General features: G+C 42.1%; 5 protein-coding genes and 1 long non-coding RNA gene across 11 annotated transcripts in view; 5 read left to right on the top strand and 1 right to left on the bottom strand.

Moving 5' to 3' along the window:
* Positions 1-731: 731 nt before the first annotated feature.
* LOC139566814 (uncharacterized) lies at positions 732-3,601 on the bottom strand. The gene is made up of 2 exons (XR_011673156.1): positions 3,484-3,601; positions 732-2,591 (listed from the first exon to the last, which is right to left on the bottom strand). It is a non-coding gene; the product is annotated as an uncharacterized lncRNA (long non-coding RNA).
* LOC139566779 (uncharacterized) lies at positions 3,557-13,716 on the top strand. 3 transcript variants are annotated; one of them, XM_071388086.1, is made up of 4 exons: positions 3,557-3,827; positions 4,949-5,079; positions 5,281-5,451; positions 6,061-13,716. In XM_071388086.1, exons 1-4 carry the CDS (start codon positions 3,557-3,559, stop codon positions 6,553-6,555), a joined length of 1,068 nt encoding a protein of 355 aa, XP_071244187.1. In that variant the 3' UTR covers positions 6,556-13,716. The 3 variants fall into 3 exon arrangements, with proteins under 3 accessions (XP_071244187.1, XP_071244184.1, XP_071244185.1); XM_071388083.1 differs by having other exon boundaries at positions 5,281-13,716; XM_071388084.1 differs by lacking the exon at positions 3,557-3,827 and adding an exon at positions 3,947-4,844 and having other exon boundaries at positions 5,281-13,716.
* Positions 13,717-18,494: 4,778 nt separating this feature from the next.
* On the top strand, positions 18,495-34,328 carry LOC139566766 (uncharacterized). The gene is made up of 7 exons (XM_071388061.1): positions 18,495-18,713; positions 18,823-19,071; positions 19,546-19,670; positions 22,083-22,250; positions 31,928-32,080; positions 32,463-32,571; positions 32,795-34,328. The coding sequence occupies exons 1-7, from the start codon at positions 18,674-18,676 to the stop codon at positions 33,757-33,759; spliced, it is 1,809 nt and encodes a 602-aa protein (XP_071244162.1). The 5' UTR covers positions 18,495-18,673; the 3' UTR covers positions 33,760-34,328.
* A 1,330-nt stretch (positions 34,329-35,658) lies between these two features.
* On the top strand, positions 35,659-56,693 carry LOC139566738 (uncharacterized). Of its 3 annotated transcripts, none has more exons than XM_071388016.1 (7): positions 35,659-35,920; positions 39,761-39,846; positions 44,391-44,567; positions 52,542-52,703; positions 53,016-53,184; positions 53,408-53,535; positions 55,053-56,693. In XM_071388016.1, exons 1-7 carry the CDS (start codon positions 35,659-35,661, stop codon positions 56,115-56,117), a joined length of 2,049 nt encoding a protein of 682 aa, XP_071244117.1. In that variant the 3' UTR covers positions 56,118-56,693. The 3 variants fall into 3 exon arrangements, with proteins under 3 accessions (XP_071244117.1, XP_071244118.1, XP_071244120.1); XM_071388017.1 differs by having other exon boundaries at positions 53,073-53,184; XM_071388019.1 differs by having other exon boundaries at positions 35,803-35,920; positions 39,757-39,846.
* A 4,617-nt stretch (positions 56,694-61,310) lies between these two features.
* The window catches only part of LOC139566794 (uncharacterized), an 11,724-nt gene continuing 1,389 nt past the window's right edge, over positions 61,311-71,645 (top strand). Inside the window, exons 1-6 of one of the 2 annotated variants that reach the window (XM_071388115.1) lie at positions 61,311-61,772; positions 62,173-62,303; positions 64,051-64,230; positions 68,677-68,823; positions 68,952-69,053; positions 71,007-71,645. The exon at positions 71,007-71,645 is cut by the window's right edge and continues 1,389 nt beyond it. In XM_071388115.1, the coding sequence (XP_071244216.1) occupies positions 61,514-61,772; positions 62,173-62,303; positions 64,051-64,230; positions 68,677-68,823; positions 68,952-69,029 (795 nt within the window). In that variant the 5' untranslated portion in view covers positions 61,311-61,513 and the 3' untranslated portion in view covers positions 69,030-69,053; positions 71,007-71,645. Of the gene's footprint in view, positions 61,773-62,172; positions 62,304-64,050; positions 68,307-68,676; positions 68,824-68,951; positions 69,054-71,006 lie in introns of those variants that run through there. The other variant, XM_071388114.1, reaches the window with a different exon arrangement.
* Positions 69,041-71,645, top strand: part of LOC139566699 (uncharacterized) — a 3,994-nt gene continuing 1,389 nt past the window's right edge. Inside the window, exons 1-2 of the mRNA XM_071387949.1 lie at positions 69,041-69,053; positions 71,007-71,645. The exon at positions 71,007-71,645 is cut by the window's right edge and continues 1,389 nt beyond it. Of these exons, the coding sequence (XP_071244050.1) occupies positions 69,041-69,053; positions 71,007-71,645 (652 nt within the window). The remainder of the gene's footprint in view (positions 69,054-71,006) is intronic.

Genomic DNA, 71,645 nt, shown 5'->3' on the forward strand with positions numbered 1-71,645 from the left:
TTCCTGTTTTCTTGTTATTCAGCATTTTTCCATCTTGTCTCAACCTTGTGGTTTGGACAGTCGACACCCTAGATTAACAACAGCTTTTCTGCAGTCACACTATGTTTTGTGATTAACATGTCCTACTTCTATAAGGCATATATTTATGTTAAAAGAGAACAAAACCATCCTTCACAGGATGAAGGCTACAACTGACAAATGTATGCACTCACCACGGTAAGTCGCTGTGGGCCCGGTTTCCCGACAGCGATGGAACTTGGGCTTCTGCATTTAACGACGCATCTTTCCTGCAATGGCTGAAGATGTAACATGCGTTTCCAAAAACACCAGGCAGAGAACGTTCGCTAAGAGCGTCGTTGAGGCATGTGTCGATACTGATAGGATCAAAAGAAAGGCAGCCCTGCTCTCAGATCAGCGTTCTCCATTCAAATCTTATCTTATTATGATTATTCCACAAAAAGCAACTAGAAATATCACCAAGGGCTGCAAATATTGAGGGGGCTTATTCTAATGCTTACCCTTAATGATTTATTTGTGTGTGTATTGTTAGGTATTCCTGCACTGTTGGAGATAGAAACAGAAGCACTTTGCTGCACCTGGGATAACATCTGAAAAATGTGTACAAAACCAATAAAATGTTATTTTATTTGATCCTATAATAATGCACTGAATCTAGATTTGGCACCTTGCCTGTTAGGCTACACATGAAATATATAGAGGCAAAAAAGACAGACAGTGTCTTGACATTTATTTAAATATCATTGAAATACAGTGCCTTCAAACTATTCACACCCCTTGACTTTTCCACATTTTGTGTTACAGCCTGTATTTAAAATGGATTCAATTGAGATTTGTCGCTGGCCTACACACAATATCCCATAATGTCAAAGTGGAATTATGTTCTTAAATGTTTACAGATTAATACAAAATGAAAAGCTGAAATGTCTTGAGTCAATAAGTATTCAACCAATTTGTTATATGGCAAGCCAAAATAAGTTCAGGTGTAAAAACTTTCATAATAAGTTTCATGGATGACTATCCCACGCATACAGATAAATGTAAGATCCCTCAGTCGAGCATTGAATTTCAAACACAGATTCAACCACAAAGACCAGGGTGGTTTTCCAATGCCACACAAAGAAGGGCACCTATTGGTAGATGGGTAAACAAAAGCAGACATTGAATATCCCTTTGAGCATGGTTAAGTTATTAATTACACTTTGGATGGTGTATCAATACACCCAGTCACTTTGAAGATACAGGCACCCTTCCAACTCAGAGAGGAAGGAAACCACTCAAGGATTTCACCATGGTGGGGCCTATGGTGACTTTAAAAAGTTAGAGTTTAATGGCTGTGATAGGAGAACTGAGGATGGATCAATAACATTGTAGTTACTCCACACTACTAACCTAATTGACAGAGTGAAAAGAACAAAGCTTGAACAGAATAACAATAGTCCAAAACATGCATCCTGTTTCCAACAAGGTACTTAACTATTACTGCAAAGAAAATTGGGAAAGCAATTAACTTTATGTCCCCAATACAGCGTGTTATGTTTGGGGAAAATCCAATACATTACCGAGTACCACTCTCCATATTTTAAAGCATAGTGGTGCTGCACCATGTTATGGGTATACTTGTAACCATTAAGAACTGGGGAGTTTTTCAGGATAAAAATGGAATGGAGCTAAGCACAGAAGAAAACCTGGTTCCATCTGCTGGTTGTCTGAATTCCCCTTTCAGCAGGACAATAACCTAAAACACATGGCCAAATTAACACTACAGTTGCTTACCAAGAAGACAGTGAATGTTCCTGAGTGGCCGGCTTACAGTTTTGACTTAAATCTACTTGACAATATATGGCAAGACCTGAAAATGGTTGTATAGCAATGATCAGCAACCAATTAGACTGAGCCTGAAATGTTTTGAAAATAATAATAAGCAAATGTTTCACAATCCAGGTGTGGAATTGATACGTATGTAAATGATAATGAATAGCTTCTTGTTGGGCGGCGTTTGTTGAGTAAGGATGCATATGTGGGAAACCCGTTTGAGGTGTCAAATGGTGAAGTATGCGCTTGGAAAAGTGGAGTCTAACAGAGTGACCAGGAGTGGTCTTATTTTGATTCATTGTATTTCTGAAGAGCAGAGGAAGATTGCAGTGGGCTTCAAAATAATCCAGACAACAGAAGTTTTGTGTTTTGAACTTCGGAGTAGAGCACCCGTTAAAGGAGTCATCTCAGGGGTGACGATGGATGTTCAGGTTGAATACCTGAAGAGAATTCCTGGTGTGGTTGGTTCCCGGCGTCTGGCCCGCTGGGTGAATGGGGGTAAAAAAGTCTGTCGGCCTTGTGAATATATATATTTTTTTTAATTGATAAAGAGCAATTACCTATTCATGTAAAGCTTGGTTATGTGAGACACGCTGTAAGAACTTTCGTCGCTAAATCCCTGCAATGTAAGAATTGTAAAGGATTTGGCCAAGTTTCAAGTGTGTCCAGACGAACAGAGTATAGTGAAGAACGGTGTGTAGAAGGACGACGTTGATGCAATTGTGGTGGGGATTATGATCCTGAGTTCCTGGAGTGCCCTGTAAGGGTGGAGATTGAAGTGGCAAAAGTTAGAGCGGTCAATATAATCTTCTATGCGGAGGCGATCAAAATAATTGAGAAAACAAATGATGCCAGTGACGATGGTAGTGGATACACCACAGCCTGTAGTAAATATTTGCGGCCAGACCAATGTGTTAAAAATGTGGATTTTGTTGCGTTCTTTGCCACAGTTAAACTGTACCGCGCAAGTCTCAAAGAATTAGAATAAATTAGACATTATTGTGGCAGCAACAAACGTTTTTGGGTCACAAGGATTTTTAATTGAAAGACTTGCAAGGGGTACTGGCGCCGGAAGACCCACCCTCCCAGGTTCAACATGAGCCCGTGTAGGGATCAGCTCTGTTTAATTTATTTATAGTTAAATGAAAAAAATAAAACGTTTTTCTGTTAAGTTTTTGGGGAATCCTATTTCCATCCCGCGTAGGTGGCAGGATGCACATTAAATTGTGTGATCGCCAATATACCATAGAATATATAGTAGACCTAGGCTATAATAAGGCCAGTTTAATATGTAACTTACTGAGGTGTTGTAGCTGGAATAAAGTCGTTCTATACATACCTACTCTATTCTTGCTAACACATTGTTCTTAATAAACAAATCTGCTCTCAGCTTGAAAGATACTGATCACAATCCTGATGTGTAATGTAATAAACAGTACCGTAATTCAAAGAACAGCGCGCATTGCTTTTCATTTAACCACACCCTTTGAGCAATGACGCCAACCCAAAATAATTTATTTTCAGTGCGTAACCGGAAGTGGACGTTTACCAAGAACAATTTACACGTTAGCATTGTTGTTATTTAGACGTTTATTAACACATTGGAACTCAAAATATGACTCATTTAACGGCACAACATCACATACTTACTTCAGGTAGTCTGTAATTCACGTTGGAGACAGGACTTGGTTGATAGACGTTATCTAAGTAACGTTAGCTAACAATGTTTTTTCACACTCAAATAGCCTCCATAATGGAGGTGCTAGCGAATGCAGCCGTGGCAGAGATCTGTAAACTCGTAGACGACGACTATGCAGTGTTTCGTTTGGAAATAACTCAAAGCCAGAAAGAAAACAGGACATTGCGTAGGAAACTACAGCTATTGGAACTGAAGGTGGTACGGGAGCGCGCAGAGAGGACAATTAGAGAGCGCGTCCGCGCCAGTCGTCCCTGTAGTGTCAAGATCCTCGACCAATACAAAGGAATGGCAAGAGGTACATTTTGCAGAAGGCGGAGACTGTGGGATCAGTCGGCCAGTTCCTTTCTGTGCATGTGTTCAGATTTGTTATCCAGAATTGGGATTTGGTCAGTTTTTGGATAGTATGCACTACAGGGCCAATCCTAGCTTTTTGGTGGCCCTAAAAAAAAGTTGCCTCTACAAGTCTCCTCTTTGTTGATTATTCTTTAAAAAAAAACGTGACCACAATTTCGTGATATCTAATTGGTAGTTACGGTCTTGTCTCATCTCTGCAATTCCCCTACAGACTCGGGAGAGGCAAAGGTCGAGAGCAATGCGTCCTCCGAAACACGACCCTGCCAAGCCGCACTGCTCCTTGACACAATGCCCGCACCAATCTGTCGGAGGAAACGCCGTCCAACTGACGACCAAAGTTAGCCTGCAGGCGCCCGGCCCGCCACAAGGAGTTGCTAGAGCACGATGAGACAGATCTATTAGAGAATTGAATGGTCATTTCTCTACCATAAGCCGCCTCCAACATCGTTTTAGAGAAATCCCAGCCTGCCAAACCCTCCCCTAACCCGGATGACGCTGGGCCAATTGTGGGATGCCCCATGGATCTCCTGGTCACAGCCTGGGATCAAACCCGACGCTGTATGGGCGCATTAGCACTGTGATGCAGTGCCTTAAACTGCTACACCACTCGGGAGGCCTTATTTTTAACTTATCTAATTGTTACCATGCACCTGCAACAAGATAGCTCTGATGTGCAAGTGTATTTTTGAATGTTGAAAGTAAAACACAAGTCACCTCCTTCTCCCGCCCCCACATCTGGACCCTTCTGGGAGGGAGAGGAGCTCACAGATGCACCTTGGGAGGATGAGGAGATGATGACTGGTGGGTTGATGGAGTGGCAACCCATGCAGCGTCTCATCCATCACCGCATACCACTTCCAGGATGCGGCTATGGCCTCCCTCTCCCTCGGTGCTGAGTCCGGTGGGGGCAGCTTTCAACTCCTTAAAAATATGGAAAAGGATAGCTTTCAGCATCAAAGTAGGGGTATTCGAACACAGCCAGTGTCAATAGTGTACAATATAGCGTTGAGCATTGACAGTACCTAACTTTAACCACCTCTTTTCCCCCAATCACTCTCTCAGGTGAAGGACATCTCACTGGAGGCCACATGATCTCTGTGAAGCCAGCAGGACACAATACATGGAGAGATGACCAACCAATCACTGTTGATGAGGGAAGTGGATCTTCAACCCAGCATGTTATTGTGATAGAGGTTAGTGTCATAATGTAACATAAAAATGTACAGTACATCAATTGTGGCCCGTTTATTTCAGAAAGGCTTCCCTCAATTATTAATTTGCTTACATGTACATCCTTATTTATCTGCCATAGGGGAGCTTGTGAAACTTCCCTATGACATTGTCATCCAATGCTACTCTTGTATCGGTAATAACCTCCTCTCTTCATGTGTCAGTCTGCAGATGCAGAGGCTTCTGGAGGATCGTCTCTGGTCAAACAGGACAGGACTGAAGGAGAGGACCTACGAGACATCCAGACTAGAGCAGCGGCTGGCGTGGCGCCCCCTGTAGCCACGGAGGACCTCGCCACCACGCCCCATCCAAGGACCCGACGCAGCATCACGGAGGTCAGTGGAATGCTGGACGCTGTCCTCAAGTCAGAGACAGACACCGAGACTTTAACTGTAACACACAGGCTCTTACACACTGGATCTGACCACAGATCAGACCCAGAGAGACTGGGGCTGAGGCGACTAAGCTGTCCTCCTGCTCCCGGGTCAGAGTATTTACTTTACGGTAACCCGATCCCGAGGACGGTTCATTCCCATCGGGACTCAGGTTACGCGTTAGAAACGGGAAATGATCCGTCTTGTTCCTACACAACAGAGATGGACCCTGACAACATGCCCTTGGGTTTAGAAACACAGACTGATCTGTCTAGAGGGGACTGGAACCGGTACAGTAATAGTGTATACTCTGAAGGGTGCCTAGATAAGACAGGGGAGGGTATAGTGGTAGATGAGGTGAAAGTGGAGGGTGACGCTCCTCTGACATGGAATGTAGACGATACTAATTTAGGAGAAGGACACTCACAGAGCAGAGATTTGTTAGATTACAGGGAAAGCTTAGAGACAAATCCAAGCATCGAGACCCACTCCCCTTTACATGCGCTCAGGGATCGCGACCCAGTGTCCAAGTCAATGCACCATTCCGATTCACACATTCTTTTTGATCAGGTTTTGAACTCAAATGACCAAGGGGCCAAGGTTTTGGGAGGGGGAGCAACAACAGGCAGTAGTAAAGAGAAGCGGTTCCTCTGCATGTTCTGTAACAAAGGCTTCAGCTGCCTCCAGAAGGTGGAGATCCACCAAAGGGTCCACACAGGGGTGAAACCCTTCAGCTGTACCCAGTGTCACATGCGTTTCACCGAGGCTGGCAAACTGAAGAGGCACCAGAGGGTCCACACAGGGGAGAAACCCTTCAGCTGTACCCAGTGTCAGATGCGCTTCGCCCAGGCTGGGCACCTGAAGAGGCACCAGAGGGTCCACACAGGGGAGAAACCCTACAGCTGCCCCCAGTGTCAGATGTGCTTCGCCCAGGCTAGCAACCTGAAGATGCACCTGAAGGTCCACACGGGAGAGCGGCCGTTCGCCTGTACGCACTGCGGGAAGAAGTTCTCAGAGAGGAGCTACCTCAGGATACACCAGCAGAAGAACCATTCCACTCTATAACATAGAAAGTAACCATTCCACTTGATCGCTTCTGACGTGTAGATCAAATGCTGCATTAAAGTCAAAGATGAATTTTCATTGTTGTCAGCAGAAAATATCCGCAGATGCATTTGGAATAACGAGTAATACAGAGGGGTTGGGTTAAATGTGGAAGACACATTTCAGTTGAAGGCATTCAGTTGTACAACTGACTAGGTATTCCCCTTTCCCTAATAGATTTCAGTGTTGAATATTCCTGGGTTGAATAATGCATCCAGGCATTGTGTGATCTACAAGCCTTAAAAGTCTGTTGTATATTGTGTTTGTACTGTGTAAGCGATATGTTTATAAATGCCTATTTCATTACTTCCAACTACTTAATGAGAAAATGAATGCAGTTTTATCAAGTTCATACAGATTTTTTGTTGACATGCATGTGAGGTTTTTATATGGAGTATTTAACACTTAAATACATAACCATATACAGTTTGAAAATGGCAGAGTTGGGCACTAATAAGCAAACATGTATGGGTTTTGACTGAGGGAAATGCAGTAAATTAAGATGACTCGATGTTTATGATCACTATGTTTGATGTACAGTTACAAGATGACATGTTGTCATTAGAGGTCGACCGATTATGATTTTTCCATACCGATAATTGGGGGACCAAAAAAGCCGATTAATTGGCCGATTTAAAAAAAATATATATTTTTAATTTATTTGTAATAATGACAATTACAACAATACTGAATGAACACTTATTTTAACTTAATATAATACATCGATAAAAATCAATTTAGCCTCAAATAAATAATGAAACATGTTCAATTTGGTTTAGATAATGCAAAAGCAAAGTGTTGGAGAAGAAAGTAAAAGTGCAATATGTGCCATGTAAAAAAGCTAACGTTTAAGTTCCTTGCTCAGAACATGAGAACATATGAAAGCTGGTGGTTCCTTTTAACATGAGATTTCAATATTCCAAGGTAAGAGGTTTTAGGTTGTAGTTAATATAGTATTTATAGGACTATTTCTCTCTATACCATTTGTATTTCATATACTTTTGACTATTGGATGTTCTTATAGGCACTTTAGTATTGCCAATGTAACAGTATAGCTTCCGTCCCTCTCCTTGCTCCTTCCTGGGCTCGAACGAGAAACACAGCCACCCTCAAAGCAGCGTTACCCATGCAGAGCAAGGGGAATAACTACTCCAAGTCTCAGAGCGAGTGACGTTTGAAACGCTATTAGCGCGCACCCCGCTAACTAGCTAGCCATTTCACATCGGTTACACCAGCCTAATCTCGGGAGTTGATCAAATAAGACTTAATTATAACATAATAACACAGAAATACGAGCCTTTGGTCATTAATATGGTAGAGTACGGAAACTATCATTTCGAAAACGTTTATTTTTATTGCATATACCCTGACTCTGCGTGCAATAAACGCAAGAGAAGTGACACAATTTCACCTGGTTAATATTGCCTGCTAACCTGGATTTCTTTTAGCTAAATATGCAGGTTTAAAAATATATACTTCTGTGTATTGATTTTAAGAAAGGCATTGATATTTATGGTTAGGTACACGTTGGAGCAATGACAGTCTTTTTCCGCGAATGCGCACCGCATCGATTATATGCAACGCAGGACACGCTAGATAAACTAGTAATATCAACGCTGCAACACAGTCTCACATTCAATTCGCGCATATATGTACAAAATGTATTTCAGCAGATTTCGTGCGTTTTTGTGCATTTTTGGGCTGGTTAAATTCGTTTGAAAATACACGAATTTCTGTGCTACTTAATTCGTGCGAAAAGACACGAATTTAACCAGTAGGCGACACAAGCCTTTGCAACAACCATATAGACGCGATAATTTATATTTCATTTTTGTTCTTCTTAATGGCTAATTCAACGTCATGAATATACAGAAATGTTGTCTTTGTTTAACCATGTTTTAAAATGTGTCGTTGTATGCCTATATGTACTGTTTTAGACTTGCTGAACAGAATTTTTGAGAAAAGACGCACATTTACCTGCGACTTAATTCGTGGGAAATATTGTTTTATTAATGCCAATGCTGTTTTCTGTGCTTGATTTCGCTTAATACTTTGGATACTGGTGCACTTGTAATCAGAACGCCTTTTTGTCATGTAGGCAACCATACACGATTTTCTTCATAACCCATTTCATATTTCGTGGAGCCTAAATTACACCATTTTCTTCATAATGCATGTATTACATGTTAATGTAAAATAATGAATTATGTTGGCTTACACTTATGGCCTTTTCTCCTAAACGGAAAATATTTCGAAGACGTAATGGACAGTTGGCCCCGAACAAGATGGCGTCGAGGCCTCAACGCTTTTTGAGTTATGGCCATTTTTCTGGGATTAAAGGTCAAAAACGTAAAGTAGGGTGCTAATTTGACCGCTTCACGTCAAAGTACATAAGCATACGGTGTCAGGAAAAAAAGAACCAGCCATTTATCTATCGTAATTTAAGAGAAATCGTACATTGACAAATTGGTCATGTTCACAAAAAGGAGTTAAAAAAAAAAAGGATGGAGTGAAAAAGTACGGTGCTTAAAGACACACAAAGCCTGAAATGGCATTGCCATTATCTCCAGGCCGTGCCGAGTTCAACGAGATGCCCCGCTTGACCGTAGCTAGCTCGGTCTGAGTGCAGCGACAGGGACAAGAAGAAGGACCCAAATGACCCTTTGACCTCAATTTCATATTTTTTTGCTTTTGGGAAACAGAGAGAGAACCGTTAAGGTTAGAAGCACAATTTGACCTCAGGAACGTTCCTAAGGTCCTCCCGATCTGTGCAAGCCTAACATTGACCGTGTGGCATTAACCCTTAATAGTTAAAAGAAGGTGTTTACATCAAACAGTTTACAATGACATGTCTCCCCATAGGAATACATTTCCTGCTCCCCTAAATTCAACCTGAAGCCTATGTGGGTTAATAATGCCTTATGAACCTGTCTTCGATGACAATCCATCAGGCCACTATGAGGTCTACCTGTGTCGATTCTAAAGATTCGATTTTAAATCACCCTAAAAGTGTTTGCCATACCCAACAGTGAGTTCTTAACGTATAGACTTAAAACTCAGGATTCTGTAAAAGCCCACTCCAATGAGGATATGTGTTTACTTTCAGCTTCCTGTGCCAACCGGAAGTGCCATAATTGGTGTCAAAAGGGCTGTTTCGAAGGGTTAAAAAAGTCAAATCTTTCCAAAACTTAATATATCTGAATAGGCAACCCTCATGAACTGTAAATCAGTCATTCATCCCATCAGATTTCAAGGAAAAATTTACACACCCACACAGAAAGGATGGAGTGACACACTGGGGGCCTTAGAGGCAGACAGTGCCTGCAATAGTTACTTTTGTTTGAACTTTTAAAGAACCGTCAGACCTAGAGTTCTGAAACTTTACAAACCTGTTCTAGAGCTCAGGTCGATTAAGCACGGTGAGTTATGTGGCTCTAGAAGGTTCTCGGACCGATAAAAAGCCTCGGTGCATTTGCATTGACTTCAATTCATTTTGAGCATTACAAAATGGTGACATTTAGAAAAGTCCCAGAGTTGCAAGACTAGGTGCATTGAAACCGGCTCGGCCCATAGAGACGGACTCCGACATTTCTGTCCGATAGCTCATTCAAGGACCCCGTAGCAAGGCATGGAAAAAAGTGGAATTTCAGCACCAATTAAGGCTTTGCTCGGGCACCGAATGACCTATCGAGCCGAAACTTGGGATTCGAGGTCGCCTCACATAGGGCTAAACATAATGTGAAAACTGGACCCGCAGCTAGAACATAACTACGTATTATTTGTTTTATTATGGTTTAAATGGAAGGCGCTGTGAATTTTGGGCCTGCTCTGAAATATGTGATAGTTGGCTTCTAAACGAGTTGGAAAAAGTGAGTTTGGAGTCAGATGGTATCAGTTTGGTGTCTGAAAATATCTAATTGGCTGATGGACACTGACTTGCTAGTTGACTTTTGTGCATTTGCAATATGTTTCAACAGTGAAAAACCACCAAAATAGCATTCTGAAATCACCACTAAAAATGACATCACCATAGCCGTGCCGAGTTCAACGAGATGCCCCGCTTGACCGTAGCTTGCTCGGTCTGAGCGCAGCGACAGTGACAAGAAGATGACCCTTGACCTACATTTCAAGTCTTTTGCTTTTGGGAGACAGAGAGAGAACTGTTAAGGTTTAGAAGCACAATTTGACCTCAGGAACGTTCCTAAGGTCTCTGTGCAAGCCTAACATTGACCGTGTGGCATTAACCCTTAACAGTTAAAAGAAGGTGTTTACATCAAACAGTTTACAATGACATCTCACCCCATAGGAACATATTGCCTGCACCCCTAAATTCAACCTGAAGCCTATGTGGGTTATGAATGTCTTATGAACCTGTCTTCAATGACAATCCATCAAGCCACTATGAGGTCTACCTGTGTTGATTCTAAGCTTCCTGGAGCAACCGGGAAGCCATACCCAACCAGCAGTTTGTGATATATAGTGCATTCAACCCTGTGTAAATCAGTCAGTTCTTAACGTATAGACTTAAAACTCAGGATTCTGTAAAAGCATACCCCGATCAGGATATGTATTTACTTATAGCTTCCTGTGCCAACCGGAAGTGCCTTAAAATGGGGTCATAGGTGCTGTTTCAAAGGTTTAAAAAAGTCAGATCTTTCCAAAACTTTAAATGTGTGAATCGGTCAACCCTCATGAACTGTAAATCAGTAATTTCGCTAAACAGATGTCAAAGAAAAGCTCTCTCTCACACACACACACACACACACACACAGCAAGGATGGAGTGAAAAAGTATGGTGTTAAAGACACACAGAGCCTTAAATGCTTTTAGGGGGGATCCAGACTTCCATACCCGCTCTGGGAGCGCTATACTACCACCCCAAGTGATTTATGGAGGTTTTCAAAAAATATTCTGTTTTTTCTTCTGGAAAATATTTTATGTTTTTTCTTCTCGAGTCAATGGCCTGAGTGATTTATGGAGGTTTTCAAAAAATATTCTAAGTCCAAACTTTTCATGCACCTGGTATTTTTTTGGGGTTACCAGGCGTCATTTTTCAAAACGGTTGAAATTGCTTTTAGGGGGCATCCAGAGTGTCACATGACCGGATGAGGTAACTATTCTTGTTCTTCTTGTAACTTTCCGGTAGGCTAGAAGCTTTCCGGTGTTTTGCTGCTCGACACAGGTCGACGCAGGTATTGCACTTGATTTATCGTTATCGTAACCGTAGGTGCAGCCAAGTGGAAATACGAAAGCTTTCTAGCTATTTCGCACTGACGGTAATTTGAACACAAGAACGTTTCTAGTGAAAAGGTGCTTACACTCAGAGCCATGTATTTACACTCAGCCACCCTAGCCTTATTACGGGTTAACGTTTTGGTAATTTTGGTTGGCCAACAAAATGTAAGACTACAATGACTGCATACATTTCCCCAAATGTTATACGAAAAAAAAATGTTTTGTTATTGATGGACAATGGCAAGGCTGCCATTGTATTTTCAGTTACATTCTGTTCAATAAAAATGGTTTACACGTTTATTTTTTAAGAAATACATGGAACTACAACCGAATAAAACACCATTAACCATCATGCATTGCTTACATTCATTCTATCCTGAAAAGTCTGTTCAGAAAAATCGAAAACAGTACATATAGGCATAAAACCACAATGTTTTAATAGGGATTAAATAAAGACAATATATATATAACCTCTTATGGTTAAATGGTTAAAAAAATACAAAATATCTATATATTCATAACGTAAAATAAATAAATACAGGCGATCGTGTCTATGGTTGTTGCAACGGCTTGTGTATCGCCTACTGGTTAAATTCGTGTCTTTTCGCACGAATTAAGTAGCACAGAAATTCGTGTATTTTCGCACGAATTAAGTAGCACAGAAATTCGTGTATTTTCAAACGAATTGAACCACCCCAAAAATGCACAAAAACGCACGAAATCTGCTGAAATACATTTTGTACATATATGCGCGAATTGAATGTGAGGCTGGGCTGAACCATGTGTAGTTAACTAGTGATTATGATTGATTGATTGATTTGCTTTTTATAAGATAAGTTTAATGCTAGCTAGCAACTTACCTTGGCTTCTTACTGCATTCGCGTAACAGGCAGGCTCCCCGTGGAGTGCAATGAGAGGCAGGTGGTTAGAGCGTTGGACTAGGTTGCAAGATTGAATCCCCGTGCTGACAAGGTAAAACTCTGTCGTTCTGCCCCTGAGCAAGGCAGTTAACCCACCGTTCCTAGGCCGTCATTGAAAATAAGAATGTGTTCTTAACTGACTTGCCTAGTTAAATAAAGGTGTAATCGGCCATTCCGATTAATCGGTCGACCTCTAGTAGTCATACCCTGGCTTCTTCTGAACAGACTGAGCCTATGTTTGTTTATTGTGAAGAAAACTCACAGCTGAACATGCACCTGAATGCACTCATGACTCCTTTCTATGCGCACCAAAATTACGATCTGTTTCTCTCAATTACCTTGTGAAAGCCTAACATTGTAAGATCGTATTGCAATAGAACAAGCTTTCAGATTATGCCCACCTTACCCAGATTACGATTTATAATGGACTGTTTTTGGATTGCGTAAACGACAGTAATTTGGTGATGGCGGTGATGCAGGGTTGTGTTCCGAACAGACCAACTACACGTGTGTTTGCTCTAGTTCCTCAACGGCACAGCTATTTTCTACATTGTAGAATAATAGTGGAGACATCGAAACTATGAAATAACACATATGGAATCATGTAGTAACTAAAAAAGTGTTAAATAAATCAAAATACATTTTATATTTGAGATTCTTCAAAGTAGCCACCCTTTGCCTTGATGACAGCTTTGCACAGCTTTGCAATCGTTTTTTTACCTTCTATCTTATGTAACCATACCAAACCAACGTAACATATCATACTAATTTGAGTGACCTGGATTTACTTTAACTCTGTTATGTCTGGTCTATGAGGCCAGTCTGGAGATTGATACCATTTAAAAGCTTACAAACATGGTTGTCAAACAATTTTTTAATTTCTTGAAAAAAAGTTATGAAAATTGTAATTTTCTTAATCTTTAACGTCAATTATCTAAAATGCATATAAACCATTTTTTCCCTTCTTCATATTCGCATTTGCTGCTTGGACTCTTTTATATCATCTGTGTAGTGTTTTGTCCACCATCGGTTGAATATAGGGTGAGTGTCATGTCAATCATATAAATAGAAGATAGATGTGGTAGTTTCTGCAGCAGAGAAATATTAGGGTGTGAGAGATTTTAGTGCAGAAGACCTACAGGGAGTTTTGAGAGAAGGGACCAAAGTAGTGGGATGGGGTGGTGGGTTTTTGGGGATAGTGTATAGGTGCAGGGTTAGATCATGGTGTAATATTCCCCCTTTTTTGTGACCAAAATGTGCAAACTGCACTCCGTCCTATGAAAAACAGCAATACGCAACACAGCATCTAGTCTGCCGGAAATTCACGAAGAAGAATAAACAGAAGACAGTACACTATTACCAACGATTATGGATATACTGACAAGATACATGTCTCTCTACCCTAACAACGGGAGTAGTTGTTCACAAAGCGACACGGCAGGCTGTCTACCTCCCGCCTATACTTTCTTTGAATTGGTGGATACGTCTCATTATTGTAATTAGGGATGCACGATATATCGGTAAGCATACCGGCCTCTATTAGCTACAAATGCCAACATCAGCATCTGCCCGATGTCTAGTTTAAAGCCGAAGTGCAAAACCGATGTCAAAGCTGACGTACATACTTATATACCATAGGTAGATGACGTAATGACGGCACGGAAAATATAGCGCTACACGCGCAACAGAGCATTCCTAACCTAGCCCACAATGTCTGCTGTGTGGATCGAGCAGTCACTAAGATGAGCAGTCATTTGAAAGAGTAAGAACATTTCAGCGAGACAACTCAAAGGCGAAATCCAATAACACTAAGATAATGGAATTCATTGCCCTTGACAATCAACCGTTCTCTGTCGTGGATGATGTTGACTTTTGCCGACTGGTCGAGCACAGGGACACTACCAAGTAGGCGCTATTTTTCAGATGTTGCCCTACCGGAGTTACACAGTATTGTTGAAACTCACATCCATGAGCTACTTGCACTGCTATTAGCTTCACGACTGACATTTGGACCAGCGATGTCAGCCGCATTATGAGTCTGACAGCACACTGGGTCGAAGAGGATTTTGTACTTAGGAAAGCCGTATTGTATGCTCAAGAATGTGCTGGTTCTCATACCGCTGCTGCCATTTCAATGGCATTTGAGAACATGAACACTCCTAGCTCCATTCGAACAACTGACTTGCGAAATAAGGTCAACTACGTCTGCAGCAGACGTGATACCCTGTCATGGCATTGAAACACCTGCTCAACAAAAATGCCAACACAGATCGTCGGGTTAACTTGGAAAAGTACTCTACTAGAGGCTGTGAACAAAAGATTCGGTGGCACTCTCTCTGAGCCTCTACTGTGTCACCACCATGCTCGATGATAGGTACAAGGACCGCTACTTCGATGCAGACAAGAAATAGGGTTTACGTGAAATGTTAGACACTGCTGGACAAGATTGAGGAAGAGAGGCCGTGGACAGACAGAGCTGAAACAGCTTGCATGTATGATGAAATCTGAATCTGAGACTGAACAAATGAACAACGAAACAGCACAGCAAGTAAGTGAAAGAAATAGGTTTTGATTATGTTTTACTGGTAATGGGGACATATATAAATGCCAACAAAATAACTATTTGGTCAGTGTGTGTGTGTGTGTGTGTGTGTGTGTGTGTGTCAACTATTTAACAGTACTAGAATGCATAAAAGGCAGCTAAAATGTTTAATATCGGTTATCGGTATTGTTTTTTTGGGGGCAAGGAAAATATCGGATATCTGTATCGGCCAAAAATATCATATCAGTGCATCCCTAATTGTAATCTTTTTTTAAATATTAAATTAGGGTTGTATTCAATGGAGAGAGATGCTATGCTACTAGCCTCATTCCATGAATATGCATAGCCATCTCGGGACAACTCTAATATCGACGTATACTCTGATTCGGTGAGTGAGTTTATAAGGAAGTGTAGGAGATGTTGTACCCACTGTGACTATTAAAATCTACCCTAACCAGAAACCGTGGATAGAACTAAAAGAGAGTACCACCGCATTTAACCAGGGAAAGGCAACTGGGAATATGGCAGAATATAAACAGCGTAGTCATTCCCTCCGCAAGGAAATCAAACAAGCAAAATGTCAGTATAGAGACAAAGTAGAGTCAATTCAACGACTCAAACACGAGATGTATGTGTCAGGGTCTACAGATTTATTTAACCTTTATTTACCTAGGCTAGTCAGTTAAGAACAAATTCTTATTTACAATGACGGCCTAGGAACAGTGGGTTAACTGCCTTGTTCAGGGGCAGAACGACAGATTCTTACCTTGTCAGCTCAGGGATTCGATCTAGCAACCTTTAGGTAACTGGCACAACACTTTAACCACTAGGTTACCTGCCACCCCAATCACAGACTACAAAAGGAAAACCAGCCACGTCTTGCTTCCAGACAAACTTAACACCTTCTTTGCCCACTTTGAGGATAATACAGTGCCACCGACGTGGCCCGCTACCAAGGACTGTGAGTTCTCCTTCTCCGTGCGCGACGTGAGTAAGACATTTAAACGTGTTAACCCTCGCAAGGCTGCCGGCCCAGACGGCATCCCTAGCTGCGTCCTCAGAGCATGCGCAGACCAACTGGCTGGTGTGTTTACAGACATTTTCATTCTCTCCCTATCCCTGTCTGCTGTCCCCACATGCTTCAACATGGCCACCATTGCTCCTGTACCCAAGAATGCAAAGGTAACTGAACTAAATGACTATCACCCTGTAGCACTCACTTCTGTCATCATGAAGTGCTTTGAGAGACTAGTCAAGGATTATATCACCTCTACCTTACACCCTAGACCCATTTCAATTTGCTTACCGCCCCAATAGGTCCACAGACGATGCAATTGCCATCACACTGCCCTATCCCATCTGGACAAGAGGAATACCTATGTAAGAATGCTGTTTATTGACTACAGCTCAGCATTCAACACCATAGTACCCTCCAAGTTCATCATTAAGCTTGAGGCCCTGGGTCTCAACCCCTCCCTGTGCAATTGGGTCCTGATGGGCCACCCCCAGGTGGTGAAGGTAGGAAACAACATCTCCACTTTGCTGATCCTCAACACTGGGGCCCCACAAGGGTGTGTGCTCAGCCCCCTCCTGTACTCCCTGTTCACCCATGACTGCGTGGTCATGCACGCCTCCAACTCAATCATCAAGTTGGCAGATGACACAACAGTAGTAGGTTTGATTACCAACAACGACGAGACAGCCTACAGGGGGAGGTGAGGGCTATTGGAGTGTGGTGTCAGGAAAACAACCTCACTAAACGTCAACAAAACGATGATCGTGGACTTCAGGAAACAGCAGAGGAAGCACCCCCCTATCCACATCGACGGGATAGTAGTGGAGTAGGTGGAAAGTTCCTCTGCGTACATATCACTGACAAAATGAAATGGTCCACCCACACAGACAGTGTGGCGAAGAAGGTGCAACAGTGCCTCTTCAACCTCAGGAGGCTGAAGAAATTTGGCTTGTCACCTAAAACCCTCAAACTTTTACAGATGCACAATTGAGAGCATTCTGTCTGGCTTTATCACTGCCTGGCACGGCAACTGCACCGCCCACAACCGCAGGGCTCTCCAGAGGGTGGGGGGGTCTGCACAACGCATCACCGGGGGCAAACTACCTGCCCTCCAAGACACCTACAGCACCCGATGTCACAGGAAGGCCAAAAAGATAATCAAGGGCAACAACCATCCGAGCCACTGCCTGTTCACCCCGTTACCATCCAGAAGGCGAGGTCAGTACAGGTGCATCAAAGCTGAGACCAAGAGACTGAAAAATAGCTTCCATCTCAAGGCCATCAGACTGATAAACAGCCATCACTAACAGAGGCTGCTGGCTACATAAGACTTGAAATCATTGGCCACTTTAATGAATGGAACACTAGTCACTTTAATAATCCATTGTAATAATATGTACATATCTTGCATTACTCATCTCATATGTATATACTGTATTCTATACTATCTATTGCATCTTAGCCCATGCCGCTCTGACATTGCTCATCCATATATTTATAAACTGGACAGTTTTATCTCCATCTCTTCATGGACACTCTTACTGACAGTTGTGGCTGCTTTGTGTGATGTATTGTTGTCTCTACCTTCTTGCCCTTTGTGCTGTTGTCTGTGGCCAATAATGTTTGTACCATGTTGTGTTGTTGCTTTGCTATGTTGTTGTCTTAGGTCTCTATGTAGTGTTGTCTCTTTTGTCATGTGTGTTTTGTCCTATTTGTATTTTATAATAAAAATGTTATCCCAGCCCCCATCCCCTCATGAGGCCTTTTGGTAGGCCGTCATTGTAAATAAGAATTTGTTCTTAACTGCCTTACCTAGTTAAATAAAAAAATCCATTCCTTTACTTAGATTTGTGTGTATTAGGTATTTGTTGTGGAATTGCTAGATATTACTTGTTAGACATTGCTGCACTGTCGGAACTAGAAGCACAAGCATTTAGCTACACTCGCAATAACATCTGCTAATCATGTGTATGTGACCAATACAATTTGATAGTGTTTTTTCTCCGAATTGCCAGGACATCGTGTCCTACATATCAGTACATTCGTAACAACTTAAGCATTATGGAACTAATTTTCGATCAAATAAACCCACAGTCATAACATTTTTTGTTGACCAAATTCGACACTCATTGACAATACGAAAAGTCCTTCCTTGATTGACGAAACAACGAAAAAACGCCACCTGCTGGAAGGAGACAGACTTTATGCCGAGTTGGGCCTGTCTCTTCCTCTATGGTATTAGAAACTGTGAAACTGCCGGAAAATCACACGAAGAAGAAAACGGAAGTGAACAGTGACGAAGAACAATTTCCACATTAGCGTTTTGATTGTCATTTAGACGTTTATGAACACCCTGGAACTCAAAATATGACTCTTTTAACGGCACAGCATCACATACTTACCAACGGTAGTGTTTAATTCGCATTGCAGACAGAATTTGGTTGATAGATTGTATCTAGGTAACGCTAGCTATCTGCTAACAATGGCTAACTGTATGGTTTTTCACTCTCAAATAGCCTCCATTATGGAGGTTCTAGCGAATGCAGCCGTGGCAGACATCTGTAAACTCGTAGACGACGACTATGCAGTGTTTCGTTTGGAAATAACTCAAAGCCAGAAAGAAAACAGGACATTGCGGAGGAAATTACAGCTATTGGAACAGAAGGTGACACGAGAGCGCGCAGAAAGGACAATGAGAGAGCGAGTCCTCGCCAGTCGTCCCAGTAGTGTCAAGATCTTCGACCGATACAGAGGAATGGCAAGAGGTACATTTTGCACAAGACCGTGGCTGTCGCCCCGTTCGTCTGCGTATGTGTTGAGACGTATTACCCAGAATTGTTTCTTTGTCAGTTTTAGGATATTATTGCACAAAGAAACAATATTTCCCGGAAGGCGGAGGCTGCGTAGCCGGTCATATATTGCTTAGTGCCTGTCGCCCCGTTCCCCTCTGCACATGTTTTCACATGTGTTCCCCAGAATTGGGGGATGGTCAGTTTGAATAGTATGCAATAATTCCTATCATATTCATACCAGATTCTTGATTTACTGCGTTTCCTTTACTCAATGAAAACAATATGATGATTATGTTTCATGCAATCGACCTATAAATAGTATATCAATAAGTTATGAGGTGTTACCTTACATCCTTGCCAATTCTAGACATTGTCAATTGTGTACAATATACCATTGACAGTAGCTAATCTAACCACCTTTTTCCCCCAAATTAATCTCTGGTGAAGGACATCTCACTGGAGGCCTCAGGAGCTTTGTGAAGCCAACAGGACACACTACATGGAGAGATGACCAACCAATCACTGTTGATGAGGGGAGTGGAACCTCAACCCAGCATGTTATCGTGATAGAGGTCAGTGTAATATACAGTACATCAAATGTGGCCAGTTTTTTTTTCAGAAAGGCTCCCCTCAGCTATTCACTTGTTTACATGTACAGTACCAGTCAAAAGTTTGGACACCTACTCATTCAAGGGTTTCTTTATTTTTACTATTTTATACATTGTAGAATAATAGTGAAGACATCAAACTATAAAATAACACATATGGAATCATGTAGTAACCAAAAGAAATGTTAAACAAATCAAAATATATTTTATATTCTTCAAAGTAGCCAACCTTTATCTTAATGACAGCTTTGCACACGCTTGGCATTCTCTCAACCAGCTTCAGCTGGGATGCTTTTCCTTCACTCTACGGTCCAACTCATCCCATCTCAATTGGGTTGAGGTCGGGTGATTGTGGAGGCCAGGTGTTACGAATCCCTTTGGCCCTGCAGTCTAGGGGGATGGTAACGAGACCCATAACATAACTCATGCAAAGTATAATAGTGAAAACCACAGACAACTAAATTAGCGTCAAACACTCATGGTTTATTTGTAAACACACGGTAATGGGGAGCGGGAAAAGGGGCTGAGCTGGACCCAAGGAAAGAAATAATAAGCATTCAAAAACACCCCTAAGCTAGTCTACCTGCTTCAACAGCTAGCTAACTAACCAAAATTACAGAGGGTGGTCCGCCCAGTTCTAACTAGTGTATTTAGACAAAGTTCACCTACAGGAAGTGTATGCCCATGGGCGACTTGTCTTGGTACCCTCTTTTCCCACCATCAAACAAACAGTCAAACGCCATAACAAAACAATACTCACAGGGTAACGGACAAAGTGACATGTAGTTGCAAAAACAAGAGATCTACAGAAAGAATAAGCTCTGGAGAAAACAACTGAATGGGTTTTTAAACCAAGGGAAAGGGGATGTGATTTGGTAATGGAAACAGGAAGAGGTGTGTCTTCTGATTGGTGACTGATTGGGGAATGATTATTGCCACCTGTGAGGGGAGAAGGAGAGAAAATAAACACACACAGGATACCTGTATCCGTAACACCAGGTCATCTGATGCAGCACTCAATCACTCTCCTTCTTGTTCAAATAGCCCTTACTCAGCCTGGAGGTGTGTTGGGTCATTGTCCCACTAAGCGCAAACCAGGTGGGATGGCAATTCGCTGCAGAATGCTGTGGTAGCCATGCTGGTTAAGTGTGCCTTGAATTCTAAATAAATCACTGACAGTGTCACCAGCAAAGCACCCCCAAACATCACACCTCCTCCATGCTTTACAGTGGGAAACACACATGCGGAGATCATCCGTTCACCTACTCTGCGTCACAAAGATACGGCAGTTGGAACCAAAAATCAAAAATTTGGACTCATCAGACCAGAGGACAGATTTCCACCAGTCTAATGTCCATTGCCCGTGTTTCTTGGCCCAAGCAAGTCTCTTCTTATTGGTGTCCTTTAATAGTGGTTTCTTTGCAACAATTCGACCATGAAGGCCTGATTCATGGGGCGGCAGGTAGCCTAGTGGTTAGAGCATTGGACTAGTAACCGGAAGGTTGCAAGATCAAATCCCCGAGCTGACAAGGTAAAATCTGTCGTTCAGTCCCACTGTTTATAGGCCGTCATTGAAAATAAGAATTTGTTCTTAACTGACTTGCCTAGTTAAATAAAGGTAAAATAAAAAATTCACACAGTCTCCTCTGAACTGTTGAGATGTGTCTGTTACTTAAACTCTGTGAAGCATTTATTTGGGCTGCAATTTCTGAAGCTGGTAACTAACGAACTTATCCTCTGCAGCAAAGGTAACTCTCAGTCTTCCTATTCTGTGACCTTCCTCATGAGAACCAGTTTCATCATAGCGCTGGATGGTTTTTAAGGACTGCACTTTAAAAGCTCTTGAAATGTTCTGTATTGACTAACCTTCATGTCTTAAAGTAATGACTGTCATTTCTCTTTGCTTATTTGAGCTGTTCTTGCCGTAATATGGACTTGATCTTCTACCAAAAAGGTATACCCCCTACCTTGTCACAACACAACTGATTGTCTCAAACGCAATTAAGGAAAGAAATTCCACAAATGAACTTTTAACAAGGCACACATGTTAATTGAAATGTATTCCAGGTGACCTCATGAAGCTGGTTGAGAGAATGCCAAGCTTGTGCAAAGCTGGCTACTTTGAAGAATCTCAAATATATTTTAATTTGTTTAACACTTTTTTTGGTTACTACATGATTCCATGTGTGTTATTTCATAGTTTTGATGTCTTCACTATTATTCTACAATGTATAAAATAGTAAAAATTAAGAAACTTTTGACTGGTACTGTACATCCTTATTTCTCTGCCATAGGGGAGTTTGTGAGACTTTCCTACAACATTGTTATCCAATTCCACTCATGTACCAGTAATAACCTCCTCTCTTCTTGTGTCAGTCTGCAGATACAGAGGTTTCAGGTCCTGGGGTCAAGCAGGAGAGAACTGAAAGAGAGGACACAAGACACAGAAGAGACATCCAGACTGGATTGACTGGAGCACCCCCTGTATCCAGGGAGGACCCCGCCACCTCGCCTCAGCCCAGGACACGACACAGCATCACGGAGGTCAGTGGAACGCCGAACACCGTCCTCAAGTCAGAGACAGACACCAAGACTTTAACTGTAACACACAGGCTCTTACCCACAGAATCTGACCACAGATCAGACTCGGAGACACTGGAGCTGGGGCCACTGGGCTGTCCTCCTGCTTCCAGCTCAGAGTACTTACCGGTATTTCACCAGAGCCAGAGGACGGTTCTTTCCTGTGGCGATGGTGACACGTTAGACACTGGTGTTGATGACCTGTCTTGTTCTTACGCTACAGAGATGGACCCTGGCAACATATCCTTGGGTTTAGAAACACAGACTCATCTGTTTAGAGGGGAGTGGAACCAGTACAGTAGTAGTGTATACTCTGAAGGGTGCCTAGATAAGAAACGGGAGGTTGTACTGGTAGACGAGGTAAAAGTGGAGGGTGACGCTCCTCCCATATGGAATGCAGATAGTCACCTAGGAGACGGACACTCACAGGGCAGAGATTTCTTAGATTACAGAGAAAGCTCAGACACAAATATAAATGTTGTCACCCACTCCCCTTTACACGCATTCGGAGATCGTGACCCAGTGTCCACGTCGATGGCACCTTCCGATTCACACGGCTGCGTCGATCAGGTGTTGAACTCAAAGGGCCATGGCTCGTGGAGGGGGAGCAACATCAGGCAATAGTAAAGAGAAACGGTTCCTCTGCATGTTCTGTAACAAAGGCTTCAGCTGCCCCCAGAAGGTGGAGATTCACCAGAGGGTCCACACAGGAGAGAAACCCTTCAGCTGTACCCAGTGTCATATGTGCTTTTCCCAGGCTTGTCACCTGAAGAGGCACCAGAGGGTCCACACAGGGGAGAAACCCTACAGCTGCCCCCATTGTGAGAAGAGGTTCTCCCGCCAGGACCAGCTGAAAATGCACCTGAAGGTCACACAGGAGAGAGGCCATTTGCCTGTACGCACTGCAGGAAGAGGTTCTCAGAGAGGAGCAACCTCAGGATACACCAGCAGAAACACCATTCCACTCTATAGCGTCTGGCGTTTAGATCAAGCCCTGCATTAAAAACATAGATTCAGTGTTATCAGCAGAAAAGATCCACAGATGCATTTAGAATAATGAAACAGATTTCAGTGTTGAATACTTGTGGGTAGAATATTGCATCCAGATATTGTGTGATATATAAGGCAGGTGATAAGCCTAAAAAGTGTTTGAGGTGTTCTGGAAGACTGTTCTGAAAAATGGACCTCTGTAGGAGATGAAAAATGTACCTTGTCTTGTACAGAAAAAAGGGGTGTGGAGATCTGTGCCAGTTCTTGTTGAGTAGTGGTGGACCTGAGTATTACATGTGAATAGTGATTGAAAAGAAACAGGGAGTACATATATTTTTTAATTGAAATGCATACAGATTTTAAGTTGGTTGATGTCATAAATATTAAGAACTTGAAAGTGATGGAAAAGTGGAGAGGAACTGGCACGACTGTCTGAAATGAGTTGCCAGCATCACAAAAATAGTTTTTGGAGAATGAATATGTTAAAGTTACTTTTGTAAGTATTGGCCTAGACCAGGGCTATTCAACTCTTACCCTACGAGGTCCAGAGCCTGCTGGTTTTCTGTTCTACCTGATAATGAATTGCACCCACATGTTGTTCCAGGTCTAAATATGTCTGTGAGTAGAGGGGAACAATGGAGAAAGAAACACAGCACAACTAACTCCAGAGTTTAGTTTGAGGGGCCTAGACTATATTGCAACATAAGGATGCATTAAGGTGTATTACAGATTTAATATTATTTTCCTTGGGATGAGATGTTGAATTTGTCTGATGACACCAATACCTCTCGCAATTTTATTGCAGACAAATGAAGTGGGATTTGCCCAGTTTATTTTTTTCGTCAATGAGAACACCTAGGAATTTGTTTGTTTTAACACTGAAAAGGAAATGTATACTTTTTTTATTCAACTCTTGGACTGAGGACAGACACTGGTTACAATATGCCATTTGATTATATTCCAATCGGCTAAATTCTGTAGGCTACCCGTAAAAGGCGCTGCATGGTCAATCCGACGTCTGCATTGGCCGTGTAGCATTTACGGTGATACGGCCTCTGCAAAAGTCAGGGAATTCATACTTTTTGTGCTTCGCAGAGCTGTTGTGAAGGAACTTGTCAAGGAAGTGAGTTTGTGTTTATACAGGACCTTCCGCCGCCCACCTACCGTCAGCCAATCATGTCAGTGCGGAGATATACGGAGCCCTCTGCATTGTTACAAAATTTGGGAGGCGCGATGCGGTACGGAGCTCAATTTGGCCTCTGCATGCTTCTGTAGGCGCCACAATTGCTTCACACCTTCCATATGGAGCCTCCGACCACATTTTCAGATCAAGCATAAATTGGCTTTTAGCCTATCCATTGTCACATTATGAAAGGTGTGAAAACAGATTATAGGCTATTGTTTGTGTCCCTGGCTGAGTTGATGAGCTGATTTGGGCCATCAGTTGATTGACAGATGTAGAACTTACTGTAGAACGATACATTTTCCTCCAGTGTGGATGCTCGCCTATAGTTGGGCTGTGTATAATTTGCCAATTTAGTTATTGTCTTTGGTGTGGATTGAAAGCCTGTATTGTGTGGCCTTAATATTTCATTTTGTAAAGCTGTTTGAGCCTATCCAAAGAAGATTTTGTTGAGCTGAGACTTTTCTCTGGATAGTAAATTATCAGACTATTTGTTTTACTTCTTGAAAACATTGAAATAAATGCAATTCACTTGTGGGCCTAATGTAGGCTCAGGCTTGCCACTATATCACCCAGCACTGGGCGAGAACTCATGAGGCTCGGAGCCAAAGCACGCTGCTTAGACCTCTGCGCTACTGCAGGTCACAATGATCTAGCAAGCCGTAAGAATGCTATGAATACCAGTGGCGGTCAATGTCATTTAAGATGAGGGAGGTCAATTATATTTTTTTACGAGCATGGCCTTATTTATATTACAGCATATTGGATGACAGTCATTCATATTCCATTCACCCAGTTCAATGTAACATCGATAGGTTTAGGCTACAACGTGTTACTCTATACCCATCATGAGGTTGCTACAACCTAGCCTATGAGTGAAAGTTTACAGCGTAGGTGCACACAGGTCGAGAGAAAGATTGAGGTGACAGACAATGACACTATCGTAGAAACTTTTACACAGGGAGACTCAAAGTCAATCTTAAATGAATCATTGTTTATTTTCAAGCATGTGACAGACTAATACCTCATGAGACTTCTCTCTAAGCTGAAACTGAGATATCCCTTTCTCTAAACAACATTCTTGGGGTACTGCCAAATTGCAGATAGTGATAGTGAGGATTCGTTCAATCAGCATGAACACAGAGATTGGTTATTAGAAAAGCACACACTTAAAAATGTCCATCACATTATCACTTGTGGGACAATAATCGTTACATTTATTTTATTTTTTAAATATTTTTATTTTATTTTATCCCATTTTCTCCCCCCTTTTTGTGGTATCCAATCGCTAGTAATTACTATCTTGGCTCATCGCTACAACTCCCGTACGGGCTCGGGAGAGACGAAGGTCGAAAGCCATGCGTCCTCCGAAGCACAACCCAACCAAGCCGCACTGCTTCTTAACACAGCGCGCCTCCAACCCGGAAGCCAGCCGCACCAATGTGTCGGAGGAAACACCGTGTACCTGGCCCCCTTGGTTAGCGCGCACTGCGCCCGGCCCGCCACAGGAGTCGCTGGAGCGCGATGAGACAAGGATATCCCTACCGGCCAAACCCTCCCTAACCCGGACGACGCTAGCCCAATTGTGCGTCGCCCCACGGACCTACCGGTCGCGGCCGGCTGCGACAGAGCCTGGGCGCGAACCCAGAGACTCTGGTGGCGCAGTTAGCACTGCGATGCAGTGCCCTAGACCACTGCGCCACCCGGGAGGCCTACATTTTAACGTACGCATTCGTTTTTAGCTTCTATATCATATTTATAATAAAGTAAGGGAAATCAACACATTAAACCAGACACTTCATAATTTCAAACCCTTCTTTCTGGGTTGTACTTGTAAAACCATTGCAGTAGAATGTTTTAACTTAACCTTCGCTTCATACAGTTACACATACAGTTGAAGTCGAAAATTTACATACACTTAGGTTGGAGTCATTAAAACTCATTTTTCAATCACTTCACAAATTTCTTGTTAACAAACTATAGTTTTGGCAAGTCGGTTAGGACATCTACTTTGGGCATGACACAAGTCATTTTACCAACAATTGTTTGCAGACAGATTATTTCACTTATAATTCAACGTATCACAATTGCAGTGGGTCAGAAGTTTACATACACTAAGTTGACTGTGCCTTTAAACAGCTTAGAAAATTCCAGAAAATGATGTCATGCTTTAGAAGCATCTAATAGGCTAATTGACATAATTTGAGTCAATTGGAGGTGTACCTGTGGATGTATTTCAAGGCCTACCTTCAAACTCAGTGTCTATTTGCTTGACATCATGGGAAAATCAAAAGAAATCAGCCAAGACCTCAGAAAAAAAATTGTAGACCTCCACAATTCTGGTTCATCCTTGGGAGCAAAAGGCCTGAAGGTACCACATTCATCTGTACAAGCAATAGTACGCAAGTATAAACACCATGGGACCACGCAGCCGTCATACCGCTCAGGAAGGAGACACGTTCTGTCTCCTAGAGATGAATGTCATTTGGTGCGAAAAGTGCAAATCAATCCCAGAACAGCAGCAAAGGACCTTGTGAAGATGCTGGAGGAAACAGGTACAAAAGTATCTATATCCATAGTAAAATGAGTCCTATATCGACATAACCTGAAAGGTCACTCAGCAAAGAAGAAGCCACTGCTCCAAAACGCCATAAAAAAGCTAGACCACGGTTTGCAACTGCACATGGGGACAAAGATCGTACTTTTTGGAGAAATGTCCTCTGGTCTGATGAAAAAATAGAACTGTTGGCCATAACTGTCGACCATCGTTATGTTTGGTAAAAATGTGTGTGGTAAAAATTGTAGGGTAAAAACAAACAAAATGGCCAGGCCTTAGCAGTCAAGCTGAATAGGCCTCTTCTAAAGTAAACAATCCCAGAGCCTGTCTCTTGTAATCATTGTCATTTTGACCTGTTGCATTGACATACAGTTCTGTACAAACTGTCCCTGGGACATAAACTAGTCAAAATAAGAAACCTGTTTAACAAATCTACTAGGACCTTCAAAAAGTTGGTGCTGGCTTATCAGCTCAATATTCCTGACTAAAAACATTTACTTGGATCTACTTCAATTCTGGACACAGTTCCACGTAATGGAAACAGATTGTTTTAAATTATATTACTTTCCTACTTAAATCACTGGTGCTACCCAAACTATAGAATAAAAATTGGAAATTGTCATTTCAATTATTCATACCTCTGTCCCAGATTTCCCCACTGTCTGTGAGGGACACCCCTTACAGACAGGTTTATTTTCAGTGAGTACTGGCGGCTAGCTGTTCCACGGGAAGCTTATCTCTAACCCAAACGGCCTCTAATTTAATATCGGTCCTAATGCTCAATCCCTCTGTTCATAATGTGACCTTGTATTGAAACATTTACTTCTTCAAATTACTAAGATATTGCATTAGAGTGCTATCTGAAAGCCACTTACCATTCACTTTGTTCCTTCACACTTATTAAATGTCTATTTTAAGATTCATATGTAATGCTTTGGAGGGATCAATATGTATTAACTGGGCTGGCACTGTCTCAGTCCCCTGTATATCGCATGCTCTGTCTATATTAAGTCTCTACCTAGCATGTTCTGTATTCACCTACTCAACCGTTTAACATCATTGGTTCTATTTAACAGGGTATGGGGTTTATTTCAAAACGTATTACCAGCGTGGAAGAAATCTCATAAGTGTTTATGGTTTTATTGGTTAGGGGCAAGTCAAATCCCGTACAATGCTTTAACCTAATCTTTCTCAAATGATCCATAAAGGGACCACTGAACATTTCTCAGAATACGTCTACGTGTGGGTGTACAAGTTGTATGTATATTTTTCCTATTGTTACTTTGTCAGATCTCTGGTAACCCATTATACATGTTACATCACAAATTCCTCCTCTACACCAGTGTTCTATTCATACAGGGGTTTACATATTCCCTCTAGTGTTCTATTTAACAGCATATTCGGGAATAATACTCTTATCTCCATACAGAACCCCTAAATAACGTTATAGATCTGAAAATTCAGCTCACACAGAACTGGTTGGGGTATTCATTATTTTCCTTATATAACTATACTTAGGTATTCACAGTCACACCACGTGCATCTTCAACGATTCTAAATTCCTACAATAACACCGTGTGCTATTATCAGTGGTTCTCAGACCACGTAGACTTTTTACATCGTTACATATGTATCTTCAACGGTTCTCTTGCCACTACTTCCTATACACTTGTAGTCCCAGACTACGATGGGCGGTGGTGGATGGAACCCCTAGATTGAAAAACTCGGCTCACACAGAACTGGAAAACTCGGCCACACTCACACTGGAGCTAGTCCCCAGACTCAGTACGTTATAGCTACATTTCAATCTCTTATTATCCAATTTTCTATCAGCTTATTATCCAAAATTCAATCTTAATAGTAATAATTTCAATCCATTTATTATCCACATTTCAATCAGCTTAATGTCATATTTTACAATCACACAACTTTCACATCCACTTAATAATAGTCCCAAACACACTCTAATCTCCATTATTACCCCATGTGCATCTTCAATGATTCTCTTGTCGTTACTTCCTATGCACCATATGTATCTCCTATATACAGTGCCGTTGGAAAATATTCAGACCCCTTGACTTTTTCCACATTGTTAGGTTACAGCCTTATTCTAACATTGATTAAATAGTTTTTTTCCCATCAAGCTACAAACAATACCCCATAATGGCAAAGCAAAAACAGGTTTTTAGAGATGTTTGCTAATTTATAAAAATACAAAACTGAAATATCACATTTCCATAACTATTCAGACCCTTGTTCCTGCATTGTATTGGCTTTGTGCTTAGGGTTGTCGTCCTGTTGGAAGGTGAACCTTTGACACAGTCTGAGATCCTGAGCGCTCTGGAGCAGGGTTTCATCAAGGATCTCTCTGTACTGCTCTGGTCATCTTTGCCTTGATCCTGACTAGGGTTGCACATTTTGGGGAATATTCAGAGGTGGAAACTTTCCGTGGGAGTTGACAGAAATATGGGAATTGATGGAAATATGCAAATTAATATTAACACCATTTAAGTGTAGCTGTTTTTTTGCATTGGATATATTTACCATATCATATGGAGACAGAAACATAATCCTTTTACCTTATCATAAGTAGACATAGTTGCAAATTATTAAATCCTTCCAATAGAAATAAAAAAAACAATTTAGTTACGAATTGAACTTGACTCTTGTGAATTGACTCTTCACATGGGATGATTTCACTGCACAATAAAAGGGAATATTGAATGATCCATCACATCTCCCAAAAACGTTTAACATACATCTGTAAAATGATAGTCTAGAAACTAAAGCTTTGGTTTTCTTCCTCTCAGGCTTTCATGTCTTCTCCCTAAACCTCCTCAATGTCCACCTCTTGAACATCAGACTCTGGAGGCCTCATCTTCACTGTCACTTTCCAACCTTGTTGAGGATGGCTCGTTGTCAGGCTCAAAAAGCCTAAAATTTGCCCGGATTGGTCAGCCTGTTATGTGCTTTGGTGTGTGTTCCCAAACAAGGACCAGTTGCGCTCTGAGGCGGCTGATGTTGGTGGGATTTGGAGGATGATGAGGCAACAGGGGAAAGAGCCTCAGATCCACAAAGTCCCTTCCACCAGGTGGCTGATGAGATACACTACCGTTCAAACGTTTGGGGTCACTTAGAAATGTCCTTGTTTTTGAAAGAAAAGCAAAAAAAATTGTCCATTGAAATAACATCAAATTGATCAGAAATTGTGTAGATATTGTTAATGTTGTAAATTACTATTGTAGCTGGAAATATCTACAGCAACCATCACTCCTGTGTTCCAATGGCACGTTGTGTTAGCTAATACAAGTTTATCATTTTAAAAAGGCTAATTGCTCATTAGAAAACCCTTTTGCAATTATGTTAGCACAGCTGAAAACTGTTGTTCTGATTAAAGAAGCAATAAAACTGGCCTTCTTTAGACTAGTTGAGTATCTGGAGCATCGGCATTTGTTGGTTCGATTACAGGCTAAAAATGGCCAGAAACAAATTACGTTCTGATGAAACTCGTCAGTCTATTCCATGCGATAAATTGCCAAGAAACTGAAGATCTCATACAACGCTGTGTACTACTCCCTTCACAGAACAGCGCAAACTGTCTCTAACCAGAATAGAAAGAGTGGGAGGCCCCGGTGCTGGCCTTCTAGGCAGAGTTCCTCTGTCCAGTGACTGTGTTCTTTTGCCCATCTTAATCTTTTCTTTTTATTGGCCAGTCTGAGATATGGCTTTTTCTTTGCAACTTTGCCTAGAAGGCCAGCAACCCGGAGTCACCTCTTCATTGTTGATGTTGAGACTGGTGTTTTGCGGTTACTATTTAATGAAGCTGCCAGTTGAGGACTTGAGGCATCTGTTAATGTTTATTTTTAGGTGGGGGGGTAGGATTCATTTAAGAGGTAGGGTTTAACTCTCAGACCATGAGAAACCAGGTTCTCTGGTCTGACGAACCCAAGATTGAACTCTTTGACCTGAATACCAAGAGTCACATCTGGAGGAAACCTGGCACCATACCTACGGTGAAGCATGTTGGTGGCAGCATCATGCTGTGGGGATGTTTTTTGGCAGCCAGGACTGGGAGACTATTCAGGATCGAGGGAAAGATTAACGGAGCACAGATATCCTTGATAACCTGTTCCAGAGAGCTCAGGACCTCCGACTAAGGCGAAGGTTCACCTTCCAACAGGACAATGACCCTAAGCACACAGCCAAGACAACGCAGGAGTGGCTTCGGGACAAGTCTCTGAATATCTTTGAGTGGCCCAGCCAGAGCCCGGATTTGAAGCCGATCGAACATCTCTGTAAAGACCTGAAAATAACTGTGCAGGCTTGAGAGGATCTGCAGAGAAGAAACTCCAAGTATAGGTGCGCCAAGCTTCTAGCGTCATACCCAAGAAGACACGAGGCTGTAATTGCTGCCAAAGGTGCTTCAACAAAGTACTGAGTAAAGGGTCTGAACTTATGTAAAACATTACATTTGTTTATACATTTGTAAAATGTCTAAACCTGTTTTTACTTTGTCATTATGGGGTATTGTGTGTAGATTGAGGAAAACAACAATTTAATACATTTTAGAATAAAACTAACGTAACAAAATGTGGAGAAAGTCAAGGAGTCTGGATACTTTCCAAATGCACTGTGTAGTGTACACACATACTAACGAACACGTCAATATAGTTTAGTCAGGTTTGTATGATGTTGACTTGACTTATCATAGCTGACTTATTTTTACCCACAACATCATATTTGTCCACCATGATGGGTTTAACAACAATGAAGTAATTCTGTAACTACAGTATAGAACTCAAATGTCGTCGAGATGGGTAAACACTCCATGTTGAAAGTGTGTTTATTATCTGTGTGTACGTACCTGAGGGAGTGTACGTCTGTGTAATCTGTATCACATGTCTCTTCCAGGAGGAGGAGGGTCCAGAGGTGCTGCTGGTGAAGGAGGAGGGTCTGGGGAACACTGAGGAGACCATAGTCATGGAGGACAACCAGACTACACCTCCTCCTGAACCCACAGAGGAACCAGCTGATCAGCACAGGACCACACACAGTCTCACTGAGGTGAGCCCACTGAACTACTGTCTGAATGGTATTAGTTCGGGCCGTATTCCACTAAGCCTCTCAGAGTATGAGTGCTGAAGTAGGATCAGTTTTGTCATTTTAGATCACAAGACTATGTAGACAGGTGCGGGACCTGATCCTCGATCACCACTTCTACTCTGAGACTCTTTGTGTATAAGGGCACAGGTCTTGATATATTGTCTGGTAGTGTGGAACCATGCCTTAGAATTATCAAACCATTAATTAAAGAAGGTCAAGTAATCAAATCAACTAACACGTTTGCATAGGACCCATAGCAATCCCCAATCAGAAGATGCTCCATAGCAGGGTGCTCATATCAGATTTCGTGATCCAACATCCTCTCACTCTGTATCTCTTACAGTCAGTAGACATGGAGGATGGGAAGCCTGATCTGCTGATTGTCAAAGAGGAGACAATAGACGAACCAGAGAGCATTGACCTGCTGAGTGGACTAAAGCTGGGGGAGGAAGGTAAGGGAGAAATAAAATAGTCTACATACAGTAATAGATCTTCAATGGAAATAGTGATGCATCTGGCTATTATTTTTCCTTAATTTTCTTCAATCATAAAATGCTATTTGTTTACATACAAAAAAAACAATGTATGAAAATGCTCAGGTAATTGACAAAAGAAATCCATATGTAGAATGTTCTCTGCCATGTTTGTGAAGTCTTTTGTAACTTCTTCCTGCAGGTGGTTGGCTGGAGGCTAACAGAGGAGACTGGGCAGCCATCTTGGATTCCCAGACCCAGACCTGTGCAGCCAAAGGCCTAAGAGACAACGTCACTGATCAGGCCAGGACCAGAGGCGATATAATGGAGGTCAGTGGATGGGACAGCATCCTCAACTCTCAGCGGGGGAACTACACTGTTAACCACAACCAGAAACCGACAGTCGAACACAAAACAACCAAACTTAGTCTCCATGACAACAGACTGGCTGAGACCAGGGCGAGGCGTAAATTTGGTCTGCAGGTACGGGGAGGTGTCCGTATGCGGCTGGAGAGAACAGACACAGACTCGGCTAGCGATGCTCCATCCTGCTCCTATAGTTGTGATTCAGAGAGACTGATGGCGCCTCAGGTTAACCCCCTAACAGGTGCTGCCTTCAGCCTGCCTTCTATAGGATCTATCAACTGGAACATGGACCCTGCGACAACACAGACACTCCCTGGCCTTCATCCTCCTCACACTCTCCTAATGTTAAACCAGACCTCAGACAATGCCAGTGCCTCATCACTAAATGGCTACACAAGCCCATTGACAAATGAACGTAGTAGAGACGTAATCTGTAAAGCTGGCAGCGTCAAAGAGAAGCGCTTCCCATGTTCATTCTGTGGGAAAGCCTTCAGTTTTCCCAAACAGGTGGAGATCCACCAGAGGACTCACACAGGGGAGAAACCATTCAACTGTACACAGTGTTATATGCGCTTCGCCCGGGCTGGCCACCTGAAGAGCCATCAGAGGGTCCACACAGGGGAGAAACCCTTCAGCTGCCCCCAGTGTGAGAAGAGGTTCTCCCACCAGCACCAGCTGAAGAGGCACCTGAAGGTCCACACGGGAGAGAGGCCGTTTGCCTGTACGCACTGCGAGAAGAGGTTCTCAGAGAGGAGCTATCTCAGGATACACCAGCAGAAAATGCACATGGTCCATGTATAGACATGTAATTTAGTACTAGTTAGTTTGTTTGTTGTTGGTTTTGGATGTAGTAGGGAACTGGATGAGGTGAACTGAGGAAAGAATGAGTATGATGAGGCAGAGTAGATGATATGGTGATGGTTGATGTGATGGTGTCTGTAAAAATTCTTCACTGATGTAAAGTGAGCCGTGTCCTGTTTGATGCTGGTGTTTTATAATGAGGAAATGTTAGTGCCTTAATTCATTGACTTAAAATGAAGTAGTGAAGATGTGTGTAATGTTGAACCTTTTCCAAAGTATTCTAAAATGTATTTTATGGTACCATATTTATATAAAAGGTAGTGTTACCCTAGTGATGTTATTCTACTTGTGATTGCTATTTTGTTTAAATGAACTACTAAATTGACTCTGACTGACTTGGTTATTTTGTATCATTTTTTATATATATATATTTTAGAATAAACTCCAATGGCTCCATATTGTTAGGTACTTGAATCAGTTTTCAAGATGGGCTGTGGTTCACATTTTATAATGTCATGTTTGTGTGTACAGGAAAGAGTTTAAATAAAGTTTCCTGCTTTTCAGTACAATCTTTGTTTGCAGTCTGTAGTCAATGAAGACCTGCTGATCCGGTGTTACTGGCGACTGGACCTATGAAGTGACTGGTCAGGATCATGGATCAGGAGCTGTCGCTCTTCCTTCCCGAGTCAGAACAAAGGTCCTAACCACGAGGGACAGAGACTCCACCACAACATAGAACACAACCAGTGGACAGGTGGGCTGAACAACCTCAGTCCTGGTGGTCATCAGAGAGATGGATGGTCCAGTCAGGGATCCAGTCTGCAGCCTAGATCCTTCTCTTCCCAGTCTCAGTGCAGGGATGAAGCAGGGCCTGGGGCTAGTAGAGATAGACCCTCCTGTTCCTATGATTCAAACACCACAGTAACAATGATGATCAGAGCAGGTCACCCTGGGATTCAGCCTTCACAGAGAGCTGTGGGAGACCCCCCTGGTGGGAGTCTGTCTTCTCCTTCAGGGTTTCGTCTAATGCCTGGTGAATGGGTTTTTCCACCTGAGGGTGGTGGCTCCTGCTTCTACCTTCTCTGGTGTCACTCGGTCACAACGTGGGATGCCGAGCATTACGACGTACGCCGAACACCTGCCCCACCTGTACAGCGCGTCACTAATGCAAACTATGTGAAGGCACATCAGACCGTTCACACCAAGGAGAGGCCCTTAAAGTGCAAACTATGTTCCCGGAGTAACCTTACCAGACATAGGAGTATCCACAATAGGGAGAAATCGTGGCTTGAGATGTATGCACTTCTGGGAATAATTCTTTACCGGAAATATTATAGTTATCATGTTAAGTGTCTTAGGGTAAGAGGGTAATTCACCACATACACCTCATTAACCCTTTGTTAACTTATCATTTGAAACAGGCTTGTGTAAATACGTGTTTTTACAGCGACAGTAAGCCTAGACTAGAACAAGCACTTAAATATTTACCTTACTGAGTAGATGGAATAAAGTTATTTTATTATTGTATTTTATCACACTTCGTTCTTAACAAGTCTGCTCTGAACTTGAAAGATAGTGATCATGATTAGGAGATTTGATATGTAACGTAATAAGCAGTACCGTATTTTAAAGAACAAAGCGCACACCTTTTTCAGTTAACAACCTTTGAGCTATGACGCCAACCAATAAGATCTTTTCTCTTCAGTGTAAACGGAAGTGAACAGTTACCCAAAACAATTATCACGATAGTATTGTTATCTAGACGTTTATTAACACATTTGAACTCAAAATATGCTAAACTGCACAGCATTACATACTTACCTCAGGTAGTGTTTACTTTGCGTTGGAGACAGGACTTGGTTGTTAGATATTCTAGGTAAGGCTAGCTAGCTGCTAACAATGGCTAACTGTATGGTTTTTCATACTCGAATAGCCTCCGTCTTGGAGGTGCTAGCGAATGCCGGTGTGGCAGAGATCTGTAAACTCGTAGACGACGACTATGCAGTGTTCCGTTTGGAAATAACTCAAAGCCAGAAAGAAAACAGGACATTGCGGAGGAAACTACAGCTGCTGGAACTGAAGGTGGCACGGGAGCGCGCAGAGAGGACCATTCGTCCTAGAAGTGTCAAGATCGTTGACCGATACAGAGGAATGGCAAGAGGTACATTTTGCAGAAGGCCGAGGTTGCGCTGCCTGTCGCCCCATTCCCCTCTGCGCATGTGACTTTAGATGTGTTAAACACATACTGTAGAATAGATGGTTAATTTCTTAGGGATAGCCCCCTTTTTTTCAATTTTCGCCTAAATGACATACAGGCAGTTAGATTTGGGTATCTCAGGCCCTGAAGCAAGGATTTGCATATTCTTGGTACCATTTGAAAGCAAACGCTTTTAAGTTTGTGGAAATGTGAATTGAATGTAGGACAATATAACTGGTAAAAGAAAAAAACTTTTTTTTCTACCACAATCTTTGAAATGCAACAGAAAGGTCCCTGTTCCAGCCATTACTCAGGTTGTAATTCCGATGGTGTACACAAGAATGCAGCAGTGTATGTGCGGATAATTTGAAGTATGAGCGAACTACATGGCATTTAGTGTGAAGCAAATCGTGAAAGAGACATTTGCATTCATATTACATTTTTCTGCAAGAATATCGTCAAATCTGTATACTTGGACTTTGATTTAGCTTTTCCAGTATTAGTAGCCATATTATAAGTTCAACATTTGCAAAACAACCAGTTTTCATTCCTCTGAATATTCGTATAATTTTTGTCCAAAAGGAAAAAGGCATGCTGTAGTACAAGGTTAGTAGCTACATTTTGCGACAGATACAAGGTTCACTCTTGTAAAGCCCAGCTCATTGGCTATCTAGCTAGCTTTGTTTGACCCCGATAGATCAAATTTCACAACATCAGAGTTGTTCAAGTGAAGACCGCCCGCGTCAATGGCGTGCCAGGAAGGCGTCGCTCTCTGACCAAATATGGTGTCCTATAGGATATACAACACCCCATATGATATAGTGAAGTCTCGTTACGTTCTAGGATCTCTGAGGAATACATACGAACGTGATTTGACTGGTTGAAACAACGTTTAGGGTTATTTTTTTATTTTTTATTTAACCTTTATTTAACCAGGTAGGCAAATTGAGAACACGTTCTCATTTACAATTGCGACCTGGCCAAGATAAAGCAAAGCAGTTCGACACATACAACAACACATAGTTACACATGGAGTAAAACAAACATATAGTCAATAATACAGTGAAAAATAAGTCTATATACAATGTGAGCAAGTGAGGTGAGATAAGGGAGGTGAAGGCAAACAAATATATGTATAAATAAATAAAAATATAAAAAGGCCATGGAGGCGAAGTGAATACAACACAGCAAGTAAAATAAAAAATAAAAAACACTGGAATGGTTGGTTTGCAGTGGAAGAAAGCGCAAAGTAGAGACAGAAATAATGGGGTGCAAAGGAGCAAAATAAATAAATACAGTAGGTAAAGAGGTAGTTGTTTGGGCTAAATTATAGATGGGCTATGTACAGGTGCAGTAATCTATGAGCTGCTCTGACAGCTGGTGCTTAAAGCTAGTGAGGGAGATAAGTGTTTCCAGTTTCAGAGATTTTTGTAGTTCGTTCCAGTCATTGGCAGCAGAGAACTGGAAGGAGAGGCGGCCAAAGGAAGAATTGGTTTTGGGGGTGACTAGAGAGATATACCTGCTGGAGCGCGTGCTACAGGTAGGTGCTGCTATGGTGACCAGCGAGCTGAGATAAGGGGGGACTTTACCTAGCAGGGTCTTGTAGATGACCTGGAACCAGTGGGTTTGGCGACGAGTATGAAGCGAGGGCCAGCCAACGAGAGTGTACAGGTCGCAGTGGTGGGTAGTATATGGGGCTTTGGTGACAAAACGGATGGCACTGTGATAGACTGCATCCAATTTATTGAGTAGGGTTTTGGAGGCTATTTTGTAAATGACATCACCGAAGTCGAGGATTGGTAGGATGGTCAGTTTTACAAGGGTATGTTTGGCAGCATGAGTAAAGGATGCTTTGTTGCGGAATAGGAAGCCAATTCTAGATTTGACTTTGGATTGGAGATGTTTGATGTGAGTCTGGAAGGAGAGTTTACAGTCTAACCAGACACCTAGGTATTTGTAGTTGTCCACATATTCTAAGTCAGAGCCGTCCAGAGTAGTGATGTTGGACAGGCGGGCAGGTGCAGGCAGCGATCGGTTGAAGAGCATGCATTTAGTTTTACTTGTATTTAAGAGCAATTGGAGGCCACGGAAGGAGAGTTGTATGGCATTGAAGCTCGCCTGGAGGGTTGTTAACACAGTGTCAAAAGAAGGGCCAGAAGTATACAGAATAGTGTCGTCTGCGTAGAGGTGGATCAGAGAATCACCAGCAGCAAGAGCGACATCATTGATGTATACAGAGAAGAGAGTCGGTCCAAGAATTGAACCCTGTGGCACCCCCATAGAGACTGCCAGAGGCCCGGACAACAGACCCTCCGATTTGACACACTGAACTCGATCAGAGAAGTAGTTGGTGAACCAGGCGAGGCAATCATTAGAGAAACCAAGGCTGTCGAGTCTGCCGATGAGGATGTGGTGATTGACAGAGTCAAAAGCCTTGGCCAGGTCAATGAATACGGCTGCACAGTATTGTTTCCTATCGATGGCGGTTAAGATATCGTTTATGACCTTGAGCGTGGCTGAGGTGCACCCATGACCAGCTCTGAAACCAGATTGCATAGCGGAGAAGGTATGGTGGGATTCGAAATGGTCGGTAATCTGTTTGTTGACCTGGCTTTCGAAGACCTTAGAAAGGCAGGGTAGGATAGATATAGGTCTGTAGCTGTTAGGGTCAAGAGTGTCCCCCCCTTTGAAGAGGGGGATAACCGCAGCTGCTTTCCAATCTTTGGGAATCTCAGACGACACGAAAGAGAGGTTGAAGAGGCTAGTAATACGGGTGGCCACAATTTCAGCAGATAGTTTTAGAAAGAAAGGGTCCAGATTATCTAGCCCGGCTGATTTGTAAGGGTCCAGATTTTGCAGCTCTTTTAGAACATCAGCTGACTGTATTTGGGAGAAAGAGAAATGGGGAAGGCTTGGGCGAGTAGCAGAGGGGAGGGCAGTGCTGTTGTCCGGGGTAGGGGTAGCCAGGTGGAAAGCATGGCCAGCCGTAGAAAAATGCTTATTGAAATTCTCAATTATAGTGGGTTTGTCGGTGGTGACAGTGTTTCCTATCTTCAGAGCGGTTGGAAGCTGGGAGGAGGTGTTCACAGATTCCTTTCTTTGCAAATTGAACAAGTGGAAATACAAAATCGATCGTGCATGCTATATGGACCTTTTTAGGATATGAAAAAGGATTTTATCTAACAAAACGACACTTCATGTTATCTCTGGGACTCTTTGGATAATAAATCAGAGCAAGATTTCAGAATGTAAGTACACATTTCACCTTCAGAGGTGAATTTATCAAACCTATCGTGGTGAAAAGTGTTTTGTTGTTAGGAGCTTTCCACAAACAATAGCATGGCATTTTTTTGCCGTAATAGCTACGGTAAATTGGACAGTGCAGTTATATTAACAAGAATTTAAGCTTTCAGTCGATATAAGACACTTATATGGTGACACAAGGCGCTGCATGATTTACAATTGTCCAGTTGACGGGACTTAACCAGAATTGGGTGTTGGTCAGTTTTTTTATAGTATGCAATAACTCCCCTGATTACTTGGTTGTCTTGCGCAAAGACACTCATATTATAACCAAAGTCTTGTTTTCTGCACTTCATATTATTTACTCGATGAAAACAATGTGATGCTTGGAACATAATACATCAATCAATAAATAGTATATCAAGAAGTTATGAGAAATGTTACCTTACATCCTTGCCAATTCGAGACAATATCAATTGTGTACAATATACCATTGAGCATTGACAGTACCTAACCTAACCATGTCTTCCCCCCCCCCCCCCCCCCTGGTTGTGAAGCCAGCTGGACACAATATATGGAGAGATGGCCAACCAATCACTCTTGATGAGGGGAGTGGAACCTCAACCCAGCACATTATCATGATAGAGGTTAGTGTAATAGTATTACATAAATTACAATTACTTTGTTAATCAAATGTGGCCCATTTATTTCAGAAAGGCTGCCCTCAGCTATTCACTTGCTTACATGTATCTGCCATAGGGGAGCTTGTGAGACTTCTGACAGTGTTTTCGCTGCAGTCATTTATCTGTGGCGCTGCGCCACGGCAAAGAAATTTGGAACTTAAAAAATATATGTCTGCCGAGGCACACTTTAAAGATTCTAGAACAGTCCACATTTACTTTGACTCTGCAAGCAACACGAGTAATGCATGACAACACCATAATAGAATAGTTTCTCTTTACCAAGTTGGCTTGTTGTGTGTTCTATGCGAGAGAGATATTCCTAAAGGCGCATTCAAGTTATGAGTGCCATAGGGAGGGAAACATGAATTCTGATAAGCAGTCAATGCTTAACAATTCTTGCAATCACTGGGAAAACACCAGTTTTAATGGCCTTTATTAAAAATAGGGGATCCCAGTTTTCCATTCCTACTTGATGTATTTCTCAACTCCTTAGCGAACTGCACCATTTTAAACCCATAGTTTTTAGAAGTGGCATGGTTAAGCACATTCCCACTCCAATTCCCTGTGAGTGTATCGGGGAGAGTGGGGCAAAATGTAACACGGGTCAATTGTATGGTAACTTGGGGTAAAACACAACCCTTCCTCTAAATATTTTTGGGGAGTGACTTAAAAAAACATTGTGATGAGACAGATAACATTTTTAGTTGAGCAAGAGTAGTGGCAACCAGGGAAAGTGTTGGGGGTGAAATGGTGACATGAAATTGTTTCTGGGGGGGGGGGGTTACTCCAAGTTACAATAACAGGTAGAGCTACATCATATTCGCTGTGTTTATTCAAGTTTTTGGGGGATATAAAATTCAGCAATAGGATGCTAACTAGTTAAAAGATAATATTTGGGATCTAGCTAATGATTAGCCCAATAGGGTAAATGCAGATAGGCAACCCCATGCTTCAGCATATTTGTTTATAGCCACTATGCTCCATCAGTTGGGCTACAGGTGATAATGCTTATTACTAATAGCTCATTTGATAATATGGACAATGCATAGGCTATATTTATGGTCCAATATGTTAAAATAAAATAAAATTGTCAACCCGAGAGTCGTCCTGTTATTTCGACCAATCAATTGGTTGAAATGTTGAAACTTATTTTTCCATATATAGACAGACATGTGTTTGAATAAAATTAACTACATGTGCACTGAGCTTGTCTAATGCTTTAAGCACACTATTTGATTAAATAATTAAGACACACAAATTACTTAAGAGCCCGATCACACTGTGCTAAAAACAAATGACAGCGAGTGCCTGTGTGACTGGCTTACGTTGTCTCGCTTTCCTCCCTACTGCAGTGAAAAGGTACCACAGCACAGTATGTGTTTATTGTCAGTGCTGATGCTGCGAACTCATTTCAGGCATTTCGTTTCTTACTGAAAAGTTATTTTACCGAAATCCCTCATTTGTTTAGGAAAAACATTCCCTCAACCCTTGCTCTCTTTCCGTGAAACATGTAAGCATCGCATGCGACCAATACGGCCTGACCTATAGCCGATCATAATGACATCAATAAATTGGTTATAACAAACTACGAACACAGTAACACGTGACAGCAAAATGGATGCGGAGGACGTGAAAAATAAACTTGAAATGGGTGAATGTTTACTGGTTTCTTAGGAGGTAATGGGGAAGTCAGATCTGTGGAAGACATTTGACCTAGTTGTGGAAACAACTAGGGATCAAGAAAAATGAGGGTCTAGGAGCAAGTGTTGCGTAAATATTATGTGTGCCAAACAGTTGCTGTTAGATTACAATATCATTATTTTTTCTGACAATTTGGAACAGTGTAAACACTAAATAACAACACTAATGATTTATAAAGCCTTTATTACAGCAAACTAAAAACAGTTGAATGCATTCGGGAATTGCGGTTTATTTATTGTTTAGGCTAATTATTCAAAGCATTAATGTCTCATATGCTGTGTGATGGCATGAACAAAGGAATCATTGATACTATATATAGTAAGTAAGTTACGGTATTATGACTAAACAGGACACGCTCTTAAGCCTATAGCTCGATGGTGGTTATACAAGGCTACTATACAAAGCCTACTAATGATAATGACATTACTATTATAATGATGATCATAATAATAATTGTAATGATAACAATTAGAAGATCAAGAAAATGTAGGGTATAGGAGCGAGAGCTTCATGCATATTATGTGACAAACAGGTGTTGTTAGATTACAATATTTTTTTTCTGCCTGTTTGGAACAGTGTAAACAACACTAAATACATTATAAGTAATACCAGTCTGTTATAACCAAAACATTTTTTAAAGCTTTTATTACAGCATAGCAAAGATTAAAAACAGCCGAAGCTGTGAAATTTCTTTATGCAACATTTTGCCGTTGCATGAGGTTTGGTGCCAAAGGAATCAGTAGGCTATTAAACAATCACTCAAACAGGCAACAGAAGCCAGCTCTGTCTTATTTCTGTAGATATATGGATGATTTATAAAGCCAAGCACATTTAACAGCTATTGATTATAGACCTAATTAAAATTAGGCTTTCCTCTCCTCAACTTTCTTAGACAATTAGGCTAAGGCAAGGGATGTTTCCTCGTCTCTGCTGCTCCTCCCTCCGCCGCATGGTTCCCAATCACAATATGCTGGTCAATTTTGCTGTTATGCACATAACAACATAGGGAAAGGCGCCAATTCTACGGCGCACTGAAGATTATGTAGACAGCGACCTTATCCAACACGGAGAGAGTGCATTTGTTATAAAATATGAGATTTTTTAGTGTTACACCATTATTTTTACATACAGTTGAAGTCGAAAGTTTACATACACTTAGGTTGGAGTCATTAAAACTCATTTTTCAACCACTCCACAAATGTCTTGTTAACGAACTATAGTTTTGGCAAGTCAGTTAGGACATCTACTTTGTGCATGACACAAGTCATTTCTCCAACAATTGTTTACAGACAGATTATTTCACTTTAATTCAACGTATCACAATTGCAGTGGGTCAGAAGTTTACATACACTAAGTTGACTGTGCCTTTAAACAGCTTGGCTTTAGAAGCTTCTGATAGGCTAATTGACAACATTTGAGTCAATTGGAGGTGTACCTGTGGATGCATTTCAAGGCCTACCTTCAAGCTCAGTGCCTCTTTGCTTGACATGATGGGAAAATCAAAAGAAATCAGCCAAGACCTCAGAAAAAAAATTGTAGACCTCCACAATTCTGGTTTATCCTTGGGAGCAATTTCCAAACGCCTGAAGGTACCACGTTCATCTGTACAAACAATAGTACGCAAGTATAAACACCATGGGACCACACTGCCGTCATACCGCTCTATGTCTCCTAGAGATGAACATACTTTAGTGCGAAAAGTGCAAATCAATCCCAGAACAACAGCAAAGGACCTTGTGAAGCTGCTGGAGGTAACAGGTATAAAAGTATCCATATCCACAGTAAAACGAGTCCTATATCGACATAACCTTAATGGTCACTCAGCAAGGAAGAAGCCACTGCTCCAAAACCACCATTAAAAAAGCCAGACTACGGTTTGCAACTGCACATGGAGACAAAGATTGTACTTTTTGGAGAAATGTCCTCTGGTCTGATGAAACAAAAATAGAACTGTTTGGCCATAATGACCACCATTATGTTTGGAGGAAAAAGGGGGAGGCTTGGAAGCCGAAGAACACCATCCCAACCGTGAAGCACGGGGGTGGCAGCATCATGTTGTGGGGGTGCTTTGCTGCAGGAGGGACTGGTGCACTTCACAAATTGATGGCATCATGAGGTAGGAAAATTGTGGATATATTTAAGCAACATCTCATGAAATCAGTCAAGAAGTTAAAGCTTGGTCGCAAATGGGTCTTCCAAATGGACAATGACCTCAAGCATACTTCCAAAGTTGTGGCAAAATGGCTTAAGGACAACAAAGTCAAGGCATTGGAGTGGCCCTCACAAAGCCCTGACCTCAATCCTATAGAAAATTTGTGGGCAGAACGGAGTTTAAATGTATTTGGCTAAGGTGCATGTAAACTTCAGACTCCAACTGTAATATAACCATATACAACTTCAGTATCACGTCTTAGAGTAATGGACTGTGCCATCCCCGTGGCCTCCGCAATGGATTAGTCCACTGAAAACAGGTGCGAATCAGACAGGTGTCTTGTGCACCATGAAAAAAAACTAAACATTTAGACTGCTCGACTAAAGAAATATCGGTCGACCAACAGCCTATCCACCAAACAATATAACAGTCGACTAAATGGGGTCAGCCATAAAATCATTTTAACAAATCATTTTACAAATATGTTATTGGGGCAAATTTCTGGAGGTATAAATTATATTTTAGATGGTGTCAGCATAATTTTATTTTCATTCATTTTGGATTCATTTAGAATTCAACCTTTCCCCCACACTGCTACGACATTGTTATCCAATTCTACTCATGTACCTTTAATAAACTCCTCCCTTCTTGTCAGTCTGAAGATGCAGAAGTTGCAGGTCCTGGAGGACCGTCTCTGGTCAAGCAGGAGAGGACTGAAGGAGAGGATCCACGACACAGCAGAGACATCCAGGCTGGAGCAGCTGCACCCCCCGAATCCACGGAGGACTTCACCGCCTTACCCCAGCCCAGGACCCAACACAGCATTGCGGAGGTCAGTGGAAAGCCGAACGGCGTCCTCAAGACAGCGACGAACACAGAGAATTTAACTGTAACACAAAGGCTCTTACACACAGGATCTGACCTCAAGTCAGACCCAGAGAGACTGGGGCTGGGGAGACTGGGCTGTCCTCATGCTCCTGCCTCAGAGTATTTACTTTACGGTGACTCGAGGACAGTTCATTCCCATCTGGACTCAGGTGACTGGCAATGATCCGTCTTGTTCTTACACTACAGAAATGGACCCTGGCAACATATCCTTGGGTTTAGAAACACAGACTGATCTGTCTAGAGGGGACTGGAACCGGTACAGTAGTAGTGTATACTCTGAAGAGTGCCTAGATAAGGGGAGGTTATAGTCGAAGATGAGGTGGCTGTGAAAGTAGAGGTTGACGTTTCTCCCACATGGAATGCAGATAGTCACCTAGGAGATGGACACTCACAGGGCAGAGATTTCTTAGATTACAGGGAAAGCTTAGAGACAAATCTAAATGTCGCGACACACTCCCCTTTACACATTCTCAGGGATCGCGACCCAGTGTTCACGTCAATGGGGCCTTCCAATTCACATGGCCGTGTCCTTTTCGATCAGGTATTGAACTCAAACGAAAGGGCTAGAGCCAAGGCTCCGAGAGGGGGAGCAACATCTGGCGGTAGTAAAAATAAACTGTTCCTCTGCATGTTCTGTAACAAAGGCTTCAGCAGCCTCCAGAAGGTGGAGATCCACCAGAGGGTCCACACAGGTGAGAATCCTACAGCTGTACCCAGTGTGAGAAGTCCTCCCACCAGCTGAAGATGCACCTAAAGGTCCACATGGGAGAGAGGCCATTTGCCTGTACGCACTGCGGGAAGAGGTTCTCCGAGAGGAGATACCTCAGGATACACCAGCAGAAAAAACGTTCCATTCTATAAACATAGGAAGTAACCATTTGATTCAATAGCTTCTGATGTTTAGATCAAACCCTGCATTAAAGACAAAGATAAATTTTCCTTGTTCTTAACAGAAAAGATCCACAGATGCATTTGGATTAACGACAGTAACAGATTTGAAAATATCTGAGTAGAATATTTTATCCAGACATTGTGTGATATATAAGCCTAAAAAGTCTGTTACATAGTGTTTGTACTGTGTAGGCTATATTGTAGCAGTATTTATTAGAGAGGGGCAAAGATAAAGATTCTGTTCGGGTGCCAGGCAGGTATTAACCATGCCGAAAGGAAAAGAGTAGAATAGAGAGAGTACCACTACCAGACCCACACACATCAGCAGAAGAGACTGTTTAGAGTGTAGCCTGTTTACCAGATAGCCAGTGGAGAGAAAAGAGAATATACACCCTATAAAACCCACATCACAGCACAGGGGTAACCCCACCAAGAATACCTCATACAATAATAATTAATGGCAGAGCAATTGAACAGCAACTTCATACAAGAAAGAACCCAGTCATCAACAGAGGATTTGCAATAATCTTTATTATCTTCCAGTGGAGGAGTGCAGAGGGTATGAATGTTCATAGACACAAAGGCCTAAAAAATGTCCAAAATCTTCTCGGCCACATGTCCTTAGTACACCCCACCTCAATACAGTTCAAATAACAATACACAACTTGCAAGCAACCTCCTTTTTAACTAAAATGTCCACCCAAATACTTCTGGCAGGGCAATAGTCCAGCTCTAATGAACTTCAATGGGAAGTGCATTTGAAAAATAGAAAGTCTGTTGCAGGGTAAAACACTGGAACGATAGAGGGAAGAGAAAGAGAACAAGAGAGATCTTAGCTGTGGTCTTCAGGCGTGCCGGTGTACTGTCTGACTGTCCGATGGTTTGTATGTCAAAGCTTCGCAACAATGTTGCTACTAATCCATGCGATCCATAACCGGCGCGGTCCCAAACGATAACAACCACGACCTAGAGCGGTCACACCGATGATTGAGTTAAATACTTTATAATCTACACACGCTGAAAACAAACAAAACTTCTGCATCATAGCACACACAATGAAACTGTCGCTCCTCCCCAGAGAGTTGAAAGAGCTGTCTTTTACTTCCTCCTTCCTTACTGCTGATGCGCTCTTAAAGTGGCAGCGCACGGTTAAGGCTCCGTGCAGGATTTCGCCACAATATGATGTTCACAAATGCCTGTTTCATTACTTCCATTGAACTATTTAAATGTTTTCCAAGACACTTTTAATGAGTATATTAATGCAGTTTATCAAGTCCATGCAGATGTTTAGTTGAGACATTTTGTGTGTGTGGATTTCATATGGTGTAATTTAAAACTTGTTCATGTTTTAATAAACACAAAATGGGACTTATCGTTCCAAGACTTTCATTGAGACTCTTTAGTATACATCACATCTGAGCTCACCCTATTTTGCATACACCCAAAAGTACTTTAACCAATATACACTTACTAAATATACCTACACATACCCACACACTAACAAACACCTACTGTACACGTCAAAATAGTTTAGTCAGGTTTGACTGATGACTTGACTCATAGCTGACTTATTTTTACCCACAACATCATATTTGTCCACCATGATGGGTTTAACAACAATGTCATTCTGTAACTTCAGTATTGGACTCTAACGTAGTGGGGATGGGTAAACACTCCATGTTGAAAGTGTGTTTATTATCTGTGTGTGCGTGTGTACGTACCTGAGGGAGTGTATGTATGTCTGTTAGTGATGCACGGCTTAACTCACTAAGAAGTTCCCCTATGGTTATATCTGCAGGGCAGGTTTAAGGGTCATGAAATATTGTGTGGTTGGTGGCGAGCGGATTGAATAAAGAGAAACGATAGCTTTAAAAAATCCATAAATGTTTAATTATTGTGTAATTTATATCTATAGGGTACATTTAGCCTAAAATAATGAAAGAAAAACCTATCCGCTTTAGTGCATAAGCCCAAGTTTTAGCCGACACGCCAAATTCACACAGAAATGTGTTATCGAGCTGTCATTCTCATTTAAATCAAGTTTAAGAAGCCAGAGTCTGAGGTCCTGAGTGCTCTGGAGCAAGTTTTCATCAAGGATCTCTCTGTACTTTGCTCCGTTCATCTTTGCCTCAATACTGACTAACCTCCCAGTCCCTGCCGCTGAAAAACATCCCCACCACATGATGTTGTAACCACCATGCTTCACCATAGGGATGGTGCCAGGTTTCCTCCAGACTTGGCATTCAGGCCAAAGAGTTCAATCTTGGTTTCATCAGACCAGAGAATCTTGTTTCTCATGGTCAGAGTCCTTTAAGTGCCTTTTGGCAAACTCCAAGCGGGCTGTCATGTGCCTTTTACTGAGGAGTGGCTTCCGTCTGGCCACTCTACCATAAAGGCCTGATTGGTGGAGTGCTGCAGAGATGTCCTTCTGGAAGTTTCTCCACATAGGAACTCTAGAGCTCAGTCAGAGTGACTATTGGGTTCTTGGTCACCTCCCTGACCAAGGCCTTTCTCCCCCGATTGCTTAGTTTGGAACTAAACTAAGCAATCTGGCCAAACTTCTTCCATTTAAGAATGATGGCCACTGTGTTCTTGGGGACCTTCAATGCTGCAGAAATGTTTTGGTACCCTTCCCCAGATCTGTGCCGCGACACAATCCTGTCTCTGAGCATCTACGGACAATTTCTTCGACCTCATGGCTTGGTTTTTGCTCTAACATGCACTAACAACTGTGGGACCTTATAAAGACAGTTGTGTGCCTTTCCAAATCTTGTCCAATCAATTGAATTTACCACCGGTGGACTCCAATCAAGTTATAGAAACATCTCAAGGATGATCAATGGAAACAGGATGCACCTGAGCTCATTTTCGAGTCTCATAGCAAAGGGTCTGGACCAGTCAAAAGTCTGGACACACCTACTCATTCAATAATTCTTCTTTATTTGTACTATTTTTTCATTGTAGAATAATAGTGAAGACATCAACACTATGAAATAACCAAAAAAAGTGTTTAACAAATCAAAATATATTCTATATTTTAGATTCTTCAAAATTCAAAAGGCACTCGCACATCTGAGCAATCGTTTTTGCAAGTGCATGGTAACAGTTGAACAAGATGAAGGGAAAAGGAAACCGCACACTGCTCTTGATAGTATCACTGATATTTAATAAGCTTACGTATCGGCCTCACGGCCTTCGTCAGAGCTTTTGTGATTTACATTTTTTTTGCACCCTTATGTAGACCTAGCCCCACCCACATCCGTTCCACGCATCGAAAGGGGTTGGAGGCGAAGGAAAAACAAATAAGTGCTACCAAATAACAATATGCATTTCATAAATATTTGAATAAAATGTGTAAATAAGACGTATTAAACACGTCTATAAAAAGACAATGAGGACATAGCAAGTTTTCATTAATCATTGGGTACGTCGTACGAAAAATGTCTTAAATAGGAACATAATTCATGTTCAAATTCACAACATAACATACATAGGCATTTCATCATTAAGTCCTTCAGGAAATAATGTCTGGAGGGTGAAAATCCCAAAACATTCTCTTTTACTCAGAGTATTATTAATATCACCTCCCCTGTCTGATATCTTAACTTTCTCTATACCACAAAATCTAAAGGTAGAAATGTCATGCTTCAGGTTATTAAAATGTACTGCGACTGGATAATCCCTGTCGTTTCTCCTGATTTAACTTTTATGTTCACTAATTGTCTGTTTGAGGGGACGAGAGGTTTTACCTACATAGCATAGCCCACATGGACATTTAATAATGTAAATAACATGGGTGGTGGAACACGTAATAATGTCCTTTATTTGGAACCGTTTTCCTGTATGTGGGTGGCAGAAATATTCACACTTTGTTGTTGCACTGTGTTCCTTTTGTCCAGGTGGGAAAGGGCAGTGTGGAGTGCAATAGAGATTGCATAATCTGTGGATCTGTTTGGGCGGTATGTAAATTGGAGTGGGTCTAGGGTTTCTGGGATAATGGTGTTGATGTGAGCCATTACCAGCCTTTCAAAGCACTTCATGGCTACAGACGTGAGTGCTACGGGTCTGTAGTCATTTAGGCAGGTTGCCTTAGTATTCTTGGGCACAGGGAGTATGGTGGTCTGCTTGAAACATGTTGGTATTACAGACATATTAGGGACATATTGAAAATGTCAGTGCAGACACCAGCCCGTTGGTCAGCACATGCCCGGAGCACACGTCCTGGTAATCCGCCTGGCCCCACGGCCTTGTGAATGTTGAACTGTTTAAAGGTCTTACTCACGTCGGCTGTGGAGAGCGTGATCACACAGTCATCCGTAACAGCTGATGCTCTCATGCATGCCTCAGTGTTGCTTGCCTCGATGCGAGCATAAAAGTGATTTAGTTTGTCTGGTAGGCTCGTGTCACTGGGCAGCTTGCGGCTGTGCTTCCCTTTGTAGTCTGTAATAGTTTGCAAGCCCTGCCACATAAGTTGAGCATCGGAGCCGGTGTAGTACGATTCAATCTTAGCCTTGTATTGGCGCTTTGCCTGTTTGATGGTTCGTCGGAGGGCATAGCAGGATTTCTTATAAGCTTCCGGGTTAGAGTCTAACTAATTAGAAAAAACGTTCAATGTTCTTGAAATTCCCGGATTGACTGACCTTCATGTCTAAAAGTAATGATGGAATTTAGTTTCTCTTTGCTTATTTGAGCTGTTTTTGCCATAACATGGACTTGGTCTTTTACCAAATAGTGCTATCTTCTGTATACCACCCATACCTTGTCACAACACAACTGATTGCCTCAAACGCATTAAGAAAGAAAGAAATTCCACAAATTAACTTTTAACAAGGCACACCTGTTAATTGAAATGTATTCCAGGTGACTACCTCATGAAGCTGGTTGAGAGAATGCCAAGAGTGTGCAAAGCTGTCATCAAGACAAAGGGTGGCTACTTTGAAGACTCAAATATGAAATATATTTTGATTTGTTTGACACTTTTTGTGTTACTACATGATTCCATATGTGTTATTTCATAGTGCTGATGTCTTCACTATTATTCTACAAATTAGAAAATAGTAAATATAAAGAAAAACCCTAGAATGTGGTGTGCCCAAACTTTTGACTGGTACTTTATGTAAATAAGGTATCTGTTTTTTAGCAATTTGTTAACTGTTTTTGCTTTGTCATTATGAGGTATTGTGTGTAGATTGCTAAGGATTTGTATAGTTTGTATAGTTCAATACTGTCTGTAGAGGTGCTATCTTTTTCAGCATCATAAAAGCTGATAGTATTTCAATCACATAAAATATGCAACCAAGCCAAACTGAAATCTTATCAGAAACTTCTTGGGTCGTTGTCACAGCTTTCAATTTCCCTACAACCGGTCAAACTAATGTAATTTGGAAATTTTGTTAAGAAATTCATTCCCGTTTTTATTTTTTTTTATTGCATTTTCTCCCCGGTCCCTAAAAGTCTTTGCTCCGTGAAAGAAACAGAGATGACAGAGTACTTAATCAAAGTCAACTAGATTGAAGCATTCGTTCTATCGATTTGTGACATTCTGGTGAGCAAGGGTTTATTTAGTCTTCTACGGCAACATGTAATGACAGAAGAGAAGCTGCATGTACTGTATCTACACTGAAGAAAATATAAACGCAACAAATAAAGTGTTGGTCCCATGTTTCATGAGCTGGAATTAAAACTCCCAGAAATTTTTCATAAGTACAAAAATATTATTTATCTCAAATTTTGTTCACAAATTTGTTTACATCCCTCTTAGTGATCATTTCTCATTTGCCAAAATAATCCATCCACCTGATAGAAGTGGCATATCAAGAAGCTGATTAAACAGCATTATCATTACACAGGTGAACCTTGTGCTGTGCACAATAAAAGGCCACTAGAATGTGCAATTTTATCACACAACACAATGCCACAGAGGTCTCATATTTTGAGGGATCGTGCAATTGGCTGTTGCCAGATAATTTAATGTTAATTTCTCTACCATAAGTCACCTCCGTTGTTTTAGAGAGTTTGGCAGTAAGTCCAACCAGCCTCACAACCGCAGACCACCGGGGGGGGGGGGGGTCGACTCATTCTGATTGGCTGGGACTGGCTATCAAGTGGGTGGGCCTATGCCTTCCAAGGCCCATCCATGGCTGCGCCCCTGCCGTCATGTGAAATCCATAGATTAGGGCCCAATTTATTTCAATTGACTGATTTCCTCATATGAACTGTAACTCAGTAAAATCTTTGAAATTGTTGCATTTTGCATTTATATTTTTGTTCAGTATAATTACAGATAAGTTGACTAACAAATAGCATACCAAAATGTAGGAAATAATAAGCAGAATCAGGCAAAAAACAAAAACACCTCCTGTCAAATGTTTTTTTGCCGTCTCTGATTGTAGCCTATAGCGCATTTTCTATATTTACATGTTATGGTTGGGTGCGGGGCCTCTGATTTTCACTTTATTTGTCACACCCTGGCCTTAGTTATCTTTGTGTTCATTATTATTTTAGTCAGGTCAGGGTGTGACATCATGAAGTATGTGTTTTTGTATTGTCTAGGGGGTTGTATGGTTTAGAGGGTTAAGGAGTATAGATGGTTTAGTGTTGTGTGTAGTTGTCTAGGAAAGTCTATGGTTGCCTGAATGGGTTCCCAATTAGAGACAGCTGGTTACTGTTGTCTCTGATTGGGAGCCATATTTAAGACAGCCATGGGCTTTAGCTGTTGTGGGTCATTGTATATGTCTAGTCTATGTCGAACGTAAGTAGTTTGTGTGTGCACTTGCGTTTGTAGTTTCACGGTCGTTTGTTGTTTTGTTTGTTTGAATAAGTGTTTCGTGTTCCGTCTTCTATATAATAAAAAGAAGATGTATTCATATCATGCTGCGCCTTGGTCCTCTCACTCATATCAAGACGATCGTGACATTATTACATATGGTGAGAAGGATGGGGTGGTTTATTAGCAATTGCTTGCTGGTGCGGGTGAACAAACCCGTACACCAATGTCTGTGTAATTTGCACCACCTCTCTCTTCCAGGAGGAGGGTCCGAAGGTGCTGCTGGGGAAGGAGGAGGGGTGTGAGGAGGGTCTGGGGAACCCTGAGTGGACCATGGTCATGGAGGACAACCAAATTACACCTCCTTCTGAACCCACAGTGGAACAAGCTGAGCAGCACAGGACCACACACAGTCTCACTGAGGTGAGTCCACTGTGAACTACTGTCTGAATGGTATTAGGTCAGGACCTGTATCCACAAAGCCTCTCAGAGTAGGAGTGCTGATCTAGGATCAGTTTATCCTTTTAGATCATAATGAATAAGATTATATGGAAAGATCCTCGATTAGCACTTCTACTCTGAGACTCTTTGTAGATATGGGCCCAGGTCTTGATTGATTTTGTCTTAAGTGTGGGACCATGCCTTTGAATTATCAAACCATTAAAGAGTGTCAAGTAATCCAATCAACTAACATGTTTGCATAGTACTCATAGCAATCCCTCATTGCCCATTCAGATGCTCTATAGCAGGGTGCTCATATCAGATTTCTTGATCCAACATCCTCTCACTCAGTCAGTAGACATGGAGGATGGGAAGCCTGATCTGATGCTGGTCAAAGAGGAGACAATAGAGGACGGACAAGAGAGCATTGATCTGCTGAGTGGACTAAAGATGGGGGAGCAAGGTAAGGGAGAAATACATATAGCCTACATACAGTAATATACAATATCTTCAATGAGAATAGATGAACCGCTTGTCTATTTTTGAAATCAATACAACTTGTATTTACATACAAAAACACACATTATCATGTATGAACTTGACCAGGTAATTGACAACAAAAAAAACTCCATATGTAGAGTTCTCTGCCATGTTTGTAAAGTCTATTTTGTAAACTCTTCCTGCAGGTGGATGGCTGGAGGCTAACAGAGGAGACTGGGCGGCCATCTTGGATTCCCAGACCCAGGCGGGTGCAGCCAAGGGCCCAGGGGGCAACATCACTGAGCAGGGCTTGACCAGAGGCGACATAGTGGAGGTCAGTGGATGGGACAGCATCCTCAACTCTGGGCTGGGGAACAACACTGTTAACCAGAACCAGAAGCACAAAACAACATATCCAAGACAACCGACTGGCTGAGACCAGGGCGAGATGTAGATTTGGTCCGCGGGGACGGGGAGGTGTCTGTATGCGGCTGGAAAGAACAGACACAGACTCGGCTAGCGATGTTCCGTTCTGCTCCTATAGTTGTGATTCAGAGAGACTGATGGCGCCTCAGGTTAACCCCCTAGCAGGTGCTACCTTCAGCCTGCCTTCTATAGGATCTATCAACTGGAACATGGACCCCTGCAACAACACAGAGAGGAGCTACCTCAGGATACACCAGCAGAAAATGATTAGTGTATGCTGATATGTAGTAATAATAATAAATGCATTTCTTTATTTTATATAGCGCTTTTCATACAGAATGTCAGTCTCTTTTAAAAACCAAACTAAAACAAATTCAGGGAGCTGGCAGTTCATGGGAGAGCGTCTTCCACAGCTAGATGATGATGCAGTTCAGTAAAGGAGTAGCTTGATTGGAGGTGGCATCGATGGTACAGCCAGGGAGGGAGACATATCAGTCAGACAAGCCTGTAGCTTTTCATCAAGCACCTCTGTCTCTACAGTTCACAGCTCCTCCTCCTCTGTAGGTAGGCTGGAACCTCCACCACCGAATGTGTAGCCCCCATCTGGGTGATGCATCGGCAGCAATAAGGGCCTGGAGACCAGCACACCTGGGCAGTAATCAGCAACAGTCGAGCCTCTGTCATCCCCTCACACCACAGTCCACATCGTTCCATGTAGTACTAGTTAGTTTGTTTGTAGTTAATTATGTTGGTTTTGGATGTATAGGGAAGTGGATGAGGTGAACTGAGGAAAGAATGATTATGATGTGGCAGAGTAGATGATATGGTGATGGTTGGGGTGTCTGTAAAAATGCTTCACTGATGAAGAGTGACAAAAGTTGACCCTTTAGGTTGATACTGGTGTTTTATAGTGAGTTAAGGATAGTGCCTTAATTTATGTTTACTTGCCATAAAATAGTGAAGCTGTGTGTGTAATGTTGAACCTTTTCCGAAGTCCTCAAAATTTCATTTTATCAAAGCAAGGGTGCCAGATTTACAGAAAAATGTATATTACCATAGTGAGAAAAGTTATTCTACTTGTCACATGTATGGTTTTGTGCAATAAAAGTACTGCACTTCACGTCGTGTATGACCATTTAGTTGAAATTAAATACAAACTTGACTGTGCTGACTGACAATCTTTTTTAATAATTGCAGGGACTGAGTTTCCTTTATCTCAGTCGAAACAAAACATTATACTTAATTATTGAATCAACACAAATGGAAATGTTTAATAATAAACTCCAATCGCGACATATTGTTAGGTACTTGAATTACTGTTAGAGATGGGCTTGACTGTGGTTTTATAATATGTCATGTTTCTGTGTACAGCAAAGAGTTTCTTATATAAACCTTCATGCTTTTCTGTTCAATTTGTTATTACAGTCTGCAGTCCATGAGGACCTGCTGATATCCGATGTTGCTGGCGGGAGAGACTGGACCTCTGAAGGGGCTGGTGTCAAACCCTGGGCCCGGATCTGGACCCTGGATCAGGAGCCTTCGCTCTTCCATCCCAAGTCGGTACCAGGACCGAACCACGAGGGACAGAGACTCCACCACCACACAGAACACAACCAGTGGACAGGTAGACTGAACAACCTCAGTCCTGGTGGTCATCAGAGAGACAGAGGCTCCAGTCATGGATCCAGTCTGCAGCCCAGACCCTTCTCTTCACAGTCTCAGTGCAGGGATGAAGCAGGGCCTGGGGCTGATAGAGATAGACCCTCCTGTTCCTATGATACAAACACCACAGTATCCATGATGATCAGAGCAGGTCACCCTGGGCTTCAGCCTTCACAGAGAGCGGTAGGAGACCCCTCTGGTGGGAGTCTAACAGGAAGTCTGTCTTCTCCTTCAGGGTCTCGTCTAATGCCTTGTGAATGGGTCCATAGAAGGCCTGGGTCAAGCCTTCCTCAGGTACCTCATGGTTACCCCACAAATACAGACCGAGTCAGGATGGGTGTTCACCACAAGATGTACTTAACCTATAACACAGGGCACCATCCAAACAAAACCCAAACAATGGCTAGAGGTCAAGGAGGGAACTCAAATACGAACCACCTGAGGGTGGTCGCTCCTGCTTCTACCTCCTCTGGTGTCATTGGGTCACAACGTGGGAGGCAGAGCATTAAGACAGACGCCGACAAGCCGTATGCCTGCCCCACGTGTGGGAAGAGCTTCGCTGAGGCGAACTATGTGAAGGAGCACCAGACCGTTCACACCAAGGAGAGACCCTTCAAGTGTAAACTATGTTACAAGAGCTTCTCCTTCCGGAGTAACCTTATCAGACATAGGAGTGTCCACAATGGGAAGAAACCTTTCAGCTGTACCCAGTGTCATATGCGCTTCTCCCACTCGTCCAACCTGAAAAGGCATCAGAGGGTCCACACAGGGGAGAGCCCTAAAGCTGCCCCCAGTGTGAGAACAGGTTCTCCCACCAGAACCAGCTGAAGATGCACCTAAAGGACCACACCGGAGAAAGGCTGTTTGCCAGGAAGAGGTTCTCAGAGAGGAGCTACCTCAGGATACACCAGCAGAAAAACAATTCCACTCTATAACATAGAAAGTAACCATTCCACTCGATAGCTTCTGACGTTTAGATCAAACCCTGCATTAAAGACAAAGATGAATTTTCATCATCAGCAGAAAAGATCCACATTGACGCATTTGAAATAAAGTGTAGCAGATTTCAGTGTTGAATATTCCTGGGTAAAATACTGCATCGATACATTGTGTGATATTTAAGCCTAAAAAGTCTATTACGTATTGTTTTGTACTGTGTAGGCTATATGATGTTCACAAATGACTATTTGATCAAGTTCATGCAGATTTTCTGTTGAGACATTACACTGACATTTTTGTCATTTAGAAGACTTAAAATTAGTGCATTATACACAGTTATAGCAAGTACATTTTTCCTCAAAGTACTTCGTGCCTTCAGAAAGTATTCACACCCCTTGACTTTTTCCACATTTTGTTCTGTTACAGCCTACATTTTAAATTTATTAAAATTGATTCATTGTCAATGTGGAAATGTTTTTTTTCGCAATTGTCTTAAGTCAATGAGTATTCTTGCCATCTATTATGGCAAGCCTAAATACGTTCCAGAGTAAAACTGTATTTAACAAATCACAAGTTTTATGGACTCATTCTGTGTTCAATAATAGTGATTAGCATGATTTTTCAATGACTACCTCATCTTTGTACCCCACACATATAATTACATGTAAGGTCATTCAGTTGAGCTGTGAATTTCAAACACAGATTCACACACAAACACCAGGGAGATGTTCCAATGCCTCACAATGAAGGGCACCTATTGGGAGATGGATTTTTTAAAAAGCAGACATTGAATATCCGTTTGAGCATGTTGAATTTATTAATTACCTTTTGGATGGTTTATCAGTACACCCAGTCACTACAAAGATACAGGCGTCCTTCCTAACTCAGTTGTCGGAGAAGAAGGAAACCGCTCAGGGATTTTACCATGAGGCCAATGGTAACTTTAAAACAGTTACAAAGTGTAATGGTTGTGATAGGAGAACTGAGGATGGATCAACACCACTGTATTTACTCCACAATACTAACCTAATTAACAAAGTGAAAGAAGGAAGCCTGTACAGAATAAAACTATTCCGAAACATGCATCCTGTTTGCAAATGTGGCAAAGCAATTCACATGTTATGTTTGGGGCAAATCCAATAAAACACATTACTGAGTACCACTCTCCATATTTTCAAGCATAATGGTTGCTGCATCATGTTATGAGTATGCTTGGAATCGTTAAGGACTGTGGAGTTTTTCAGGATAAAAAAACAAAAAAGGAATGGAGCTAAGCACAGGAAAAACCCTAGTTCAGTCTGCTTTCCACCAGACACAGAGATGAATTCACCTTTCAGCAGGACAATAACCCAAAACAGGAGGCCAAATCTACACTGAAGCTGATTACCAAGACGACAGTGAATGTTCCTGAGTGGCGGAGTTACAGTTTTGACTTAAATCTACTTGAAAATCAGGCAAGACCTGAAAATAGTTGTCTAGGAATGATCAACAACCAATCTGACAGAGCTTGAAGAATTTTGAAAAGAATAATGGTCAAATGTTGCACAATCCAGGTGTGCAAAGCTCTTAGAGATGTATTCAGAAAGACTCACAGCTGTAATCACTACCAAAGGTGATTCTAACACATTGACTCAAGGGTGTGAATACTTATGTAAATTAAATATTTCTGTATTTTATAATTACATTTCCAAATATTTCTAAAAAACGTTTTCACTTTGCCACTCCACACACAGACGCATACAAAGCTCTCCCTCGCCCTCCATTTGTCAAATCTGACCATAATTCTATCCTCCTGATTCCTGCTTACAAGCTAAAATTAAAGCAGTAAGCACCAGTGACTAGATCAATAAAAAAGTGGTCAGATGAAGCAGATGCTAAGCTACAGGACTGTTTTGCTAGCACAGACTGGAATATGTTCCGGGATTCCTCCAATGGCATTGAGGAGTACACAACATCAGTCATTGGCTTCATCAATAAGTGTATCGAGGATGTCTTCCCAACAGTGACCGTACATACATACCCCAACCAGAAGCCATGGATTACAGGCATCGTCCACACTAAACTAAAGGCTAGAGCTGCTGCTTTCAAGGTGCGGGACTCTAACCCAGAAGCTTATAAAAAATCCCGCTATGCCCTCCGACGAACCATCACACAGGCAAAGCATCAATACAGGACTAAGATCGAATCGTACTACATCGGCTCTGACACTCATCAGATGTGGCAGGGCTTGCAAACCATTACAGACTACAAAGGGAAGCACAGCCGAGAGCTGCCTCGCATAGGCTCGTCTATGCTCGCTTCGAGGCTAATAACACGGAAACATGCATGAGAGCACCAGCTGTGCCGGAAGACTGTGTGATCACACTCTCCGCAGCCGATGTGAGTAAGACCTTTAAACAGGTCAACATTCACAAGGCCGCAGGGCCAGACGGATTACCAGGACGTGTACTGCGAGCATGCGCTGACCAACTGGCAAGTGTCTTCACTGACATTTTCAACCTCTCCCTGTCCGAGTCTGTAATACCAACATGTTTTAAGCAGACCACCAAGTGCCTGTGCCCAAGAACACTAAGGTAACCTGTTTAAATGACTACCGACCCGTAGCACTCACGTCTGTAGCCATGAAGTGCTTTGAAAGGCTAGTCATTGCTCACATCAACACCATCATCCCAGAAACCCTAGACCCACTCCAATTTGCATACCGCCCCAACAGATCCACAGATGATGCAATCTCTATTGCACTCCACACTGCCCTTTCCCACCTGGTCAAAAGGAACACCTATGTGAGAATGCTATTCATTGACTACAGCTCAGCGTTCAACACCATAGTACCCTCAAAGCTCATCAATAAGCTAAGGACCCTGGGACTAAACACCACCCTCTGCAACTGGATCCTGGACTTCCTGATGGGACACCCAAAGGTGGTGAGGGTAGGTAACAACACATCCGCCACGCTGATCCCCAACACAGGGACCCCTCAGGGGTGCGTGTTCAGCCCCCTCCTCTACTCCCTGTTCACTCATGACTGCACGACCAGGCAGGACTCTAACACCATCATTACATTTTGCAGATGACACAACAGTGGTAGGCCTGATCACCGACAACGACGAGACAGCCTATAGGGAGGAGGTCAGAGACCTGGCCGTGTGGTGCCAGGACAACAACCTCTCCCTCAACGTGATCAAGACAAAGGAGATGATTGTGGACTACAGGAAAAAGAGGACCGAGCAGAGGGTAGTGCGAACGGCCCAGTACATCACCGGGGCCAATCTTCCTGCCATCCAGGACCTCTCTACCAGGCGGTGTCAGAGGAAGGCCCTAAAAATTGTCAAAGACTCCAGCCACCCTAGTCATACTGTTCTCTCTGCTACCGCACGGCAAGCGGTACCGGAGCACCAAGTCTTGGTCCAAGAGGCTTCTAAACAACTTCTACCCCCAAGCCATAAGACTCCTGAACATCTAATTGAATGGCTACCCAGACCATTTGCATTGCCCTCCCCCCTCCCCCTCTTTACACCGCTGCTACTCTCTGTTGCTATTATTTATGCATAGTCACTTTAATAACTCTACCTACATGTACATACTACCTCAACTGCCCCTGCACATTGACTCTGTATCGGTACCACCCTGTATATAGTTTCGCTATTGCTATTTTACTACTGCTCTTTAATTACTTGTTACTTTTATCTCTTATTCTTATCCATATTTTTTTTAAACGGCATTGTTGGTTGGGGCTCGTAAGTAAGCATTTCCCTGTAAGGTCTATATACCTGTTGTATTCGGCGCATGTGACTAATAAAATTGGATTTGAACAGCAGGAGGGGGCTTCAGAGGATGCTTCAAAGACTCCTGCCACTTGTTGGGCCCAAAGGCCTCGACACCTATTATTTCACGCCTTAGTGCTAATTTAATTTGTATCTGGTCTGTCCTTGCGAACCTGGGAGCCTTAACTCAGCATTCAGTCCCCATAAAATAAAATAGCATTGTAATGTACTTTCTTTTTTTCTTCTTGGCTTTCAAAATAGCATCAGACCAAACACTATTCACTCAGTTCCAGGTTGGATGGTGTCCTCAGGTCTTTGCTCTTGCAAACAAACAGCACCCTCCGTATAGCTTGGAAAAAGAAAACCTTTTGTAAAAAAAAACACATTAAAAAATGTGTGAGCTCACATGCAGCTGTGTCTCTCTCAATGAGGGGGGAGTGTCCTACTTGTATGTATGTACTGACATGTATGTGTAACTGACAGGTGCACACACACAGTACATGTTCATGTTTTTAAACTTATGTAAATTGTTAAGTCTTTTGTCTGTAATGTCTTTTTCCTTATGTGTCGGCCACCAGTGAGACTAGCCGTTGCCATTTGCATCGGCTAATGGGGATCCTAATAAATCAAATCAAATATGCTTCCAAGCCGAACTGAAATCTTATCAGAAACATGTTGGGTCGATTTCACAGGTTTCTATTTTCTTACAACCAGTCAAACGGAAATTTTGCACAGAACATATTTTGCATTTTCTCCCTGGTCTATAAACGGAAGAAGCAGAAATGCCAGTGAAAAATTCACCCATTCAAACATTCATTCAGTCATTTATGACATTCTGTTGAGCAAGGGTTTATTTCGTCTTCTAGGGCAACATATCAAAACAAATGTTATAGGTCACATACACATTTTTAGCAGATGTTATTGTGGGTGTAGCGAAATGATTTTAATATAATAACAGGAGACAAGCTACATGTATACAAGTATATGTTGACTAACAAATAGCCTACCAAAATGTCGGAAATGATAAGCAGAAACATATCTAAATTTGGCAGCAACAAAAAAAATAATGCGGCCTTTGTCAAAAAATCGTTCCGCCATATTTGACAGTAGCCTACATCGGATTTTCTATATTTGCGGGTAAGGGTCGGGTGCAAGACTCAGATGTTCACTTTATCACGTTTAGTCGGGCGGTTGCGGATAAGTTATTAGCAATTGCGGGTGAATAAAAAACTGTCCCGCACATGAATAGCGAGCATACGGTTTTCATTTAACCACACCCTTTGAGCTATGACGCCAACCAATAACGTCGTTTCTCTTCTGTGTAAACGGAAGTGAACAGTGACCAAGAACAATTTCTACATTTGCGTTTTTATTTGGACGTTTATTGACACCATGGAAATCAAAATATGACAAATTTAACCGCACAGCATCACGTACTTAGCCCATATAGTCTTTAATTCTCGTTGGATAGAGGACTTGGTTGATAGATGTTATCTAGCTAGCTGCTAACTTTGGCTAACAATGGCTAACTGTTTGGTTTTTCACACTCAAATAGCCTCCATCATGGAGGTGCTAGGGAATGCAGCCGTGGCAGACATCTGTAAACTCGTAGACGACGACTATGCAGTGTTTCGTTTGGAAATTTCTCAAAGCCAGAAAGAAAACAGGACATTGCGGAGGAAACTACAACTATTGGAACTGAAGGTGGCACGGGAGCGCGTCCCCGCCAGTCGTCCCAGCAGTGTCAAGATCCTCGACCTACACAGAAGCATAGCAAGAGGTACATTTCCTGGAAGGCAGAGGCTGCGCAGCCTGTCGATGTTCATATGGTGTAGTGCCTGTCCCCTCGTTCCCCTCTGCACGTGTTCATATGTGTTACCCAGAATTGGGTCTTGGTCAGTTTTTGAATAGTGTGCAGTAATTCCTCTAATTACTTATCTTGCAGACACATCACATTCTAACCAGATTATTGATTAACTGCATTTCCTATTATTTACTCAATGAAAACAATGTGATACATGGAACACAATACATATCAATAACAGTATATTAAGAAGTTATGATAAGTGTTATCTTACATCCTTTCCAAATCTTGTCAAAACTGCCAATAGTTTACAATATACCACTGAGCATTGACAGTAGCTAACCATCCACCTCTTCTCCACCAATTACTTTCTCAGGTGAAGGACATCTCACTGGAGGCCACAGGAGGGGTGTGAAGCCAGCAGGACACAATACATGGGGAGATGACCAACCAATCACTGTTGATGAGAGGAGTGGAACCTCAACCCATCACGTTATCATGATAGAGGTTAGTGTAATAGTGATGCATTAAAAATGAGTTACTTTGTAAATAAAATTGCAGTAAGGTTCCCCTCAGCTATTAATTTGCTTACATGTACATCCTTATTTATCTGCCATTGGGGAGCTTGTGAGACTTCCCTACGACATTGTTATCGAATTCTTAAGGGTCAGTAGCAAACTGCTCGCCCACAGGACGCCATACACATAGTCTGCGGTTGTGAGGCTGGTTGGACATACTGCCAAATTCTCTAAAACAACATTAGAGGGGGCTTATGGTAGAGAAATGAACAGTAGTAGTCAGTATACCAATTGCATGCTCCCTCAAACATCTGTGGCATTGTGTTGTGTGACAAAACTGCACATTTTAGAGTGGCCTTTTTATTGTCCCCAGCACAAGGCGAACCTGTGCAATGACACCAGTCATGTGGATGGATTATTTTGGCAAAGCAGAAATGCTCACTAACAGAGATGTAAACACATTTGTGCACCACATTTGAGAGAAATACGTTTTTTGTATGGAAAATGTCTGGGATCTTTTATTTCAGCTCATGAAACATTGGTCCAACACTTTACATGTTGCTTTAATATTTTTGTTCAGTGTAGCTAAAATTGTCCGTGATGAGATTCGAAATCGCAACCCTTGATTTGTTTTTGCGTTAAGTAACCATCTGTCTTCAGTACACTCAAAACAACCTAATTATTATAAATTATATTCAGTCAAATAAGCCACATGTAGCAAATAAGGCATAACATTTGTTAACCAAATTCGACACTCATTGAACTCCATATAAAAACTACACACTTAGTGAGCAAAAAAAAAAAAAAAAACATTTTCTGGAGAAGACAGATTTTGTGCCCAGTTATCCCTTCGAGACATCTCTAATTGTACACGCGTTATGTTTGCAGTTTGTAAGTGTGGGATATGGGGTTATAGAATAGTTTATTTTGACATTCATACAGACAAACTTTTATAAACAATAGAAGCTATTTGGACACTACCATGTTAATCTGAGCCTTGCTGTTGGAAAACCACTACAGTGCCTGACTTTTGGCTGTGGCAGATGCACCTCCAGACTTCACTCCTCGACTTCTGTCTAGTGGGTTGCTTACCACTCAAACAAGCCCATTGTTGTTCAATGCACCATGAAAGTTGTACTTTCTTGTTCCTTGTTTTGTAGGTTAATAATTTGCATCGTAGAATTCATAAAACACGGTCATATAAGACATATCAAAATGTATGTGTTTCTGAGTGAATTTACCTACTATATACCGGTTTATCTTATTTGACAGCCGAGAAGAAGCACAAAGCCGAAAAGTTAGAACTGTTTCATTAGAACTACAACTCCCACCAGCTGAACAAGTCTTTGTCTTTCGACAGTTTCCCGGTCTACAAAAAACATTATTTTGTTTGTTGCCTTTTTTTTAAAGTATTGTCTGGCAACGTTCAGTCAAAAAGCTCCAGTGTAATCGAATATAAAACGCATAACGGGACGGTCACTAACAGGTTATTATTGTCCTGTGAGGCTGCTGAGTTGTAGTTCAAATTAGACTAACTTTCGCCAATGTGTCTTCTTAAGCGTCAAATGTTTTCAGGTATGATCAAATGAATATACGAATATCATTTTATATATATATCCTATATGACTGCGTCATGAATTTGATGATATAAGGTTGAAGCCCATGCAAAAACCGTATGGAACTGGAAACAGGAAGTAGGCAGGTTTTCATAATAACCTCCTCTCTTTTTGTGTCAGTCTGCAGATGCAGAGTCTGCAGGTCCTGGGGTTAAGCAGGAGAGGTCTGAAGGAGAGGATGATCCACGACACAACAGAGACATCCAGACTGGAGCAGCGGCTGGAGTGGCACCCCCTATAGCCACGGAGGACCCCACCACCCTCCCAGTGCAGCCCAGGAGCCGACACAGCATCACGGAGGTCAGTGGAACGCCGAACACCGTCCTCAAGTCAGAGACAGATACAGAGACTTTAACGGTGCTGGAGCGACTGGGCTGTCCTCCTGCTCCCTGCTCAGAGTATTTACTTCACGGTAATCTGAGCCCGAGGACGGTTCTGTCCCATCAGGACTCAGGTGACGCGTTACAGACTGGCAATGATCTGTCCTGTTCATATGCTACAGAGACACAGATGATACCTGGTGACATGCCTGTGGTATTAGATACACAGACTAATCCAATGAGAGTGGACTGGAACCGTTACAGTAGTAGTGTATACTCTGAAAGGTACCTAGATAAGAAAGGGGAGGGTCTGGTCGAAGATGAGGTGACTGTGAAAGTGGAGGGCGACACTCCTCTGATATGGAATCCAGACGAAACTCACTTAGGAGAACGACACTCGCAGGGCAACAACAGTGACTTCTTAGACTACAGGAAAAGCTTAGAGACAAATCTAAATGTCGCGACCCACTCCCCTTTACACGTGTTCAGGGAATGCGACCCAGTGTCAATGTCGATGGGGCCTTCTGATTCACACGTCCTTTTTGATCAGGTATTGAACTCAGACGACAGGGCGAGAGCCCAGGTTCAGGGAGGGGGCGCAACATCAGGCAATAGTAAAGAGAAACCGTTCCTCTGCATGTTTTGTAACAAAGGCTTCAGCTGCCTCCAGAAGGTGGAGATTCACCAGAGGGTCCACACAGGGGAGAAACCCTTCAACTGTACCCAGTGTCATATGCGCTTCGCTGAGGCTGGCAACCTGAAGAGGCACCAGAGGGTCCACACAGGGGAGAAACCGTTCGTCTGCCACCTTTGCCGGGCCAGTTTCTCCCACTCGTTCAACCTGAAAAGGCATCAGAGGGTCCACACAGGGGAGAACTCTACAGCGGCCCCCAGTGTGAGAAGAGGTTCTCCCACCAGCACCAGCTGAAAATGCACTTGAAGGTCCACACGGGAGAGAGGCCCTTTGCCTGTAAGCCTTGCGGGAAGAGGCTCTCAGAAAGGAGATACCTCAGGATACACCAGCAGAAAACCATTCAACTGGATAGCTGCTGACGTTTAGATCAAACCCTGCATTAAAGACAAAGTTTAATTTTCAATGTTGTCAGCAGAAAATATCCACAGATGTATCTGGAATAACGAGAGTGACAGATTTCAATGTTCAATATTTCTGGGTAGAATATTGCATCCAGACATTGTGTGAGATATATATATATATATATTTAAGCAATGCCACTTAATACAATGTTTACATACCCTACATTACCCATCTCATATGTATATATACTGTACTCTATATCATCTACTGCATCTTGCCATCTTTATGCAATACATGTACCACTAGCCACTTCAAACTATGCCACTTTATGTTTACATACCCTACAGTACTCATCTCATATGTATATACCGTACTCTATACCATCTACTGCATCTGCCATGCCGTTCTGTACCACCACTCATCCATATATCTTATGTACATATTCTTTATCCCTTACACTTGTGTGTGTGTGTAAGGTAGTAGTGTGGAATTGTTAGGTTAGATTACTGTTGGTTATTACTGCATTGTCGGAACTAGAAGCACAAGCATTTCGCTACACTCGCATTAACATCTGCTAACCATGTGTATGTGACTAATAAAATTTGATTTGATTTGATATATATATACAGTTGAAGTCGGAAGTTTACATACACTTGGGTTGGAGTCCTTAAAACTAGTTTTTCAACCACTCCACAAGTTTCTTGTTAACGAACTATAGTTTTGGCAAGTCGGTTAGGACATCTACTTTATGCATGACAAGTAATTTTTCCAACAATTGTTTACAGACAGATTATTTCACTTATAATTCATTGTATTACAATTCCAGTGGGTCAGAAGTTGACATGAACTAAGTTGACTGTGCCTTTAAACAGCTTGGAAAATTCCAGAAAATGATGTCATGGCTTGAGAAGCTTCCGTCAGGCTAATTGACATCATTTGAATCAATTGGAGGTGTACCTGTGGATGTATTTCAAGGCCTACCTTCAAACTCAGTGGCTCTTTGCTTGACATCATGGGAAAATCAAAAGAAATCAGCCAAGACCTCAGAAAAGAATGTGTAGACCTCCACAAGTCTGGTTCATCCTTGGGAGCAATTTCCAAATGCCTGAAGGTACCAGGTTCATCTATACAAACAATAGTACGCAAGTATAAACACCATGGGACCATGCAGCCGTCATACCCCTCAGGAAGGAGACGCATTCTGTTCCCTAGAGATGAACGAAATTTAGTGCGAAAAGTGCAAATCAATCCCAGAACAACAGCAAAGGACCTTGTGAAGATGCTGGAGGAAAGGGGTACAAAAGTATCTATATCCACAGTAAAAGGAGTCCTATATCAACATAACCTGAAAGGCTGCTCAGCAAGGAAGAAGCCACTGCTTCAAAACCGCCATAAAAAAGCCAGACCACGGTTTGCAACTGAACATGGGGACAAAGATCGTACTTTTTGGGGAAATGTCCTCTGGTCTGATGAAACAAAAATAGAACTTTTTGGCCATAATGACCACCATTATGTTTGGAGGAAAAAGGGTGAGGCTTGGAAGCAGAAGAACACCATCCCAACCGTGAAGCACGGGGGTGGCAGCATCATGTTGTGGAGGTGCTTTGCTGCAGGAGGGACTGTTGCACTTCACAAAATTGATGGCATCATGAGGAAGGAATATTATGTGGATATATTGAAACAACATCTCAAGACATCAGTCAGGAAGTTAAAGCTTGGTCGCAAATGGGTCTTCCAAATGGACAATGACCCAAAGCAAACTTCCAAAGTTGATTCAAAATGGTTTAAGGACAACAAAGTCAAGGTATTAGAGTGGCCATCACAAAGCCCTGACCTCAATCCTATAGAAAATGTGTGGAAAAATCCTATAGAAAAAGCATGTGTGAGCAAGGAGGCCAACAAACCTGACTCAGTTACACCAGCTCTGTCGGGAGGAATGGGCCAAAATTCACCCAACTTATTGTGGGAAGCTTGTGGAAGGCTACCCGAAACGTTTGACCCAAGATAAACAATTTAAAGGCAATGCTACCAAATACTAATTGAGTGTATGTAAACTTCTGACCCACTGGGAATGTGATGAAAGAAATAAAAGCTGAAATAAATCATTCTCTCTACTATTATTCTGACATTTCACATTCTTAAAATAAAGTGGTGATCCTAACTGACCTAAAAGAGGGATTTTTTACGAGGGTTAAATGTCAGGAATTGTGAAAAACTGAGTTTAAAGGTATTTGGCTAAGGTGTATGTAAACTTCTGACTTGAACTGTATATACACTGAGTGTACAAAACACCTGCTCTTTCCATGACATAGACTGACCAGGTGAATCCAGGTGAAAGCTACGATCCCTTGTTAATATCACTTGTTAAATCCACTTCAATTAGTGTCGATGAATGGGAGGAGACAGGTTAAAGAAGGATTTTTAAGCCTTGAGACAATTGAGGCATGGATTGTGCATGTGTGCCATTCAGAGGGTGAATGGGCAAGACAATAGATTTAAATGCCTTTTGAACGGGGTACGGTAGTAGGTGCCAGGCGCACAGGTTTGAGTGTGTCAAGAACTGCAACACTGCTGGGTTTTTTATGCTCATGTATCAAGAATGGTCCACCACCCAAAGGACATCCAGCCAACTTGACACAACTTTGGGAAGCCTTTGAGTCAACATGGACCAGCATCCCTGTGGCACTCTTTCAACACCTTGTGGAGTCCATGCCCTGACGAATTAAGGCTGTTCTGAAGGGGGGGGGGAGGGGGGGGGGTACAACTCTGTATTAGGAAGATGTTCCTAATGTTTTGTACACTAAATGTATATGCCAATAAAGTCTTGCTACATAGTGTTTATACAGTGTAGCCTATATGATGTTCAAGTTTCATTACTTCCGTTCAATTACTTACTTTTTAAAATAAACTACATACATTTTCTCATTAAAAGTTAAGTGATTTTTTTGTTGTTGACACGTGTGGTGTTCATGTGGTGTATTTTAAAACTTTGTTTAATAAATACAAAATGGGACTTTTCATTCTAAGACTTTCATTGAGACTCTCTTTAATATACATCACAGCTGATCTCACCCTATTCTGCATAAACATGACAGCTCTTTATAACAAATATACACTTACTAAATATACCTACACACTAACAAACACCTACTGTACATGTCAAAATAGTTTAGTCAGGTTTGTCTGACTTTTGCCTTATCATAGCGGACTCATATTTACCCACAACATCATATTTATGTCCACCATGATGGGTTTCACAACAATGAAGTAATTCTGTAACTACAGTATAGGACTCAAACATAGTGGGGATGGGTAAACACTATGTTTAAAGTGTGTTTATCTGTGTACGTACCTGAGGGAGTGTATGTCTGTATCACCTGTCTCTTCCAGGAGGGACTAGAGGTGCTGCTGGTGAAGGAGGAGGGTCTGGGGAACCCTGAGGGGACCATGGTCATGGAGGACAACCAGACTACACCTCCTCCTGAACCCACAGAGGAACCAGCTGAGCAGCACAGGACCACACACAGTCTCACTGAGGTGAGCCCACTGTGAACTACTGTCTGAATGGTATTAGGTCAGGGTATGTATCCACAAAGCCTCTCCATAGCTGGGTGTTCATATGAGATTTCTTGATCCAACATCCTCTCACTCTGTATCTCTTACAGTCAGTAGACATGGAGGATGGGATGCCTGATCTGCTGCTAGTCAAAGAGGAGACAGACCAGAGAGCATTGACCTGCTGAGTGGACTAAATATGGGGGAGCAAGGTAAGGGAGAAATACATATAGCACATTGTCTTCCGACAGGTGGTGTCACTCCTACAAGACGCTAGCTCCTCATTGTACTGTTTTTTTTATTATTTTTTTATTCATTTTACCGTTATTTTACCAGGTAAGTTGACTGAGAACACATTCTCATTTGCAGCAACGACCTGGGGAATAGTTACAGGGGAGAGGAGGGGGATGAATGAGCCAATTGTAAACTGGGGATTATTAGGTGACCGTGATGGTTGAGGGCCAGATTGGGAATTTAGCCAGGACACCGGGGTTAACACCCCTACTCTTACGATAAGTGCCATGGGATCTTTAATGACCTCAGAGAGTCAGGACACCCGTTTAACGTCCCATCCGAAAGACGGCACCCTACACAGAGCAGTGTCCCCAATCACTGCCCTGGGGCATTGGGATCTTTGTTTAGACCAGAGGAAAGAGTGCCTCCTACTGGCCCTCCAACACCACTTCCAGCAGCACCTGGTCTCCCATCCAGGGACTGACCAGGACCAACCCTGCTTAGCTTCAGAAGCAAGCCAGCAGTGGTATGCAGGGTGGTATGCTGCTGGCCCCCTGGTTTCAATCATAGTACCAATCCCATTTAGCAAACTCCAGAAGGTGCTCTGGTCAGTTGACAGGAAAATTGAGCTCTTTGGCCATGCACACCAGTGGTGGGTTTGGCGTCGAAAAACGGAAGCATATGGTGGTGGATCTTTGATGTTATGGGGGTATTTAGCCTCCTTTGGTCCTGGGACCCTTGTTAAGGTCAACGGCATCAGGAACTTTACCCAGTACCAGGACATTTTAGCCAAAAACCTGGTTGCGTCTGCCAGGAGGGTGAAACTAGTCCGCAAGTGGATCTTCCAGCAAGACAATAACCCCAAGCACACATGAAAATCCACAAAGAAATGGTTAATTGACCACAAAAATCATCATTTTGCAAAGGCCATTTCAGTCTCCGGACTTCAACCCCATTGAAAACCTGTGGTTTGAAGAGGACAGTTCATAAGCACAAACGAGGGATATCAAGGACCTGGAAAGATTATGCATGGAGGAATGATCTAATATCCCTCCCAATGTGTTCTCCAATCTCATAAAACATTTTAGAAAAAGTCTCTGTGTTGTTATCCTCACAGTGTGTGCTGGAGTATTGAAAACAGGGGTGCCAATAACTTTGACACCTATCTTTGAGATGTATTTTTATTATTTGTTAAACAAAATCTCTGACCAATTGTGTTATTATAAAATAATATAATTTGAGCATACAATATAGCTCAGTATTTGAATGATTTATTGTATACAGTCTTTTATGCTCATCTTTATCAAGGGTGTCAATAATTTGTACATATTAGAACATAATATTGGATGATCACCCATAACAATTTTTTAATTCAAGGTTTATAACATCAGAAAACAATAGTATAGCAACGGACGTTTGGTTCACTACGTAGGCTGGTCAAAATGTTGCAAGTTCTACCAACAGCCCTAGCAACATAGGCTAGAACTCATCGAATCCCATTGTGATGCTGGGGGACACTATTTGGCATGACATGTTCACCCATACAAAAAAGAAATATTTCATGGTTTAATAAAATATGTTAATTCAATAATGATTTACAGCAGAAAAACTATAGTCCACGCCCTATGTCTCTACCATATATGGTTCAAATGTTAGACGATTTACTCAGAGAATTTAGCATAATTAGAGTGAATAGGATGCCATCACGGCCATGGTCAAAAAGTAGTCACTCCTAATAGATATACCTCAATGTGAATAGTGAAGTGCCTGGCTATTCTTTTTTCTTCATTCATAAAATGAAATCAATACAACTTATGTTTACATACAAAAACACACAATGTATGAACTTGACCAGGTAATTGACTTAAAATCTCCATATGTAGAGTTCTCTGCCATGTTTTTAAAGTCTATTTTCTAACCTCTTCCTGCAGGTGGTTGGCTGGAGGCTAACAGAGGAGACTGGGTGGCCATCTTGGATTCCCAGACTCAGACGGGTACAGCCAAGGGCCCAGGGGACAACATCCCTGAGCAGGCCAGGACCAGAGGCGACATAGTGGATGTCAGTGGATTGGACAGCATCCTCAACTCTGGGTTGGGGGACAACACTGTTAACCACAACCAGGAACAGACAGTGGAACACAAAACAACATACGAACTTAGTCTACATGTCAACAGACTGGCTGAGACCAGGGCGAGGTGTAGATTTGGCCCACGGGGACAGAGAGGTGTCCGTATGCAGCGGGAGAGAACAGAAACAGTTTCGGCTAGCGATGCTCCATCCTGCTCCTATAGTTGTGATTCAGAGAGACTGATGGCGCCTCAGGTTAACTCCCTAACAGATGCTGCCTTCAGCCTGCCTTCTATAGGATCTATCAACTGGAACATGGATCCTGTGACAACACAGACACTCCCTGGCCTTCGTCCTCCTCACACTCTCCTAATGTTAAACAATGCCTCAACACTAAATGGCTACACAAGCCCATTGACACATGACAGTATTAGGATTAATGCTGTCAGTCGATCTGGTGGCAAAGAGAAGCGCTTCCCGTGTTCATTCTGTGGGAAAGCCT

This window comes from Salvelinus alpinus, chromosome 39 (genome assembly GCF_045679555.1).
Source record: "Salvelinus alpinus chromosome 39, SLU_Salpinus.1, whole genome shotgun sequence".
NCBI lineage: Eukaryota > Metazoa > Chordata > Actinopteri > Salmoniformes > Salmonidae > Salvelinus > Salvelinus alpinus.

Bases quoted from the DNA above. Each gene is read 5' to 3' on its own strand.
- LOC139566779 (XM_071388083.1), top strand. From the start codon at position 3,557: ATGTTTTTTCACACTCAAATAGCCTCCATAATGGAGGTGCTAGCGAAT. The intron at 3,828-4,948 runs GTACATTTTGCA...TCACTCTCTCAG, and splicing joins ATACAAAGGAATGGCAAGAG to GTGAAGGACATCTCACTGGA. The intron at 5,080-5,280 runs GTTAGTGTCATA...TTCATGTGTCAG, and splicing joins AGCATGTTATTGTGATAGAG to TCTGCAGATGCAGAGGCTTC.
- LOC139566766 (XM_071388061.1), top strand. From the start codon at position 18,674: ATGACTCTTTTAACGGCACAGCATCACATACTTACCAACG. The intron at 19,072-19,545 runs GTACATTTTGCA...TCTCTGGTGAAG, and splicing joins ATACAGAGGAATGGCAAGAG to GACATCTCACTGGAGGCCTC. The intron at 22,251-31,927 runs GTCAGTGGAACG...TGTCTCTTCCAG, and splicing joins CACGACACAGCATCACGGAG to GAGGAGGAGGGTCCAGAGGT.
- LOC139566738 (XM_071388016.1), top strand. From the start codon at position 35,659: ATGGCTAACTGTATGGTTTTTCATACTCGAATAGCCTCCGTCTTGGAG. The intron at 35,921-39,760 runs GTACATTTTGCA...TTGTGAAGCCAG, and splicing joins ATACAGAGGAATGGCAAGAG to CTGGACACAATATATGGAGA. The intron at 39,847-44,390 runs GTTAGTGTAATA...CCTTCTTGTCAG, and splicing joins AGCACATTATCATGATAGAG to TCTGAAGATGCAGAAGTTGC.